The 72,089-nt window shown below is 33.5% G+C and overlaps 1 long non-coding RNA gene across 1 annotated transcript; it reads left to right on the forward strand.

Moving 5' to 3' along the window:
- The first annotated feature begins 44,738 nt into the window (after nt 1-44,738).
- On the forward strand, nt 44,739-48,324 carry LOC112749433 (uncharacterized). Its single transcript, XR_003175098.3, has 5 exons — nt 44,739-45,466; nt 46,487-46,572; nt 46,659-46,787; nt 47,105-47,168; nt 48,061-48,324. It is a non-coding gene; the product is annotated as an uncharacterized lncRNA (long non-coding RNA).
- Nucleotides 48,325-72,089: the final 23,765 nt, after the last annotated feature.

Raw genomic sequence — 72,089 nt, forward strand, 5'->3', positions numbered from 1 at the left:
TCAAAACATTAATTGTTTATGTTATTTTCGAAAATTATGATATAAAAATAAGAAAAAGATTTTTGAAAAATATTTTTGGAATTTTCGAAAATAACTAAGAATTTTGAAAAAGATTTGATTTTTGAAAAAGATTTTGAAAAAGATAAGATTTTCAAATTGAAAATTTGATTTGACTCATGAGAAACAACTTGATTTTAAAAATTTTTGAAAAAGTCAATCCAAATTTTCGAATTTGATGAGAGAAAAAGGGAAAGATATTTTTTTTTTATTTTTGAATTTTTATGATGCAAGAGAAAAACACCAAAAAGAAGCAATGCATGAAATTTTTAGATCAAAACATGTGATGCATGCAAGAATGCTATGAGTGTCAAGATGAACACCAAGAACACTATGAATGTCATGATGAACATCAAGAACATATTTTTGAAAAATTTTTAATGCAAAGAAAACATGCAAGACACCAAACTTAGAATTCTTTAATGCTTAGACACTAAGAATTCAAGAATGCATATGATAAACATGAAAAGACACAAAACAAAAAATCATCAAGATCAAACAAGAAGACTTACCAAGAACAACTTGAAGATCATGATGAACACTATGAATGCATGGAAATTTTCGAAAAAATGCAAGATGCATATGCAAGTGACACCAAACTTATGATATGACTCAAGACTCAAACAAGAAACACAAAATATTTTTGATTTTTATAATTTTCTAAATTTTTTTGTATTTTTTTTTTCGAAAATTAATTTGAAAAAGGAAAATAAGGGTTCCAAAATTTTTAATATGAATTCCAGGAATCTTGCCATGTTAGTCTAAAGCTTCAGTCCAGGAATTAGACATGGCTCACTAGCCAGCCAAGCTTTCAATGAAAGCTCCGGTCCAAAACACTAGACATGGCCAATGGTCAGCCAAGCTTCAGCAAACATATGAATGTAATTCATTCAATTTTAATCCAAAACCTCAGTCCAAAAGAATTTAGACATGGCTTTACAGCCAGCCAGGCTTTAGCATGCTTCATGAAACACTAGAATTCATTCTTAAAAATTTTGAATAAAATTTTTGAAAATATTTTTTTATATTATTTTCGAAAACAGATGAGAATACTTTAGAAATATATTTTTTTTTTGAAAAATTTTTGAAAAGAAAACAAAAAGAAAATTACCTAATCTGAGCAACAAGATGAACCGTCAGTTGTCCATACTCGAACAATCCCCGGCAACGGCGCCAAAAACTTGGTGCTGTTGCCGGATCAAAAGGGAATCTGGCACTGATGTTACCGGACCAAAAGCTTGCCGAAAACTCAAACAATCCCCGGCAACGGCGCCAAAAACTTGGTGCATGAAATTGTGATTACACATTCATAATTTGTCACAACCTCGATACAACTAACCAGCAAGTGCACTGGGTCGTCCAAGTAATACCTTACGTGAGTAAGGGTCGAATCCCACGGAGATTGTTGGTATGAAGCAAGCTATGGTCACCTTGTAGATCTCAGTTAGGTAGATATAAATGGATAATGGTGTTTTCGAATATTATATAATAAGATAGGGATAGAGATACTTATGTAAATCATTGGTAGGAATTTCAGATAAGCGAATGGAGATGCTTTTCGTTCCTCTGAACCTCTGCTTTCCTGCTATCTTCATCCAATCAGTCTTACTCCTTTCCATGGCTGGCTTTATGTGATACATCACCACTGTCAATGGCTACTTTCGGTCATCTCACGGGAAAATGATCCAATGCCCTGTCACGGCACGGCTAATCGTCTGGAGGCATCACCCTTGTCAATGGCTTCATCTTATCCTCTCAGTGAATAATATGCTCACGCACCCTGTCACGGCACGGCTATTCATCTGTCGGTTCTCAATCATGCTGGAATAGGATTTACTATCCTTTTGCGTCTGTCACTAACGCCCTGCAATCGCGAGTTAGGAGCTCGTCACAATCATTCAATCATTGAATCCTACTCGGAATACCACAGACAAGGTTTAGACCTTCCGGATTCTCTTGAATGCCGCCATCATTCTAGCTTACGCCACGAAGATTCTGGTTAGGAGATCTAAGAGATACTCATTCTAGCTTAATTCATGTAGAACGGAAGTGTTTGTCAGGCACGCGTTCATAAGGGAGAAGGATGATGAGCGTCACACATAATCATCACCTTCATCACATTCTTGGGTACGAATGGATATCTTAGAAGAGAAATAAGAAGAATTGAATAGAAAACAGTAGTACTTTGCATTAATCTTTGAGGAACAGCAGAGCTTCACACCTTAATCTATAGAGTGTAGAAACTCTACCGTGAAAATACATAAGTGAAAGTCCAGGCATGGCCGAGATGGCCAGCCCCTCTGATCTAAGAACCAGACGTCCAAAGATGATCCTAAGATCCTAAGATGATCAAAAGATACCTAATACAATAGTAAAAGGTCCTATTTATAATAAACTAGTCACTAGGGTTTGCATGAGTAAGTAATTGATGCATAAATCCACTTCCGAGGCCCACTTGGTGTGTGTTTGGGCTGAGTTTAAGTGTAGCACGTGCAGAGGTCATTTGTGGAGTTGAAAGCCAGTTTCTGTGCCAGTTTGGGCGTTCAACTTTGGTTTTGGATCCTTTTCTGGCGCTGGACGCCAGATTTGGGCAGAAGGCTGGCGTTGAACGCCAGTTTACGTCGTCAATTCTTAGCCAAAGTATGGACTATTATATATTGCTGGAAAGCCCTGGATGTCTACTTTCCAACGCAATTGGAAGCGCGCCATTTCGAGTTCTGTAGCTCCAGAAAATCCACTTTGAGTGCAGGGAGGTCAGAATCCAACAGCATCAGCAGTCCTTTTTCAACCTCTGAATCTGATTTTTGCTCAATTCCTTCAATTTCAGCCAGAAAATACCTGAAATCACAGAAAAACACACAAACTCATAGTAAAGTCCAGAAATGTGAATTTATCATAAAAACTAATGAAAACATCCCTAAAAGTAACTAGATCCTACTAAAAACATACTAAAAACACTGTCAAAAAGCGTATAAATTATCCGCTCATCAGGAACCAAGAGGGTACCAGCAAAAAAAACAGCCAAATGACTTTGGGTGAATCCAAAACCTCTACATGGATGATGCTTATGCTAGGTATTAGGATATTTCTTCTACTAAGTATTAGAATGTTTCTTTTTCATACTAAATGGATGTTCTTTTATATATTTTATAAATTTTTTTATATACTAAGAATCGGGATTGTTGGAAGTTCCGTGATCCCCTCCCCTATTTTTCCAATGTATTATTCAAAATTTTAATTTGGGGTGAGAAGCAATTAATATCAAATATTATAAATTAAAAATAAATAAAATTAATTAAATATAATTATAAATTAAGTTGTTTATTTTTTGGCTGATCACCTCTTGGTTCCATGTACTTTTCCATTATATAATTAGCATTTTTGAAAGTGATTATACATTCGCTGTCCAACAAAAAAAAAGGACCTCATTTAATGAGTTTAGCATCATACAAAACGTAAAATTTATAAAATTAATTATAGAAAAGCATTGAATGCAAAAATAAAGTGTTTTTCATTAGAAATAATTACATATTAAACAATTTAAAGAAAAGGGTAAAGTATACTTTTTTATTCTTAAAGTTTGACAAAAATTTTAAAAATATCTCTAAGTTTTATTTTGTTTCAATTTTGTCCCAAAAGTTTTTGATTTGCATCAAATATATCCTCGATGGCTAAATTTTCAAAAAAATTTAAGACCAATCTAACAATAATGTATGAAAATTATGCTTGATTTGCTTGTATTGAGGGTTGTTCTTATGAAATTGTTGTTGAATTAGTCTTAAATTTTTTGAAAAATTAGCCGTTACGGATATATTTGATGCAAATCGAAAACTTTTAGGACAAAATTGAAACAAAATAAAACTTAGGGGTATTTTTAAAACTTTTATCAAACTTTAAGGACAAAAAATATATTTTACCCTAAAAAAATTAATGCGCATACAAAAATCAGTCTATAAATTAATTATTATATTTGTGTATAAATATATATAGTTTAATTTATTTTTAATGTATATTTTATATTGGTGACCAATTTTTTATGTATACATAACATGATTATAATTTTAAATATCATTTGATATAATTAACTTTATTTGACCATTTAATATGATTAAATTTTGCTTTTTTCCTTGTAAATGGAAAGTATTTTTATGGTTGATAGATATATAATTATTCGTATTTTTTTATCGATTTAAATTTTTAAAAAAAATAATTTTATGATAAATTATTAATATTTTTATAACCTAAAAATTTAAATTTTGATTCTTATTATTTGCAAAAAAAATTTTGGTCAAGTAGTTCCATAATCGTAATTAACCTAATAAATCTTTGCTTAAGTCTTGTTAAGAGGATAATTAGTCAATTTTTGTTAACAATTAATATATTTTATGAGAGACAGAAAAAACTTTGTTTCTCTCTCCACCATTAATAATTATATTAATTTAGTACTATTCTGATCTTATCAAAAAAGAAAAAGAAAAATTTTAGAAGGATTAAATATTCATTTTGAAATTTCGGTCCATATGAAATTGTATTTTTAGTTTTGATCTAGTAAAATTTAAAAGATACATATTTTAATTTTTACTTTTAGTTTGTTCCATTACTTACTAATGTGATAAGTTAAATGCTAATAATGTGTAACGTGTAACACTTAATTGAATAAACTAATAACAAATATTAAAATAAATATTTTTAAAATTTACTGGATACCAAAACTTAAGAGAGAAAAATTTATAACAACTAAAATTTAAAAAAATTGTGTCAGAATATATCACTAGACACTAGTTAGTTTTAGGAGTTTGGATTGAATTTTCAAAAGGAGTATTTATTTTTCCCCTCTTATTTAAGAGGACTTTTTTTTATTAGAAAACATAATTTTGTATTTGAATAGAAAATATAAGAAAGATTGTATTTAATACATATTAATTAATTAATATATTTTTTATTTTTATTTTTTAAAAGAGTAAGATATTTCTCACATAAAATAAAAGAGATTTTTTTTTCACTACAAGATTAATATTTATTTATTTGAGAAAATATTTTGGTAAAAATTTCTAAAAACTTTCACAATATATTTTATTTATATTTATGGCAATTTAAAAAATCTCCACTAATAATTAATTAAAATTAAATTTTGGAACAAAACCTAATTTTCTCAATTTTTCAAAATGTGAGTCTGAGTTAGCTATGAGAGAACCCTAAGTTTTTTATCGCCATTTTTGTCGTCATTCTCGCTGTCATTTTCGCCGCCGGCACCATCACTATTGCCGTGTTCGTTGTGGTAGAGAGCTTCTGGATCCACTACAACAGAAGCGGAAGTTAGCGGCAACAAATTTGGGGCAATTTGAAAAAATGCCGCTATCTAGTGATTTTGAGGGCAGTTGCTGCAACAGTTTAATTCTCCAGCCACCATATTGTTCGATTTATGGCAGATTTGGAACAAATTGCCGAAATTATTATCTATTCTAATATATTAGATAAAGAGAAAAAAAAACACAATCTTCGTTTTCATTTTCTTTGTTACATCTAGCGAAAATCTCCATTATTCTTCTTCTCCATCTTAGTCGAGAGATACCTAGGCTCCTTTTTTCTCCTTTTCTCGAATGGCGTCATCACGGCCTCCTCTGTCGAAATCGGCTGACCTGGACCTCAAAATCGTCTCAGCCAAGCACCTAAAAAATGTGAACTGGAAGAATGGCGTTCTCAAATCCTACGTCGTGTTCTGGGTCGGCCCCGATCGCCGATTGGCCAGTAAATCCAACGATTCCGACTCCACAAAACCCGTTTGGAGAAAAAAGTGTAAGAGCAGATGTGGAGGTATGGGATCAATTTTTACTCTTATTTCTGTAAAATACAACAATCTATAAGTATTTGATTTTATTGACACATGCAAATATTATGCTTCTTAGGTTGCTGATGGAGAAGGGTTACCTTTGGTTGTTAAGAAGTTGGCACTTGTGATCTCTACCCACAAGTGAGTGAATATTCTTCTTCCTCACATGATATTCCATTTTATAGCTCCGTTTCCTCTTATTTTGAAAGGTTTCTGCTCTTTCCCAATTTCCATCACACAACCCTTTCTTTGTGGGATTTTGAAAATGAATGATTGGCATGTTTATCCTGATTTATTGTACAGTATTTTTCACATGTTTTCTGAAGCCTACCGGCAGTTTTGTTGTGCTTCTATGCAGAAAGCTTGAATTTATTATGTAATGTGAGAAATTGAAATTGAGTTATTGAACAACTTAGTTTATAAGGATATAATTGTATAACATAAATGATTTCATTTGCTTTTATGATTGGGCAAATTGCAGGTTAATTTATCGGATCGATGTTAATGTGAAAGTGAGTAAGTGGTGTTCATTTCATATCAAACTGAAAAAAATAGAAATTTCAGATCATTTAAAATGCATTAACTTGACTTTTTATTATCTATCAACTTATTGTCAGCATGATGGGATATACATGTCATATACTTAATTTGATTTATACATGTTTTGCATTGATACGTAACTGTAATCAAATGCAACTATCTAGAGTATGGTTGATTATATTCTGATATACACTGACAAACCAGGAAAATAGCATCAGCAATCACTAAGATGCTGAAAAAAAGCTCAACTCCGATTCTGGAAACACATACACAAGCCTCCAAATCTCTATATGATTCTCTGATCGGAGCAAGAAGCATTGAAATTCTTCAAGAGAAAAAGTTACATTAAGAATGATGGGAACGATGGCGACGGTGATGTACCATTATTGGACGATAAAGCAAAGCGAATGAGGGAAATATGGTTTTATATGCACCATTATTAGAACTTATATGATCCTGTAGTGTTTTATAGGCATGCTTTGTTCGAGCAGGATGAAAAGTAATATTTTAGGGATGGAGGGAAATAAGGAGTATCTTCTTGAAAAAGTAAGTGTAACATTAAATTAATATTATTGATCATTAGCAAAAACAAAAAGAAGAATAGGAGGCTTGAGAGTTTATTAGAAATTAAGTAATCACATCTTTCTTTCTTTTTTCCTTAAAAAATCCAGATCATGTCTGTACAGTCTAGGAGTGACAGTGTTAACACTTCTTTATTTGAGAAGAGGGAGCACATTGAGAAATTGCATCGCACTTGTAATCTTCTTCGAAAAGTTCAGGTATTAAATAATGTTTATCAAGTTTATATATTATTGTAAGCATGATGATTTTATCTCTCGTGTAACTTATACTTTTCATGATTTCTATTTTGGTTTAGAGTTATATCATTTTGTTCCTCCCTTGTGGAATATAAAGGGGTGTTCCTTTTTATGGTTGTATTAATATGTTGTTTCTTGTTGAATTGTGGCTCTTGTCTTGTCTTTTTAAATAAATAATGGATAAATAATGTCAGAGACTCTTGGAGGCATCCAAAATGTCTGATAGAATGATATCTAAAGTGGAGAATGATAATATTCAAAAGCAGGTTGATGTGAACTCCATGTCAAAGAAAATTAAAATACTGAGGATCTAGCTGCTTAAGATATCAAAGACTCCTGAAATTAACAGGGAGAACATGTGTGAAGATATTATTAAAAATCAGGAGCTTATGAACCATACACATGGCAAACTTGAGGAGACACACTAATTCTTCACAACTTGCAATGGAAGTGAGAAAATGGTGCTTGAGAATTAAGTTCTTGTCACATTCCTTAGGCAACTGAAATCAAAGGCAAAAAATCTTGGAACAGAAAGAGATACCCTTAAGGAGTTGAGGACCCAGTCTAAGGAGTTCTTGGTGTAAACCCCGGTTAAATTAGTAGATAATTAGTCAATAAATTAATTTTTAATAAGGAGGATAAGAAATGTGAATATTATATTAAATTAGGATAGAGCTCATCGAAATGAGAATTTTGACACTAATTTCGAAGAAATCGGTCCAAGATTGGACCGAACGGGCCGAACCGGATTCGAACCGGGCCCGTGGGCCCAAACCAGCCCAAAAGGACATTAAATGAAACCCAAACATTTCCTCTTTCTCTCCATATACACGTTCCAGCGAGCAAAGGGAATGGGAGAACGAGAAAACGTTCCAACCCTTTACGGTGAATTCAAATTACCGTAACTTTCTGATCCGAGCTCCAATCGTCGCACCGTTTGCGGCCACGCGTTCACCGCGTCGAGCTCTACGTTTCTACCGGAACAATTTTACTGGTAACTTGTTTGATCACTTCCAGCTCTCTTTTCCCCCAATTTTCAAGTTTTTAATGGGAATGTTGAATTTCTTTGATTTCTGATGTTTTATGATCCAATTAGCTTGAGGAAAACGTTCACTCTTGCTTATGTGAAGCTTGGGTAAGGTGTAGATACGATAATTCTATTTTATTTTTATTGAATTTGAGCTTTGAGTATTAAATTGGATATATATGTGTTATGAATGTGTATTAGGTTGTGAATAAATAATTGGAGTTTGAAATTGTAAATACTGGAACTTGGAGGAAGCGGATTAGTTGAGTTTTGAGGGGCTGCCTTGGTTTTGAATAAATAGCTTTGGTCGTTACGTGGAAATCGGCCAAGGTATGGTTTAGGTTTCTTGCATTTAATATATAATGTTCTGTGAAAACTTAGGCTAGACGACCATAGGATAAGTTGGAATGCAGGTGTATGTTTAATATTTAGTAATTTGTCGATGAATATATTTGGTTGAAGTTTATTGGATAATTAGTTATTAATTTTGGATGGTGAATGTTGTTATGTTAATTTGGAGAGAATTATGGTTGAATGTTACTGTTGATGAACATGGTTGGTTTAGTGCTTGTTGATTAACTAATGATTTGGTGAATTATTGATTTGAGGTATTTTGTGTTAAAAGCCTAGGATTTGTGAACTATGATTCTTAGTTGAATTTTGGTTGTTGGATTTGAATATTGTATGAGTTTAATTGTTGATCTGAGGTAGATTTATTGTGGTGATTGTTATGATGATGAGGAAGGGTATGTTGAATTGAAAAGAATGCAGGTTTGGACCCGAAAAGGGTGGCAAAGTCCGAGTTTTAGAGGAGATGCTGTCGAAATTTTATAAAAATTAGAGATTTTGTTTATATGATTATCTAAAAAGATTTAGATTCAAAGGGTATATGGTTTGATTTAGAGTTATTAAGAAAATGAGCATATTTTAAGTTTGATTCATTTAGAAAAGAATGAATTATGTTTTGAATTAGAACTATTGATGGACGGAATGGAAGGTGTGATAATGAAGGATAAGGATTGAATATGATTGACGTATAATGATGAATGAGATGCGATTGAGAATGATGTGGATGTTGATGAATTATAATTGAATTATTTATATGGCTTATGAATTTGAATAATCTGAGATATGAGATTCCCTGGATTAAGTTTCGTGGCTTGCCACCACGTGTACCAGGTTGAAAACTCGATACTCGTTGACCCTACGACGTAAGTGTGACCGGGCACTATATAAATTCTCGGGAATGTTACCCCCATTGAGCAATATTGATTATTTGAGAAAAATCTATGCATAGACTCTTGGGGATGTACGTCGGGGGACAGTCTAAGGACAATTCAGACTTGTCGAGTTGGCTGGATAACCGACAGATGAGCCTCATCAGCCATAGGACAGGCATGCATCATATGCATATTACTTGAATTACTTGCTTGTTTATTAACTGGGTGTGTCTAAATGTACTTGCCATGTTAAATGTATATTTGTTATCTGCAATACTTGTAACCTTCTTGTGTTTGCCTTTGTCTGTTTAGTTGTCTGTGAAAATGCATGATGGAGTTGGAGGTATGGAGGAATGTCAGTATGGGATTTAGATTTAAGGTTAAGTTAAGTTAGGTTTAAATATCCTTAGTAAACCACCTTTTATGGCTTCTGTTTAATACTTTAAGCTTTATAATCTGAGTGTCGACGTTCTAGGATTGCCTTTGACATTCCCAGGACCTTATATATTATGTGTGTGGCACCTCTACCATACTGAGAACCTCCGGTTCTCATTCCATACTATGTTGTTATTTTTCAGATGCAGGTCGAGAGGCATCTCGTTAGGCGTCTGGACTCTTGAAGCAGAGTGGTTACAGGGTTATTTTGTTATGCTATGATGTATATATATGTACTTAGTTTTCTCTCCGCATAACTTGTTCTTTTGATCCTCCTAGAGGTTTATGGAGAGGCAAGATTGTGTATATGTACTTTTGGATTTTGGATATGTATGTATATATGTGTAAATATTCTCCGGCCAATCTTGACTTCGCAGGCTGAGTTAGGAGCTTGTTATTTTGTATCTTTGGCACTCTATTCCTACTTCTGTTATCATATGTTCTATAGTTATGGTTTCCTTAGCACGCAAGTTAACTCGTTCCTTGAGTGTTGTGCTTTTATTTCGCGATTTTTGTTTCCTCTATTCTTCAAGGCTCCTAGCATATTATAATTCTTCTGCTATTATATGTACTCATTTTATTTTAAAGGTCGTAATACCACACCACCTCTATTTTAGGACTTAAGCGTAAAGCTTAGTGTGGTAGGGTGTTACACTTGGCATAGCAAACGGATGTAAAAAATTTACTATGTTAAGCATTGAACTACAACTAGTTAAATATATCAATGATCAACTAAATTCTCAGGTTAGAATTGGAAAGCAATTGTTGTCTCAGAAGGAAAAAGAAATTATGAAAGCAACAGAGATGTTTAGTATAGCAAACCAATTGAGTCTCTATACCATAATTTAGATATCATTAAATCTCCTTGTATCCTAATAGCTGGTTATTTGATCATTTTTGATAAGCTTGGCACCAGTTAATATTAAAATATTTGATCAATATATTGTTTAAATGATCATTTCCAGGTTCAGAATTTGGTCTCTAGGAGCTACTTGTCGCATCGCCATCTCTGCCCGCGTCGTTGTCGTCGGTTCAGGCCTGCTGCTGGCCTGTCTTCTCTTCACCGGTGCGCACCCATTCCTATGGTGCAAGGTAAATATTCATGTGCTTACTTTTGTATTTATCCATGTCTGACGTATATAAAAGTTCTTTATTAGCAATAAGGAGCATATAGTAGTATATACATATATATATATATAAGTAAATCTCTTCACATTTGTTTGTTATATTCATGTAATTTAAACTTGAGATCTTGTTAGAAATTAAATGCAAACAAGAATAATGTTGCTATTTATATATATATTTGCCATGTATAATAGGAACCATATGGATCAGGTCCTACGTAAAGTGCATAATTTTCAAGATAGTTAAAATTGTGAACCTACTATAGTTAAAATTATGTTTCATATGTCAACTTAACATAGTTAAAATTGTGAATCTACTACTGAAAACAAATGAGTATCCCTTCACTTCTAAATGAATCCACCAAAAACAACTAACTATATGAAAAGATATATGAATATATATATATATATATATATATATATATATATATATATAACAACTAACTAATATATATTGACTTCTTTTTTTATTCAATTAGCTTATGAATGTGCAACTTTAATACTCCTATATATTGTGTTCTGGTCTCATGCTACTATATAGAACTTTTTTTTCCTTCCCATTCTATGATATATGTGTGCATCCTAGCTATAAGTTATGAGCTATGGTTGATAGTTTTTGCATAATTTTGATACTTTTCACTTGCAATGCTGTTAGGCAAATATATTATGATTATTGAGATTAAGATAGCAAATTTTTAGTTTGTGAAGTAAATTCTAATTTTTAGTTTTTGAATCTTTGGATTACATTTAAAATTCAGATATTGTAAGGGATTACAATGTGTTAGGTTATATTCTCTATATGACTGTTTTGTCTTTTTCAATGGCAGGGTGAGGAATTGCCACCAGACATCGCTACAGGGATAAATTCTGTGGAAAGACCGAGTGAAAAATAGAATCCTAAAATTAGAATTATTTTGGTTTGAAGCAAATATTTTTTTGAATTTGACTATTCAGTTCTTAGCAAGAGATTTACTATGTTGATATTTTTATAAATATATTATTTTGTTTTTCAGTTAATTTTGTTGTTTTTGCCACAAGTTTAGATTCAATAGATGAAAAATATTAAGATTTATAGTATTAAAAAATACAAAAAGGGGGAAAATATATCTTTAAAATTAAACAAAAAAATCAGTGTTTTTTAAAAGAAAAATCCTTTTTTTTAATTTGTATTGAAATTAGCGGCGGTTTTATAACCGTCGCAAACAGTACTAAATTAACAAACGGTAATAACATTGCGGCGGTTCGTAACTGCCGGTAAAAAAATGGACTAAATCTTAATACTTGTATATTGCGGTGGTTTAAAACCGTCGCTAAATTAGTTGCTGCAAATACCGATTCAGCGGCGGTTATACCAGCAGTTGCTGGAAACCGCCGCAAAATCACTTCCCCGCGCCAATAACTAGGGCGGTCCAGCAAACTGCCAAAATTTGATTTTGCGGCGGTTTTTGGGGAAAAAACCGCCGCAAAGCAGCGCCTCTATTGTAGTGATCAAGCCACCTCTTATATCAACGCATTTTCAAATCTGTTCTTCTATACTGTTGTTGCTGCCACAATGGAGTTTTTGCCGCTATTGTTGCTACCGCCGTTTCCGTCACCACTGCCATTGTTGTTGCTGCCGTCATTTCTGCCGCCGTTGCCATGGTAGAACGCTTCTGGATTGAGCCACCTCCTCTGTCAACGCGTTTTCAGATCTATTCGCTCCCAAGCTTCTTCTTCGAAACAAGTTTCTCTCCCTCCATATTTCTCTTTCGAGCTGTTGCTGCTATTTCTTTTTTGCTATTAATTTGTTGATATCTCTTCCCTATTAATAAATGTCATTTTATTTTGAAGAATTTCATTTGTCTCTTTACGTTTCTCTGCATCTTTGTTATTTTGGATTTGATCATTTGCTATGATCATGATTCTCTATCTCTCTTTCTAATTGTGAATTATAATTACTTGATTAATTAATTGTTCTCTTATCCTATTAATTGACATTTTAATATGTTCTTAAAGATACAAATTAGTTTCCCATTTTTCAGAGTATACTGGTCCTTGCAAGTTGCAATATATACTATACTGGTTTATACTATATTGCTACTCTTTGATTTCAATTCTTAATATATTAATTTCTATTTTTTTATTTACAATATATAACATATAGAACACTACTTATATAATCAGAGCATACTCTTCTTATATATGCTCTGATTTGTTGTGTGTTTTTTCGTTTGTTCTATGCAGTACTAATTTTGGATTATTACTTCAAAAACATTATATTCAAACAGGCTGTGGTTCTGTGTCTGTCATGGTATACGGTGATCATGACAAACCAGCCTTGATCACTTATCCGGATTTAGCGCTAAATTATCCAATTCTCTTGTTTCAAAGTCTAATTAGTGTAGAAAAAATAGCATGCATGTTTCATTCTTAAAGACAGGAAAATAATCTTACAATAATTAAAAGAAAATAAATTTACCCCCCCTCTTTTCTCTCTCTCTTTATTTCCAAGGTTTCAAATTTATTCCATTATTAATTAGAGAGAGATAGCAAAGTTCCATTCCATCAGCTTTAATTCATGAGCATTGTTCATTCATTTTAGTACTCGGATTTAAGTTTCTTGAATGGAACTACCACAGCCCTTTATGATTATCATTAGTCATTACTAGTATTTCCAGCAACATTGCCCTGATTAGGCAATAATAACTCATCAATTAAGAAATCATCATCAATTCCAACAGTGAGGTCACCAAAATTGTCAAGATCACCAAAATCCACTGAATCATCGAAATCTCCAAACCCAAATAATTCTTCATTATTAGCTTTAGCCGGTGGAACCACCAACACGTTCTCATCACCAGCAGGAAACAGAACCGACCTGCAACTCTTATCTTCAAAGAACAATCCTCCAAAAAAATCATCATCCGGTTCATCATTAGGAACAACATCTTCTAAATTCTTCTGTTGTTACTCTGCATTAAATAATAGTTCATCTTACACACTGTTGTCAACTTCACAAGAAATAATCAGTGGTTGCACCGCCACTGCTGATGGCGGCACCGGCGGTGGCTGCGACGAAATTGACACTTTAGAGCGACGGGTTCTTATTATGCTGTTTCTAATTAACAGCCTTCAACTTGTCGTCAACATAGGTGAGAAAACGGTCCAACTCATCATCGCTAAAATCAGTTACAGGCCTATGTTCTAGGGGGTGTGCATGGGTCGGGTGAAACCGGGTTTGATGTGATACAGACTGGACCTGAAATATATATCGGGCCTATTTATTAGACTCGAACCCGACCCTAAATCTGATGAAACCTATATACTTTCGGGCCACGATTATACCGGATAAAAATCGGGTGAAAACCAGACCGTTAACATTACATTACCTTGATACCTTCTTATAAGCTAGCATGTGAAAATATCCAAATTTTCAAGACTCCAACCATTATTTGACATGATAAAATTCACTTAGAAAAATATAATAAGAAGTAAGAACCAACTCTTCTCTAAAATTAAAGCATAACCATAATCAATACTAATATTGTCTAATAATACAAAATATTTAAATCAATACAAATAACACAATATTATGAATTAGTCTAAAGTCTTATGCATTTTAAATATAAAACATTAACTTATAGTCTTATAATAACTAATAACACAAAATATTAAGGTTTACAATACTTAAATTCTACATAAGAATAGCCATCATCCATCACTAATAACACAAAATATTAATTGTGTATGATGACCGGGTCGAGTTCGAGTGACCCGAGCCATAGCTCAGACCCGACCCGAAATAATGACAGGGTCTATTTTTGAGACTCTTACCCGACTCTAAACTCGGTAAAATCACACCAAATTAGCCCCTAAAGTGTTCAGGGCTGGACCGGATTTTCAGGTCGGGCCGGGCCATGCACCCCTACTATGTTCGTTATAGATTTAATGCATGAAGATGTCCATCTCTTTCTGATTGTTAAGTTTCTTGAGCTTCTCAAGTTGCTTCTCCATCCAAATCACCTTCTGTTGCCTGTACTCCTGATGAGTTGCCATTCTGCTCAACTGCTTCGGCTTTGGAATCTCCTCGAACTTCTTCACAATCACTTTAGCCTCCTCCACCGACGGCCACACCGTAGGACTCTTGTCCCCTGAACATGTTAGTTTATCTCACACATATAATCATTTATGTGTCAATAGTGTTATTTGTTGTAGGCATTTGGCCAGCAATAATTTACATTCATATTTATAAGATTTTTGCACATAAAAATAAATAATTTGTACTTATATTTATCAAAATTTATACATATAAATTAGTAAAATTTATTCGTTAAAGATAATTTAATATTTATATTAGTCAAATAATGACAAAAATATTAAAGGAAGTTCTATGGTATGGATTCAATATATTATCCACATATGTGGATTCTATGTGGAGGAGTTCACAATAAAATACGTTTGTGAGAGTTTAGTTGTGACAAGATACTCTTGCATCATGCATGCTGACAGCTACAAAAACGCTGCAGAAGTTGTCTCTTAATTTAACTATCATTAGGATGTAAATGAAAAAGTAATCTGTTTTTTTGTGTATAATTTTTTTTTTTAGATTCTTATAGTTGAGGTCTTTTTATTGGGTTGGGTTAAGAGGTTTGAGTGATAATGCATTTTTTTTTGTTTTTCATATATATTAAGATATATTTGCCTAAAAAACCTATACCCAATTCAGATTGTCCATAAGAAATGTTTTTAAAGAACAAAAAAGAAGTTTAAAAAGATTTTAATCTGTGACAAAAAAAAAGAAATTAATGTTGATAGAAGAAAAAAAGGTAAAAAAGGTCTCTCACACATATGGATAATATATTGAATCCACACCATAGAACTTTTTAAATATTAAAGATCGCTGACCCTTAAAAATTTCTTTCTTTCTTATGGGCTTAACTTTTTGAAGAATAGGGTTGAAATGATTTGTTACGATCTAAATCTAGGTTCAAATTGAAATTGAAATTGTACCTACCAAAGATGGCAATACAAGCCTGAATGTCACAAAGGATGGCAATCTGCTCCAACTTTTTCAACAACCCGGCACATCTCTTCTTAAATGTAGCTTTCCTTGAACTCATATCATTTATCAGTTGTAGTTTTATCTTCCTCTTTATTTTCGGAATTTCATCATCATTGTTGTTGTTGGCTTGGATCGCTGCTGTAGCGACCCTCAATTTTAAAAATATAAATATAAATAAGTTATAATTTATTTTATAAAATTAGAATTTTTTATTTTTAGAAAATTATTTTTATTATTAGTAATTGAACTAATTTTATAATAATTTGAATTTAATCAAATCTATATTATTATTATTATTATTATTATTATTATTATTATTATTATTATAAACATTGGATATAATTTTTATGAGTATTATATGTATTATAAGTTTATATGATTTTACTCCCTAGTATTATAAATTTACTGTTGTTATTATAATTACTACATTACTATTATTATTACTATTATACGTTTATTATTATTATTATTACTACTACATAATTATTATTACTATCACTAGTATTATTATTACTATTATTAATCGTAAAGCATGAAAGTAAAAGGCAATTTATATTTTGCATTAAGTTACGTATATATTATTATTATCATTATATATTAGATTGTGTATATATATATATATATCATAAGGCTTATAATAATAAAGAAAACCAAGGCGGTGGCTTATAGGCTTCCTTAAGCCATACGCACACACATATATATATATTGTGTGAATATCGTAAGAGAACGATAAAAAGGAAAAAAAAAAAAGGAAGAGCGTAGCCGAGAGAGAATAAAAAAAAAAAACCTAAACTCTACCAAACTTCTAGTTTCGATTTCTTGCAATCCGTAACTCCAATCAAAAATCTAACCCGATAAAAGTATTTGTATCGTCTTCCTCTACACGTTGGCACCATTTTTTATCGGTGAAAATTGACGGTGACGTAACTTCTCTACTCTTTGAGTTTGGCCAACGAAAGATTTAGGAGGCACAGACAATTCTGGACGTTTTCTTCTTCGATAGCTCGGTCAGAAAGCTTCTCCAGAGCTTTGAATATTTTGATTCCGTACGAAGGTATGGTTTTGGTTTCTTGTAGTTAATGTTTAATGTCACGTGAAAACTTAGGCTAGAAGACCTTAAGATAGGAATGAAATGAATGAATAAATGATGGATTGTGTATATGGTATAAAATGTGAGGTTTAGCTATTGTCAATAATTTGCTGTTGAAGTTGGTCAGTTTTGGAAAAAGATTTAATATTGGTATTTGTTTGATTTTGAAATAATTTGTTACTGAAAACGATTTGAAGGACTGAGAGGTGTTTGATTTGATAGTTGGGACCCTTGAAGGGTGGCAGAAATTCGAGTTTTAAAGGAGATACTGCCAAAGTTTCTATAAGAATTAGAGTTTTGATTTGAGGTGTTATTCTAAAAAGGAAAGAGATTATCATGTAGCTTGTGTATTTGAGACTATTTGTTGACCCTCTGTCGCAAGATGTGACCGGGCACTCTAACTCCCCGGATTCCCCATGGGCATGCATATAGATATGAACATGGAATATTATTGAGCTTGGAGTTTAACTCCATGGAATACTATATTATTGAGCTTGGAGTGTGACTCCATGGAATATTATATTTGAGCTTGGAGTTTAACTCCATGGAATACTATTTTGCTTGGGGATGCGCGCACAGAGGGACTGTCCAATGGTTAACTACCAGGACGTGTCGGGTTGGCTGTATAACCGACAGATGAGACTCATCAGCCATAGGACATGCATACATCATATGCATTTGTTTGCTTTGTTTGAGTGTGCATTGTCTTAGCTTGCTTAACTGTTAAATTCTACTTATCTGCTACTTGTTCTACTTGTTGTAAATGCTTCTCTATTTGTGTTTTTCTTGTCTGTAATGTTGGTCTATGCAACTAAGAGGCCCCTTGTCTGGCGGAGGAATGACGAGGATTGTTCCACCAGAGATTCGGAGAACTGGAGGAGTCAGAAAGTGAAGTATTAAGTTAAAGTCAGATTCAGAACTAGAATACCTCAGATAACTTACCTAACTGTTGGTTTAGTTTATTTTTCCTTAAGAATGATTCTGAGTGTCGGAATTTTAGGAATGCCTCTGGCTCTCCCGAGACCTTTTACATTAACTATGCAGGCACCTTTACCATACTGAGAACCTCCGGTTCTCATCCCATACTATGTTGTTGTTTTTCAGATGCAGGTCAAGAGACACCTCGTTGAGCGTCTGGGTATTCTCCTTACAAGCGAAGAACTACCTTTTTGACTGTCATATTTTGATTTTGGGCTATGTATACATGTTTATAGAATCTCCACATGTACATTTTGTGTTTTGTCCCTCCTAGAGGTCGACTTGGAGATACAGGGGTTTACTTCGTGGTTTGACTTTTATTTTGGGTTGTATATATATAATCATATACTTTGGCCGGCCTTAGCTTCGCAGGTCAAGTCTGGAGCTTGCTATCTAAGTTTTGGAACTCTGATATGTATATATGTTTTCAGCTTCCTTTTGATTTTTCCTGTCCGTTTTACATATATCCATGCGAGTGTGACACGATTTCCTGTTTATCGGTTTTGATTAGCTTATCCTTCAAGGCTCCTAGATATGACTTCATCCAACTATATCTATGTACATATCCTTTTCTTTTAGAAGTCATAATACCTTGCCACCTCTGCTTTACGACTTAAGCGTAAGGCCCTGTGTGGTAGGGTGTTACAGCTGCCATCTCATGCTGCCTTGCTAGCTCTGCAAATGACACCCTCCTTTCTCGGGAAGTAGAAAACAGGTTAAGATAGTTGTTATCCATCATGCAATGCTGAAAAACTAACACAAATGGTGTGTGTATGTATTTATGTTTTTCATAGTGGTGTTCTCCCCACATTGATCTATTTATAGAGGTAATAAATTCTAATTTTCTCTTTCTTTCTTATTGGCATTAACAGCATAGTTGACACAGCATTCTCTCGGATAATATTCTAAAATCTGAAAAATAAATATTTTGTTCAAGAAATTCTAAGAGTCATATTTAAATTTAAAATATGTTATACATATTTTGTGGGTTGGTACATTTTTCTTTTTGACTTTTAGAAGATTTTTTAATATTAGAAAAAATTTTAATGCTAAAAAAATTGTTCTATATTTTCTTTTAGAATTTGGTTAATTTGCATTTAAAGTGTATAATAATATTTTTTTTTATGTTTTTAAAATGTGCTTTTAAAACTCATGATAGTAAATTTTTTTTTTTTATGATTATACAAGAGGAGTGATATATGTATTTTTTCTCTTCAAATTTAAAAGTGATTAGATGCTGCATAATTCAAATATTTAAAGTTATATGAAATTGGTTAAGGTACTAAATAGAAAGGCTAACTATACATTCAGAAATTAACTGCCTTTGGATGAATGCAAATTGAACTTTTTCCAAAATCTTTTGTATCTTCTAGTTGTTAGTTGTTGGTTGACTTCTGATTATATAACTAGCATTTTTGGGAGTGATTATAAATTTGCTGTCCAACAAAACAAAAAGACCTCATTTAATGAGTCTAGCATCGTATAAAACGTGAAATTTATAAAATTAATTATCAAAAAGCATTGAATGCAAAAATAAAGTGTTTTTCATTAGAAATAATTATATATAAAATAATTTAAAAAAAATTAATGCGCATACAAAAAATCAGTCTATAAATTGATTTCTATATTTGTGTATAAATATATATATAGTTAATTTATTTTAATGTATATTTTATAGTGATGACTAATTTTTTATATATACATAACATGATTATAATTATAAATATAATTTGATATAATTAACTTTGTTTGACCATTTAATACGATTAAATTTTGCTTTTTTCCTTGTAAATAGAAAGTATTTTTACAGTTGATAGATATATAATTATTTGTATTTTTTTATTGATTTAAATTTTAAAAAAAGTAATTTTATGATAAATTAATATTTTTATAACAAAAAAAATTAAAATTTAATTCTTATTATTTGCAAAAAAAAATTTGGGCCAGTAGCTCCATAATCGTAGTTAACCCAATAAATCTTTAATTATAAGTCTTGTCAAGAGGATAATTAGTCAATTTTTGTTAACAATTAATATATTTTATGAGAGACAAAAAGAAGCTTTGTTTCTCTCTCAACCATTAATAATTATGTTAATTTAGTACTATTCTTAACAAAAAAGAAAGAAAAAAAATTTAAGAAGAATTAAATATTCATTTTGAAATTTTGGTCCCTATAAAATTGTATTTTTGGTTTTGATCTAGTAAAATTTAAACGATACATATTTTAATTTTTACTTTTAATTTGCTCCATTACTTACTAATGTGATAAGTTAAATGCTAATAATGTGTGACGTGTAACACTTAATTGAATAAACTAATAACAAAGATTAAAATAAATATTTTTAAAATTTACTGGATACCAAAACTTAAGGAAAAAAATTTATAACTAAAATTTTAAAAAATTGTGTCAGAATATATCACTAAACACTAATTAGTTTTAGAAGTTTGGATTAGATTTTCAAAAGGAGTATTTATTTTTCCCCTCTTATTTAAGAGGACTTTTTTTTATTAGAAAACATAATTTTGTATTTGAATAGAAAATAAATACAAGAAAGATTGTATTTAATAGATATTAATTAATTAATATATTTTTTATTTTTGCTTTTTAAAAGAGTAAGATATTTTTCACATAAAATAAAAGAGATTTTTTTCTTTTTTAATTTTTTTTATAAGATTTGTATTAAAAATACTTTTAAAACAATTAATTACGTGTATATAAAAAAACAATTACTAAATATTATGTACATATACATATATTATTATTTCAAACATTTTAAGTATATGTTTTACATGCTAATATATATTTTAAACAAATGATTAATTTGATAACTATTCTGATGGTTACGTAAAATTGGGTTGTTTTTTAATTTGAACGTAAGGTCCAAACTCTTTTTGAGGTATGTAAACCCCCGAATTTTTAGAAAATAAATAATGAATTATTTATAATTATATATATGATTTTCTTTTTAGAAAGATTATGAAACTTCATGTTTTAAATTAATTTGGTTTTATATAAATTTCAATTATAATTAGATACTTTTGATTTACTGAAATTAATGGTTCTTGCTAAATTAAAATTCAAAGTTTTAGTAATTGGAAATAAAAGAGAATTTTGTATATAATTTAAATTAAATAATTAAAAATTTTGATTAATATTATTTATTTATCTCTAAATTATAAATTAGAGTATTTAATTAAAAATAATTTATAATTTAAAAATAAAATAGTATTTTTAAAATTAATTATTATATTAATTAAATTTGGTTTTAAATTAAAACTCTACTCAAATCCTAAATTCTCAATTCTAAACCCTAATGCCTAATCCACTAATCCTAATCCTAATTTCTAAAACACCCACACATGTATACCCCTCCAACCACCTGTTCATTCTTCAATATGCCACAATTTACTCTTTCTCACCGCCACACCGCTTCTCTTTTCTTCTAAAATGCTACCATATAGCAATAGAAATAAAAAGCAAGAAAGAAAAGAGAGAGATCTGAGAGTGAAGCTGTGACAGGGAAGGGAGAAGAGGAGAGGGAGGAGCTGCGCCACCACTGCGGGCCTTGGGCTCGCCGTTCATGCCCGTCACATTGTCGCCCAGCTGCGTCCAACCCACTGCCAGTAGCCGCCATCGTCGCCAACAACAGAGGAGAGAGAAAGAGGCGAACGCGAGGAGAGAGAGAGAGAAGCCGTGCCAGCCCCTTGCTGCCGTGCCGCATCGTTGTCCAAGGGAGGAGGAAGGCCGCGCAGCTATTGCGAAGCCACCGTCTCCGTTAGTTGCTCAGCCTTGTCTCTGATTTTGGTTCCCCTTTTGTGTGCCGAAGTCGCTGCTGCCGTGATGGTGGCCGTGGGGTTGCATGTGCTTAAACAAAGCTGTTACTGCTGCTGCTCCATTCCTCTGTTCTTTTCAAGTTTTAGTAAGTTGTCCTTGTTCCCAAACCCTCATTATTACCATTCTGCTTCCATGGTTGATTGAGAATGTTGAGATGTTAATATGTTAGGGTTATGCCAATACCACTACAAATTTTTCGATGGCATTGCTATTAATGATTCGGTTTAAAGCTGTTGCTGCTGCTGCTGCTGCGAGTTAGAACGAAGTTGGAGTCACGCCTAACCTTGTGGGTTTCGACTAACTGAGGTAGGGGATTTGTTTTAAAAGTAAGGGTTTTAACTTATGAATGCTACTAAAATTAAAAGAGTAACTGCAAATGGTTTCTGGTTGCTTTGTGTGAATAATTGACGGAATTGAGTTGAATTATAACTGTAGTTGGTGATTGATTTGATGATTGTGCGTACTGAATGTTGTAAGGGATAGAATAAATGGTGTTACTTTTGTTGCTGAGCTTGCTGGTGTGAATTGATGAGTTATTATGTGTTTGAATGATGATGAGTGTATATGAAAAATTATGCTTGGCATAGTGTAGAAAAGAAAAGGTTTGATGATGCTTAAGTACTTGACATCGTGTGAATTATTGATTCTGGATTCTTGGGCTGTGTTGGTAATGAAGACAATTTTGAATAACTGGAAAGAGGTTAAACGTGTGATTTTGGAAGGGTTATAAGTTCAAATGTGGTTTTTGATAAGTAAGGTTGAAAATGCTTAAGGCAGAATTTCTGCATACATGACAGTAGAAAGAATCAATTTCTGGGAGCATCCCATGTCATATATTTGAATGAAACTATTTTTACATGAAACTTTAATGTGTTTTGAGCATCTCATAAAAAATTCAGAATTTATTAATAAGTGGTTTGGGAGAAATGAATTTTTGAAGATTGATGGTTTCTGCAGAAAATTCTGTTTCTTTACTGCAGAAGCACCAACTTCCAACTCCCTTAACTTTCAATTCTGGTAAGTATTTGAGCTGAAACCAATGGCATTTTCAATCTTCCTGTGTCCACAATCTTCATTTTAAATTTCATGTCGATACCCTACTTAACCAAGTAGATATGTTGAAAAGAGTATGGGTAGCTCACTGAATTTTGGAAATCGAATTCTAAAAGGCATGGCTGTGTTTCTCACTTCATAACTTTTTCATATGACATGGTATTAATCTGGAATTTGATTCAATGAAAAGCTAAAAGAGTCTTGTTTGAGGTCGTGAATTTTGAAAGGCAATGGGTGAAAATTGGATTTTTAAGGAATTTATCAAACTTACTACTTCCTGCTATTTTTCTGCATTTTCTTAGAAAACAATAACAGAATTTTAAGAGAGATGGTACAAATTTTAATTGTAACCAAATTACCTCAACACCAAGTTTTGCTTTTAAACCAGTAGTACTATAACAACTAGGAAGGGTTTAAAGTTAATTGGTGATGCGGAGGTATGTATAGTTAAGCGGTGATGCGGAGGCATGTTTAATAATATGGTGATGTGAAGGTATGAGTATGTAATTGGTGATGTGGAGGTATAATAAAATGAAAGAAAATGAAAAGTCATGAATGAAATAAATAAATGAGAATTGTATGTTAAACGGGCCCTGTGCCAAACTGCTAATGCGAAATTGCTCGCCTAACGGATAGCTTGAGATTGCTAATGCGGGAATGTTCGCCTAATTGATAGCACTGTTCCTTACTGTGATACACATTGAACTGTTATTATAATGAGGTCTAATTGACACGGGTAACCGTGATGCCAAGGTGTCTAATTGACACAATAAAGGGACCATATTCAAGGTTGACTCCGAGTAACGTCGGGTTGCGGGTAGACAACCGACGCATGAGCTCATGGCCTGCGCTAGGAACAGGCATGCATCATCTTGTTTGCGCATTTACATTTGATTGTGTTTGTTTTATTTTATTTATTTGTGTTTGTGCTGTTGTTTTGGTGATATGCTTACGTGCTTTATGGATATTTTACTTGTTTGTGTTGTGGTCTTAATAATGTATTTAGGAATGATGTTTATGGATAAGGAATTGTTAATGTGATTGGAATTTTGTTTAATTAACGTGAATTAAGGGAAGGAACTTGAAACTATTTTAAGTGAAATTGTTTTTATGATATGAATTAGCTATTTGTATTTACTCTGTTTAGTACGGCATTCCTATTCCCTACTGAGAACTAGTGGTTTGTTCTCACCCCAAAATCTTCCACCCTTTCAGTGACAGGCTCGGAGACTCAGTTTGAAGCCGCGGGCGATTAGGAGTTTTATTTAAGTTAAGTTTATGTGTCGAGTTATTTTCATAGAATTCCCTCGCCTTTGTTATTTAAGATTTTATTTTATACCGAGGGATAGGAATTGTATCTGAATTTCTTTTGAATTTTTTTGTATAATATTTATCATTATTACTAATTAAGTGATTACTATTACCTGTGTGTTCTTTGATGAATGATTTTGATTAATGAGAAACAATATTTTCCGGCATTTTCTTAAAAATCGAAACGCGGTATCAAACTAAAGGCTCAATATTAAATAGTAAATAAGGAAAACAGGTCAGTAATGCCTTGCTTTTGGTACGATCATGACGTGCTGAAAGTTAGGGTGTTACAAGGTAGCGTCTGATTTTTGTAAGTATCGAGGTGGGGAGTGACACCTGCAAGGAACTCCGATGCCTAATTTAGCAAAGATTTTAGACAAGTTTTTTTTTTTGCAGAATTTCTAACCACAATTTACCGACAAGTGCATCGGGTCGTACCAAGTAATAAACTCAGGTGAGTGAGTGTTGATCCCACGAGAATTAATGGACTAAGCAAGAAATGATTGATTACTTGTTCTAGTTAGACAAGTTGAAACAAGAGTTGTAAATATCAAAAAGCATGAAAGACAGTAAATTAAGGAAAGCAAACAGTGAATGGTTGAGAAAATAGAATGAGAATGGAGTTAAGGTTTTAGAGATATTTAAATATCCGAATTAATATTTAATGTCAACTACCTTGATCATGCAATGATTTAGTTTACGGCAAATCCCAAGTGATTGAATTCCTATTCTTAGGCAATGCAATCTCCTCTAATCCGACCAACCGTTAATTCCTTGATCACTCAATTGTACTAGAGGGTTAATTTTAAATTTTGATTTATAAACCATACAAACCCTAAGAATCCAAAAATGATGCAGTTATATGTCACGTACCACATTAAACCCAGATAATTAAGGAGTTGTGAGAAATTGGTTTCAAGCTGTAATTCTAATAATATAGTTTTTTCAAGATTCAACAGAATTCAAGTTAGATTAGAGTTATTTCTCAATAATTACTTATCCGTAGGATGAGGAACGAAACCAATTTTGAAACAATAATCAATGCATTAATGAAGAGTAGAAGAACAAATCATTATTAATCCATCAAAATAAACAAAGCTCCTAACCTTAACAATGGAGGTTTAGTTGCTCATGGTGTAGAGAAAATCCTAGCAGAGAAAAGTGTAAAATTGCGGAATCAAAATTAGGAGAAGAGAGATCCCTGCATGGGCAGTTCTCAATCCTATTTATAGTCCTAATTAAAATTGATTTAAAACTTAAATAAAAACCTAACAAATCTTTTCAAATAGTTATTTGATTTGAAATCAAATCATTAAGCCTTCTGTTGATTCCTTGCAAACGTATGGTTCCCCTTGTGATCCGCGCTATCGGTGCTAAACGTCGGTGACTGGGAATTCAGCGCCAGCCATCCAATGAGCCTTGCACGCAAAATAAGGGCCTCGGCGCTAAACGCCAGTGAGTGGTGTAACACCCCGTTACCTTAAACCTTACCTCTAGTCATAAAGCGAAGGATAACAAAGCGTCACAATAGTTCTTAAAACTCATACAGTAATAAATATAGAAGAAAATAGTAATACTAGAAGCCCGATGAAGGAATAAAAGCTTAAAGTCGCATAAAGCGGGATTACGAAACGCGAAGCGTTCACACACGTTAACTAACTCATATCATCTATTAGCTGTAGTTTCACCCTCCTCTTCAATTTCGGGATTTCATCATCATTGTTGTTGTTGGCTTGGATCGCTGCCATCTCATGCTGCCTTGTTAGCTCTGCAAATGACACCCTTCTTTCTCGGAGAATGCAAAACAGGTTAGGATGTTTGTTATCCATCATGTAATGCTGCAAAAACTAACACAAATGGTGTGTATGTATGTATGTATGTGTGTATGTATGATGTTTTTCATGGTGGTGTTCTCCCCATACTGATCTATTTATAGAAGTAAGAAATTCTCATTTTCTCTTTCTTTTTTATTGGTATTAACAACATCATTGATATAGTATTCTTTCTGATAATATTCTAGAATCTGAAAAATAAATTTTGTTCAGAAAATTCTGGGAGTCACATTCAAATTTGAGATACGTTATACGTATTTTGTAGGTTGGTACATTCTCTTCGATGCATTCCCTGCCTAGTTGCATTTCTCTCTTTTATGTGACCAATCTTATCATTCTTTTTTTCTTTCTGGAACTGTGGTATGTGTTACCAACTAAGATTGGAAATTTTTTTGTCTTAATCAAAATGAATTAGAAAGTATTATTAAAGCGGGCTAAAAAAATTTAGCTTTTACCAAAAAACAAAGTGGCACGTGGACTGACCCTAGGCTCTTTGGCTTTACAGTACTTTTGGCCCTATGAACTTTTTAAATAGTTAGCCCTGCGGGTTATAGGGCCATTTTTTATCTTGGCTCTATAAGGCAGGTCAAAGCCCTATAGGGCCAGCCTAATTGACAGTGATACATACAGTCAAGTCCATCAGTTTCCATCTCTGTTCTACAAAGTACAGTGAGGTAGAGCTATCACTTCAAGCCATCGTATAGGAAGGTATGGATGACAAAACAAAAGGCAATTGCGCAAATATAGGGTGATTGGGAGGAGTCGTACAACAGCGTGCCACGGATGCTCTAAGCATTGTAGAGTTGTTGTCCAGGCATGTTATGTGACTTGAGTACTATGCCATACTATGATGGACACTTGATGGTTCCAGACTGCAGTTAGTTTGACAAGGTTTTCTGGTCGTACCCTCCATGCATTGAAGCGTTCAAGCATTGCAAGCCCTTTGTCTCAGTAGATGGCATGCACTTGTACGACAAGTATGGAGGGGCATTGCTAATTGTAGTTGTCCAAGATGGTAACAGCAATATCCTACCTGTGGCTTTTGTCATTGTTGAGTCTGAGAGTATGGAGTCATGATCGTTCTTTCTATCTAATCTGAGGTGCCATGTCATATTGCATGAAGGGCTTCTCATTATATCTGATAGATCCCAAGCAATCAAGGCTGCGCTTAGAGCAGATGATAGCCTATGGAAGTCTCCTAGTGCGTTTCATGCATATTGTGTCAGACTGTCAGGCACATGACTGCGAACTTCATGTCCCGGTTCAAGTCAGCTGAGGGCAAGCGATATCTCATTAATGCTGCCTACAGTCCTAGCAGTGTTGGCTATGAATGGTACATGGATGCTCTGAGGACCTTATTGCGTGAGATGGCTGATTGGATCGGGAGATTTAAGTAGGAAATATGGCTGCAACATTGTGATGGTGGACGTCGGTTTGGTCACATGACAATGAACCTTTCCAAGTGCATCAACGCAGTGCTGAAGGGAACAAGGTATCTACCCATTTCAGCTATAGTGAGATGTACCTACGAGAGTCAAGAGGTTGCAGCAGTTGTTCGTCCGTAAGAGTAGGGAAGCGCATGCTTAGATGGACGCAGGTAACCGGTTTTCACAGTGGCTGCTGGCTGCGGTTAAGAAGAATAGCCAAGGAATCCAAAAGATGCGTGTTACACATTGCGACAGGAGGACTTCGGTATTTGTGGTTGAAGAGTTGGAGCCGTTTGAGGGGTGGAATGAGGGTTCATTCTGTGTCTGATTAAGGGAAGGGACATGTTGGCAACTTGGCATTAACAACATCGTTGACACAACATTCTCTCTGATAATATTCCAGAATCTGAAAAATAAATGTTTTGTTCAGGAAATTCTGGGAGTCACATTCAAATTTGAGATACGTTATATGTATTTTATGGGTTGATACATTTTTCTTTTTGACTATTAAAGCATGTTAGAAGATGTTTTAATATCAGAGAGAGAATTTTAATGCTAAAGAACAAAATTGTCCTATATTTTTTTTTAGAATTTAGTTAATTTGTATTTAAAGTGTATAATAATATATTTTTAAAAAATATAAAAATTTTATATTTTAATCATTTTTATTTTTTTGTTTTTAAAATATGCCTTTAAAACTCATGATAGTAAGATTTTTTTTTATGATTATACATACAAGAGGAGTGGTATATGTATTTTTTTCTCTTGAAATTTAAAAGTGATTAGATGATGCATAATTCAAATATTTAAATTTATATAAAATTGGTTAAGGTAATAAATAGAAAGGCTAACTATACATTCAGAAGTTAACTAACAACTCAGAATTGCCTTTAGGTGAATGCAAATTGAACTTTTCCCAAAATCTTTGGCTATCTTGTATTCATTCGTGTAGTTGTTAGTTGTTGGTTGACTTCTAATCATATAATTAATATTTTCGGGAGTGATTATACACTTACTGTCAAACAAAAAAAAAAGCATCATGTAATGAGTTTAGCATAGTATAAAACGTAAAATTTATAAAATTAATTATAGAAAAGCATTGAATGCAAAACTAACGTGTTTTTCATTAGAAATAATTACATATTAAACAATTTAAAAAAAACTAACGCACATACAAAAAATCAGCCTATAAATTAATTACTATATTTATGTATAAATATATATAGTTTAATTTATTTTTAATATATATTTTATATATAACAATAACTAATTTTTTATGTATACATAACATGATTGTAATTTTAAATATAATTTGATATAATTAATTTTGTTTGATCATTTAATATGATTAAATTGTACTTTTTCCCTTGTAAATTGAAAGTATTTTTGTGGTTGATAGATATATAATCATTCGTATTTTTTTTTTATCGATTTAAACTTTTAAAAAAAAAGTAATTTTATGATAAATTATTAATATTTTTATAACCTAAAAATTAAAAATTTCATTCTTATTATTTGCATAACTTGAATAACTAAGGTTAACATTTAGAGCTCTAAATATATATTTATAGAAAATAAATATTATTATGTACTCTAATATATTATGTATCATTTTAAAAGAGGTTAATATTTTAATTAAAACACAAAACACGTGAAAATAAATATTCGTACACTAAATACTTTTGATACATGATAAAAATATAGTTATTATTAATTAATAAATATTTAAAGTATTTTTAATTAACCAAACAAAAGAATTTTGTATAATTCTTAAAAAAATACTAATGTCAAAATAGTATTTATTATAAAAGATATACACATAGTCAGAATAACAAAATTAATCACTTAATATATTTTTTTAGGTATCCATTACTAATAAATTCATAAATATATCTTATTTTTTATTGTAATATGTCATTCACCACCAAATAAAATTAAATTGAGATATGATTGATGTAAAGACTAAACTCCTCAGTTTCTCGTTTTATAAATTTATTGCTCACTCCATCATATAGTCTTTTCCATTTGTATGATTGATGCTAGGATTTAGTCGAGAGCGATAAACAATGATTTTTTCTATCTTCTTATATGTGGAATTGAATGAGTTTGTTTGATCTAAAATCTTTTAAATTTTTGGGATACATTAATTTTAGTAAAACTTACAAATATTAAGATAATAAAAAGTTGGTTTCTAATTCAGTTGACTTAATATAAATGAATTAAATCTAATACTTAAATGGATTAGCTTTTGCCCAACGTGCATCTCTCGTTGATTACTTGTCACTAGCTCATATCTAGTGATTACTAAAACTACTATTTACTTTTAGTTTTCTGAAATCAATAATTATGTTGCTTTTTTTTTCCTTCTGGATTTTTATACCATTGATAGCACCTTTCTTCAAAAAGAATTTGTTCATATTTTGCTAGTCCATCAAATTATTCTTGATAAGAATCATTTAAGGACATCATTTGATAGGCAATACAAATCAAATAAAAACTTATTACTCGTATGCATGACAAAACTTAAGATTTCAGCAACTCTTAATTTCAACTAATAATAAAAACTTAAGCTAAAGATAAAATTCTTAACAGAAAGCAAATACAAATACTCATATCTAAGTACACATTTTCCCACATATCTTAATACAAATATATGCTATCAAATTATTTTCATATTTTTTTTATAAGTTCAACTTACCAACGGCAAAAAAGATAGTGAACAAGATAAGTTTCACAAAGTACATCTAATAGCAAATTGATACAGAAAGATAACATAAACTAAAAAAAAAAAAAAAACTAAAAGACGATTACATCAGTATTTCTAAACAAACTATATACAATAACCATCTGACCTCTACATTAAGATCCTGCACAGCCTCAAAACAGTTCAAAAATAAAAATCAAAACCATAAATGTGATACGTAAATTCTAAAATCCACTGGTGTGAAGATGAAATACTTAACTCTTTAGGGTTTTCTATCCGACGGTGATCACGGCAAATAGTAGGTGGTTGTGCCAGTAGAGGAGCTCCCTCCTCTCCCGCGTTCTCTGCTTCGCGTCTCCCTTTCTACTTTTCTTCTTCCAGTTTTTTCCTCTCCCTTCATTCCAATGAATTTCTTCTTCGGTGGTGTATCTAGTAGCTGCAATATTCTCTGCGATGGCTTCTATTTTTTCCTCCGTCGGAGAGTATTGAAGATGGAGATCTTATAAGGAAAATTCAAGAGCTTTTTCTTTTGATTCAAGATCTTACCAACAAAATCAATGGTGCTGCTCTACTGAGTTAGAGAGAGTGTGAATGAATGGTTTGAATTCAAAAAATTAAGTTTAAAATTTTTTCTTTTATTTATAAATGCCTGGCAACTCCAAAATTTGAAAATATTTTAAGAATGGAAGCCTTTTTTTCCAAAATTGGTACGACGAAGTGTTGGAAAGAGAATCGAAATTATGCTGAGTTAGAGAGAGTGTGAATGAATGGTTTGAATTCAAAAAATTAAGTTTAAAATTTTTTCTTTTATTTATAAATGTCTGGCAACTCCAAAATTTGAAAATATTTTAAGAATGGGCGACTTTTTTTCCAAAATTGGTACGACGAAGTGTTGGAAAGAGAATCGAAATGATGCTGCATTTGTGAGATGTTTACATATTGGGTTATTATACATAGGTTAATATCATTTTTACAATCTACATTGTCTTTTTTTGGAGCCACTTGTCAATTGTTGGATTCATCTATTGCTCTCCTATTATATATAGAGAGATTCTTAATTTATTAAAATATATATTGTTGAGTTAAATAAACAATAATAATATTTTTGGTGATAACAAATATGATTTTTATTTTGGTTGATAACCCAAGTATAATTTTGATGTGTTACTTAGTATTTCAAGTCTAAATTATTAGTGTGTAGCCCAAAAATAATAAATCCAATAATCTGAATCTCAGCCCATTGGACCAAACTTTGAGTCCAACCCATTGTTTTCATGATGTAGTGATTCGGGTAAAGTTCAGAAAGAAGAAAAGAGCTCACTTTTTTAACAAACATCAAAGAAAAAAAGGTTGCTTTACCTTTTATTAGGCACAAAATCAGAAGAAAGAAAAGCTAATTTTGAAAGTCAATATCTAATCAAAATACAATTAGAAGTTAAAGGTAATTTATTTTTATTTACATGCAAGTCAGTTATTTGTTGTTTTCTCCTTCCCTCTACACAACCATTTCGAGTAAATTGAAGAAAGTGGTGATCATTTTTTTCTGCTATGATTCAATGGTCAAAATTATTTTTTGGAGTCAAAGCACAAGATTAAGGGCTTGAATTTGATAAATCTATTGAAGAATCCAAGATCCATTAAGCTGTCGTTGCTGATCCCTCATTGCAATTGCTTATTTTCTAATTTTAAATCCCTGATTTTTGGGGTTGATGGAAGAAAAAGGAGGGAAGATCTCAGCTGGTTCAAGATTCAAGAAGTTAACTTGTAAAGCAAACTTTATCCGAGGAAATAGAGCAAATACAAAAAGAAAATTAATCTTCATTTCTACCTAAGGAGAGAGAACTCAAAAAGAGAAAAGAATGAAACCTCACAAATAGAGTTTGAAATTTTGGAAGTATTACACCTACACAAAAGGAAGCACTCTGCAAGATGAAGAACAACATTTGAGAGTTCAGAAGTTAGGTTCAGCATATAGAGTTTGAGTTGTGAATCATCATCTCCTTCATGGTTTATGTTTGAGTATTCTGTTTGCAAGTTATGTCTTTCTTTGTTTCTATTCAGTGGTAAAAGGCATAAAAGAAATGCATTAAGAAAAAGCCATTGAGAGAAAAAGCATAAAGAGAAACTTGGAGAGAAACACCAAGATTTGTTTTAATCTCTTTTGATTGTATTTTTGTCTTGTGTTTGATGTCTGAGTTGAATCTCTTGCTAAGTTGGATAAACACTTAGTGTGGTGAAAGTTTAGGAAGTTGTCTAGTCAAATCAAGTTTAGGTAGAAGTTTGATTTGTCTCAGATAAAATTAGGTTGAATCCTAGAGAATTGGTGTATGTAATATTTGATATTATAGTGAAAATTTTATCACTGTTGTGGTAGAGACTGAATGTAAGTTGTATTGCACGAAGCAATTGAACTAGAATATATGGTTATGTCATCTTCTTCTTCCCTTCACTGATTCTGTTTTTTACGATTTATGAGACACTATAAAATTGTCTCCTGTATAATCTATTTCGCAAACAGGCCAAAAGCTAAGTTATATTTTCTGGTTTGAAAAAAAATAATTAAATTTAAAAGAAAATTATAGATTCACTCCCTCTTTTTTAGCTCAACAAAAACTTTCATATATGTATCTAATTTAAATCAAATTTGATCAAGTAATAAGCTGGTTGAATTTGATGAGGTTTTTACAAGTTAATATTAAACTTGAGTTTATTGTGAGTGAGTATTATTATTTAACAACAAATGCCCTCCTTAAATTTGAAAGGTAATTCATTCGGTATAAAATTGCATGCAAAACATACAAATAGCCAAATACGTGCATGAAGACATATATGCAAACAAAGAATCTCAATCTAAATATTTATAAAGGTGAATACTTATGAAGAATTGTTTTTATGTAAAATTATTAATTAAAAATTATTAGATAATTTAACTAAATTATTATAAAAATTATATAGGTTGACAAGTCAAGATTGATCATATTACAAAAAAGATAATCAAAATTTGTAGCTAGAATTGATCACAATTATGCCATCATACATTGGCATGCTTATTAAGTAGTAAAATAATTTGTCAATTTGTTGTGCTAACTAGAACTTTGTAAAGATATTAATTAGAATTGTTAGAAATTATGATTTAGTGATTAATAAGTTAATTAACATATTTAAGTATATAAATAGGCATCATATATAATAATATTATTCAAATGAAGTTTATAAGTTAATATGGGTTTATAGTGAAAGTCGTCTTCATTTCTTGAAGAGAGTTAATAGAAAATAGAAATATGTATTATTTGTGTAGTGTTATATATTTCTGTTCCTAGTGTATCGTTATATTATTATTGAGAAAAAGTTACATTGTATTTATATAACTGAGCGATCTTGAATCAATTAATTGTAGATATTATATTTTTGGGTTAAGTATGGTTTTGGTCCCTAAAGTTTAGCGTCAGAATCGAAACCATCCCTCATCTAATTTTCGATTTAAAATCGTCCTTAATGTTTTTTTCGTATTAAAATCGTCCTTTTTAATAATTTTTTTTATATTATTCCTAAACTACCCCCTATTTTAATAAAAAAGTTATAAAATTTAAAAAAATAAAAAAAACGTGTTGTGGGGGGGGGGGGAGGGGAAACGCGTCGGGGAAGGAGGGGGAGGAAAAGGGTAAGGGGGAGGGGAGGGGAGGGAAAGGGGAAAGGGAAAGCCAACCCCTTACCGCCGCGCACAGCGCCTCACCGCCACGCCCAGCGCTCACCGCCGCGCCCAGCGCTCACCGCCAGCTGCGCCCAGCCCTCACCGCCTCACCGCCCAGCCCTCATCTCTTCGCCCAACCCTCACCGTCGCGCCAGCCACCCACGCCAGAGGAGAGAGATCGGACAGAGAGAGACGCGAAGAGGGAGAAGGACTCGCGTTGCTGCTTCTTGCTGCCTAGCCGCTGAGGGAAGCCAGCGCCACCGTCGCCGCTGCTCCTCGCTGCCTCACCGCCTCGCCACTGCTCCTCGCCGCCTCGCCGCTTCAGCTTCTTGCGGTTATGGGTTCTGATGAAGAGTTTGCCGGTGGTCCTGCTTGGCCTTCTGCATCTGCTTCTTTGTACTTTGAATTTTTGATTTGGCTTTGTGCTTCTATGTTAAATTTGTTGATTTGGCTGTGTTGATTTGTTGCTTTCTGTTTCTGCTTGTGTTAAATTTGTGCTTGAATTTGTTGATTTTCTGTTTCTTCTTCTCTGTGCGGAGGTGGAGGTGGGGGTGGGGGTGGAAGGAAGGGAAGACGGGGAGGGGGAGGGGACGCAGGGTGGGGGGAAGAGGAGACAGGGAGGGGGAGGGGACGCGGGGTGGGGGTGGGGTGGGAGGAAGGGGAGAAGGGGAGGCGGGGAGGGGGAGGGGAGGGGGAAAGGAAAATGGGGGAGGGGGACGGCGGCTGATAAACCACTAATTTATGGTTTATCTTGTGTTTAATTGAGTGGTTTTATCAAGTCTTTGCCCACTTATTCATACTAATTGCATGGTTTTACATTTTCCTTCCTAATCTTGTTTTATAATTGGAAACTTGCTTCCCAAAGCCTTTATATTACCAAAAATTAATTCTCCTTTACCATTCAATACCTTGATATGTGTGTTAAGTGATTTCAGGCTTTACAGGGCAGAAATGGCTTAGAGGATGGAAAGGAAGTATGCAAAAGTGGAAGAAATACAAGAAGTTGAAGAAATTGCTAAGCTGTCCAGCTTGACCCTCTCGCACTAAATCGATCATAACTTGAGCTACAGAGATCCAAATGATGCGGTTCTAGTTGCGTTGGAAAGCTAACGTTCGGGACTTCGAAATGATATATAATATGCCATAGTTGACCTAACGATAAGTGATGCGAATGCGTGCTCCACGCGGACGCGTTGCAGTGACGAAAAATCAGCGTGGCAGATTTCGCAATCAGCAATTTCTGGGCTGTTTCTGACCCAGTTTTGGGCCCAGAATATACAGATTAGAGGCTATAAAGTGGGGGAATCTATTCATTTACAAAACGGCTCATAATACATAATTTTTAGGTTTTAGATGTAGTTTTTAGAGAGAGATGTTCTCTCCTCTCTCTTAGGATTTAGGATTTAGGATTTAGATTTTTAGAATTAGGATTCCTCTCAGTTTATGGTTATTTCTCAATTCCAGGTTCAATGTTCCTTTAAATTATTTTCTACTTTTATTTATTCTATTACTTTAATTTTTATTTATCTTTTCAATTTGGCTTATGAACTCCATGTTAGATTTGAATTTATGTTTAAATGCAATTTGAGGTATTTTAGATTTAAGAGTTCTTTCTTTTATTTATGTTACTGATGCTTCCCATCTGAAGGCATTTTTATTCGAGTATATTTATTTTCTCCTTTTGGCTTTGGTTAAGTAATTGGTAACGCTTGAGTTATCAAACTCAGTAGTTGATTGAGATTTGGGAATTGCTGATTGATTTGGATCGCTCTAAAGCTAGTCTTTCCACAGGAGTTGACTAGGACTTGAGGATCAAGTTAATTAGTCCACTTGAATCACCTTTATTTAGTAAGGGTTAACTAAGTGGGAGCAATCACAATTCTCATCACACCTGATAAGGATAACTAGGATAGGATTTTCAGTTCTCATACCTTGCCAAGAGATTTTCTAATTATTAATTTATTTTTCTTGTCATTTAAATTACTTGTTCCTTATTTTAAAAAAAAACCCAAAAACATATCTTTGTACATAACCAATAATAAATCACATCTCCCTGCAATTCATTGAGAAGACGACCCGAGGTTTAAATACTTCGATTATAACTTTTATTGGGTTTTGTTACTTGTGACAACCAAACTTTTGTACGAAAGGATTTTTGTTGGTTTAGAAACTATACTTACAACGCGATTTTATTTTTGTGAATTTCTTTACCGGCAGAAATCAGTTTGTCAGCGGCAGCGTTGGTGGTGGTGTTGGTGTTGGTGGTGCTATTGGTGGAGGTTGTGGCGGTGGTGTTGGTGTTGGTGGTGGTGGTAGTGGAGCATGTAATTGTGTTGGTAGTGGTGAGGGTATTTTTGTCCAAAAAATAAAAAGGACGATTTTAATACGAAAAAAAAACGTTAAGGTTGATTCTAAATCGAAAATTAGACGAGGGACGATTTTGATTCTGGCTGAAAATCTTTGACTTAACCCTATATTTTTAGTTAAGTTAAAAAATATTTGCATATATACCACAAATTAATAATTTGTGAATAAAATACACATTAAAATATAAAAAAAATATATTAAAAATATGTGAAATAATACATATAAAATTTATCAATTAATTTGATAGCTGATTTGAGTACATACTTATTTCTTTATATAATGATAAAAATATTTTTGAACATTCATTTTACGTTCCACGATAAATTTAAGTATTGGCCCTTTTTTTTTTAATTTTCAGACTCTTATTTTTATGATTGTATTAGAATAGATTAATTGTTTATAAACATCCTACACACTAGTAGAAAAATTATTTTCAGTGGTCATTTATTTTATTTTTAGCGGCAATAAAAATAACCATTAATATATACGGACAATTCACTATAACATTTTGGGTTTATGGTCATGGTTTTTTAGGGTGACAAAAAAAAGCTTTGGTCACGGTTTTTTTTTTGAAAAGGATGACCATAGAGTATCTATAGTTACGGTTTTTTTAAAAAAAGGTGGCCTAAAAGAGTCTATGGTCATGGTTTTGAGGGGAGACCTAAAGGGGTCTATGATCACGGTTTTTTACATTGACAAAAAAGCGTCTATGGTCACGGTTTTTCAAAAAAGAATGAGCTAAAAGGGTCTATGGTAACGGTTTTGGGGGGTGACCTAAAGGGGTCTATGGTCCCGGTTTTAGGGATGACCTAAAAGGGTCTATGGTCACGGTTTTGGGGGTAACCTTAAAGGGTCTATGGTCACGGTTTTTTACAGTGACAAAAAAGGGGCTTTGGTCACGGTTTTTTCAAAAAATGGTGACCTAAAAGGGTCTATGGTCACGGTTTTGGGGGTGACCTAAAAGGGTCTATGGTCACAATTTTGGGATGGCCTAAAAGGGTTTATGGTCACAGTTTTTTACATTGACAAAAAAGGGTCTATGGACACGGTTTTTCGGAAGGGTGACCTAAAAGGGTTTATGGTCACGGTTTTGGGGTGACCTAAAGGGTTCTATAGTCACGGTTTAGGGGGTGGCCTAGAGGAGTCTATGGTCACGGTTTTTTACAGTGACAAAAAAAAGTCTATATATGGTCACGGTTTTTCAAAAAGGTAATCTAAATGGGTCTATGGTCACGATTTTGGGGGGTGACCTAAAGGGGTCTATGGTCACAATTTTGGGGATGGCCTAAAAGGGTATATGGTCACAGTTTTTTACAATGACAAAAAAGGGTCTATGGTCCCGATTTTTTAAAAAATGGTGACCTAAAAAGGTCTATGATCTCGGTTTTAGGGGTGACCTAAAGGGTCTATGGTCACAATTTTGGAGATGGCCTAAAATGGTCTATGGTCATAGTTTTTTACAGTGACAAAAAAGGGGTCTATGGTCACGGTTTGTCGGAAGGGTGACCTAAAAGGGTCTATGGTCACGGTTTTGGGATGACCTAAAGGGATCTATAGTCACGATTTTAGGGGGTAACCTAGAGGAGTCTATGGTCACGGTTTTTTACAGTGACCAAAAAAGAGTCTATATATGGTTACGGTTTTTCAGAAGGGTGACCTAAATGGGTCTATGGTCACGGTTTTGGGAGGTGACCTAAAGGGGTTTATAGTCATGGTTTTGGGGGTGACCTAAAGGGGTCTATGGTCACAGTTTTAATCATTTGAGTTTTAATTAATTAAGATTTTTATGTATTTTTTTAAATTTTAAATATTTTATCTTTTTAAAATTTAAAAATTTTAATAATTAAAAACTAATAATAATTTTATATAATTTACTTTAAATATTAAAATTTTAAATCTAATTTTATAAATAAAAAATTAAGTTAAATACTATTAATTATAAATTAAAAAATGATTTAGCACTTAATAATATAAAAAATGATTTAATAACTTAATAACTGATGAAAAACTAACCCATCATCAATGACCACTTATAATGCCAAATTCGTTTTAATTATATTTTAAGTTTTAGCCATGGTACAGTATAAGATAATTAGAACAATATAAAATTAATTTTGGACACTAAAAATTTAACCATTAAATCGATTATTAAGTTGAGTAAATACCCATAGTAGTCCCTGAGATTCACGCAATTACTCATAGTAATCCTTAAGATCCCGATTTCCCTATTATAGTCATCCAGATAGAGCTCCGAGCACTCAAACTAGTCCCTGGCCATATTTCAGGTGATGACTCATCACCGGAGCGCTGACTTGGCCTAGGATTGCCACGCTGGACTGCTGCCAACGGCTAGCTGAGCTGGCTAAGTTCCAATTTTTACCCAGATTGGTCCCTCGTAGTATAATTAACCCTAAATCCCCAAATTCTCATACACCTCCCCTCTTCGTCTTGTTCACCTCTTCTTCTTCCTCTTCCATACACTTGTTCCTGTTCATGCACTCTCATCCAGGGCTGCTACTGATGTCGATGATTGGTGGAGGTAGCACTGGAGGTGGAAGCTCTATTCGTTCCCCATCTAGCTGGAATCGGAGTAGAACGCAAACGAAGAGCAGAAGATCGGCGCCGCCAGAATGGTGCGGCTGTGGCTGTAGGCCAGTTCTCAGATGGTCTGGCACAGATTCGAATCCGAACAAACCGTTCTATGGCTGCCCCAATTATAATGTAGGTTAGAGTAATCACTTGTGTTGCTGTTATTCTCCTCCCCTGATTGTTCTTGTGTTGTTATGCCTCCCCTGACTGTTCTTGTGCTGTTCCTCTCTAAACTTTGATCCTTTATTGGTTGCAGACAAGTGGGAAGAGATGGTGCGGGCTTTTTGTGTGGACAGATTCTGTGAATGAGGAACAGGTTGAAAAGTCAGAATCGTGTGGTGATGAAGTGAAGATCAACGTTGATTGGAGGCTTCGAAGGTTGGAGGAGGATGTCCAGATGCAAAAAGTGATGACCCGGTTGTTAGTGTTAGGTGTGTGTGTATTGACAGTGTTGTTGGTGATCCTATATTGTAAATGATGAATGAATTGGTGGTTTTGGGTTCCTTGTTATCAACATTTGTAAAAATCTGCTTCTTGATGGAATGAAAAGTGTTATTAACTATGAAATTGTTGTTAATTTAAATTCCATTGTGTATGAAAAAAATAAAGAAACTGCTTCTTGAATGGTAAAGCACATAGCATAGCATATTAACATAAATTCCATTGTCTATCAAGAAACAACAAAAGTTGACTGTAAAAGGCAGCCTAGAAACCATGTTGCTGCTATCAGTAGTTTCATCAAAAGCAAGGCCAAGGCATACCAAAAAGGCCTTTGCATCAAAGTTCACCATCTAGTCATTATACGATGGAAAATACTAATAACAAAACACAAAACAGAAACTCCTAAGTACATATATCTAGTATTCAATTCTTCTTTCTTGGGGGTCTAAATCCTGGCGTTGGGATGAACTGCAGCAAGTTGGCAAACTTTGAAGATGTTACTGAAGATGCACCCTGCAAGGGATTCACTGTTGGTGCGGTTGGCTGATTAGAGGATCGTCTTCGTGGTGACAGCTTGGAAGGTCTTTTCGGTGCAGGATCCTATAGGAGAAATAAGTGGCATTAACTACTATTTATGCATGGAAATAACAACATACTCAAATGTAAAATTTTAGTTACCTTTTCAGAATCCTCTTGCTCAGAAGCAGAAGGCTGAGTTAATTCGATCTCTTGGGGATTGCTTCCCAAATCTGCTTGGCCAGACACGTCTTGGGGCTGATGAACCGGCTTCTCAGGCATAGTATGAACTTCATCATTTTTCTTCTTCTCAGCTGCCTCGGCAGAAGCGGCAGCAGCTGCTGCTGCAGCAGCAGCAGTAGCAGCATCAGCATCTTTTTTCTTTTTGCAGCCTCTCTTTGTATGCCCCTTATCACCACAGTAACTGCATTTAAAGGCACCCAGCTGTCTCTTTAGGTGTACACCATCTGCAGTGTTGCCTGAGAGTTTTGGGTCAACTTTAGGCTTCTTAGTTCCAGAAGCACTCTTCTCGTCCGCATCCATCCTCCGCTTCATCTTTAGTTTTCCAGGTTTTGTCTTGATTTTAGGGGCATGTGGCCTGTTACAGTCCTCTGCTTTTTCCCACAGTGGTTGACCCGGAATTGGATTAATGTGGTGGTTATAAGTTTCCTTGTATGAGTCCATGGTCAGCCATCTGTGACAGAAGTCTTCTGGCTGTTTGTTCACACGAGACAGGGCAGCACAAGCGTGCACACACGGGATACCTGCAGGTGCCAAACAGTGAGAGGAACCATGATAATAGTTATGGCTGAAGAAAGTAAAATGCATAAACACAATTAACTTACCCGTTAGCATCCAAAATTGGCATGTGCACAGTCTCTTTCCTATGTCCACAACATGGTTGGTTGGATGTCCGTGCACCTCAAATTTTTCGTATCCGTTATCCCCAGTCCAAATAGGCTTCCAATGCTTGGATTCTTTCCTCACCTTCTCCAGCCTGCTCTTTATAACAGGTATGAGCTTCCCAGTGTGATTCTGCAGCTTCACCTTGTTTTTCGCTATGGTTCGCATAACAAACATCCTTACCTCCTCCAGCAATGTTATGATGGGTTTGGCTCGTGCATCCTTGATCTTAGCATTGAACACTTCGCAGGCGTTGTTACAGATGCTATCCAATTTCGGCTTATGGCTGAATAAGCTTCTGGTCCAAGCATCCATAGGCCACTTCTCTAAGTATGCCCAGACATCTTCATTTAACCTTTTGATCTTCTCCATTCCATCCCTGAATTCTTGGTATGTTGTTGCCCTTGCACATTCCCACAGAAGTCCCCTTAGCTGTAAGTCCTTCCAGTTCTTGTTGAAATTTTTCCATAAATGCCAGACGCAAAAACGGTGATGCACGTCAGGCATCACTGCTTTCACTGCTGATATCAGTCCCTGCCAGATTCAGTAAATGTTAGACACATAATCGTCCCTGACATTATAATTGTTACACATAATAGTCCCTAACATTTGATTAACATCTCCATAATAGTCCCTACAATTGAGGGTCGTGACCCATAAAGGTCCCTAACGTTTAATAGAACATCTCAATTAATGACAAAACCAGTAATTACAAGTTCTCTATAAGATGCACTACAAGCATAATGAAAGTACAATTCTTCAAGCAAGCATAACAGCACACCTAATAAGTAACCATGAAGATACAATCATCTCACAGTCTATGCAGATAAGCAAAACAGCAAAATTCTTAACAAAATAAATAACCATCATACTTGAATGGAAGCTACAATTCTTCAAGTAAGCATAACAGCAGAAATCTGAATTCCCTTATAACTAACCACCAAAATCCAATAATCCAATGATCAAAGGTCTTACACTAAAAGCTAACCAGCCAAATCTAATGAAAGCACAATCATTCACAGTAAGCATAACGAAACAATTCTTAATATAAGATCACATAAAAAATCAAATAAAGACATTCAAATTAAGTCACACCTTTTGCATATCCGATATGAAGCACCAGTCATGCTCTTTATAATGACCCAAGTCCTGATGAAGTAGCTCGAGAAACCATCTCCATGTCTCTGTATTCTCCACTCTGACAATAGCCCAGACTATGACATAGATATGATGATTAGCATCTAACCCCACGGCTGACAAAATCTGTCCACCAAACCGGGTCTTTAGGAAAGCACCATCCAAACCTATCAAAGGACGGCAACCAGCCTTGAATCCGTTTTTGCAGCCACTTAAGCATATATACATTCTATCAAAGGTAACTTCACCATCTGGTTGGGGGTGGTGCATATTTGTACAGTGGAACCGGGATTAGTCTTCAACAGCGTCATACCATAATCCCTAACCATCCTATATTGTTCTTTCTCATCCCCATACACTACACTTCTTGCATCCATTAATGCCCTGGATATTGAGTTTTTATTCAGAGTCAAGTCAAACCGTGTCTTGAAGTAAGTTGTAGCCTCGCAGTGTCTAAAATTTGGATACTTTCTCACCTTCTTCACAAGCTTGCTGCATACCCAATTCCTGTTAGCAGCCCTATTCTTGTCCTCTCTTGGGCAACTGTGGTCATCATTGAATGTCTTAATTTGCCAACATGTGTCTTCATGGTCTCTTGATGCATAAGCCACCCATGGGCACTCTTTCACCTTACACACTGCCCTGCACCTAATGTTATCATTTTTCACTATCTTTATGCTCCTTCCCTCTTGGATTGTATATTCTCTCACAGCTTCTCTAAATTTCCATTTAGTTCCGAACTTCATGCCTACCTCAAGGTGCAGCTCTCCAAACCTTGCACCCTCTCTAAACAGCGGACTTGCCTCTTCAGATTCATTTCCTTCCTCCAGCTCATCTTCTGAGCTTGGAGGCATCTTCATCTCCTCCGAGTGCCAAGAATTGGTGCCATCTGAGTCAACACCTGGGTCTAGGCCATCCTCTACCCCTTCATGAACACAACCCACAAACCCAAGGTCAACCTCAGCGTCGCTCACCTCCTCCACCAAACCATCGTCTTCATGTAATATCTTCTCCTTCCCTTTACCTAGTGGACTAATATTTCTCTTACCCACCGTAGCATGTATCATGTTTCTCCTAATCCTACTCCTAGTTTTAGGATCATTCCCTGTAGCCTCAGAATCAGAGGAACTACCCTCATCCGGACCTGGCTTGAACATGCTATCTTCTTCACTATCAGAGGAATCAGAAGATACATCAAAGGGAACTTCATTGTTAAACACTTTGCTAGTAAATCCTCTAGCAGCAGACCGTGTGCAGGGTCTCCTGAAAATACTTGGTCTCTTGGACAGTTTCTGCTTCTTGCTCCTATCTGATTTGGTGTTCTGACTGGATTTCGTGGGCTGGCTGATTTTGGTGGGCTTGGTGACTTCTGGGGAGTTGTTCTTCTTCACAGGTTTGGTTGTCTTGGAAGGATTGGCAGTTTTGGAGTGTGATGGTTGTGATTGCCGTGGAGATGTTCTGTTTTTTTTAGGACTGGATTTGCAAGAAGTGTTGGGTACAACCTTAGGGATAGGAGGAGCAACTATGATTGCATGAGTCTCTGTAACTGGGGGACTCACATCAGTATCTGTACTTGCATTACATCCCTCTTCACCATGATCATTCAAGTACACAACTGTGTTATCTCCCTCTAACACCTCCGGCACTGACACTGTATGCTCGAAATATATATCAATCAATCCCTCATTTGTCCTAGCACAATTCACCATCTCTCTTATCTCTTTGTCACTGTTTACATTTCTCAACCCCTTCTCCAAACATTTTCCAGGAACATGCCACCAGCACTGTTTAATGTCATTGTACCCAAGCTCCCTATGGTAGTTCCGTATGTAGAACACATTCAGAGTATCAGTGTCTCGATCACCTAAACAGGCCTTATTGTCCGGAGAATATATCATAATTCCTTCTGCATTTTTTTTGAAGTCACCCCATGATGAAACATGATGTCCAACTTCTCCTTCATCTGCAAGAAATTTAAAATTTTTACAATACATAGGGAGAATTTGAAAGCCTACTCATGCATTAAAAAGGAAAAATAATCACCACAAGAAAACCTTTTTTTCCAAACCTCCATACTAATCCCTGTTTCTTCCCTGTTTCATTCGGGTATTACAGCAACCCCACAAACCCCAACCAACATTCAAACCCTATACACTACAATGACACCAAAACTCCAGAACCTCAACAACACTGACCAATGCTATCATCAAACAACACTGTATTCAAAATGCAAACTTAAAAAAAAAGGTTACCTTGAGTCCGATCACAACGTCAGAACCTCGTTTTTGTGGTGAACGAAGGGAAGGGAAGAGCAACAACAACTTCTGATCAGATGACTTCTTCTCTCAAATTTTTGTTAACCCAGCACATACAACCCTACGGCTACGCCATTGTTGGGGAGATGAAGAAGAACTCAGAGGGTGGAAGAAGAAGAGACGAAGTGTTTGTGTTGGTGGAGAAAACTGTTTTTCATATTAAGTAACAACTATACGGCGTCGTTTTTGGCTTTCAAGGGCGCCAAACCCAAAACGACGTCGTTTTAGACATGTCCCACGTGGCAATCCTAGGCCACGTCAGCATTCTGGTGATGAGTCATCACCTAAAATATGGCCAGGGACTAGTTTGAGTGCTCGGAACTCTATCTGGAGGACTACAATAGGGAATTTGAAATCTTAGGGATTATTATGAGTAATTGCATGAATCTCAGAGACTATTATGGATATTTACTCTTATTAAGTTTTGTGCTTTAATTAGAAAAAAAAAAAAAAAAACGTGAAAACCCTAAAAGGCTAAAACTAAAGAACGAAACTAAGGAAACCAACACTAACCACAAACACACTCACCCAGCACCACTATCCTCTCCTTTCCGAAACTACAGAGCATGAACTAAACCTATCCCCCAGCCACCCAGCACGGTAGCCCGCCACCCGCAGCCACCGCACTATTTGCCGCCACTGCAGCCACGCAGCCCCCGCATCCGACCTCACAACTACTGCAGCTCCCTGCAACCCCCCCACACCCGCGCAGACCCACAACGGCGCAGCCACCGCAGCCCCTACACCCACGCAAAATCCTCTCTCCCTCCCAAAATCCACATTCCCTCGTAACTTGGAAAAAAAAAGATAACCTTAGCTAGCCAAGCCCTCTTTCTTCTTCTGGGTGCAAAACCCTCGTCGTCTTGCTCCAACCCTTGTGTGTTGTTGCCGCCAGTGCTCGCCTGCGTCGTTTCGTTCTTCTTCTTCTTCTACCTCTTTTCGTTTCGTTCTTCGGCGCCGTGTCGTTCTTCTTCTTCCTTCGTGTGAGTTTCGCCTCAACCGTCACTGTCACTATCGTCGTTGCCACCTCATCTTCTCAAACGCAGAACCAGAACCAGTTGCCAGTTACGCCGAACCGGTTGCACGAAGTTGCCGCTCCTTCACCGGTCGGCAATTCGTCGTCGCTCCGCCACTTCTCTGTCGCCTCTTTGCTGTGCTTTGTTTCCATCATTGCCGCCGTTCCTGGTAAGTGTTTTTTTCTTTTTTTTGTGTGATTTTGAACTCTGAAAAACAAAGTTCATGTGAAATGTGTTGCTTTTTTCTGATTATATGGTTAGACATAGACTTCTGAGTTTTTGGTTTGAAATATGCTTGGAATTTTTGCTGCATAACTGATGATTTAATAATGGAGTGTTGTAGTTGTTGCGTTGCATGATTAGTGTTAAAGGAAAACAAAAAAAGAAAAATAACAGGCAATGAAAAATAGGAATACATAGGAAGGCAACAAATTAGTTACAAATACAAAATCACATTTATACAAGACTTAATTAGCTGGTAATATATAGAATCTAGTAACATAATATAACAAAACAAATAATAGATATCAAACTCCAACCATACTCATTGTCGTCAAATGAAAACATGCCTCCTATAATATGTATACAAGTGGAACAGTTTTTGTTCATTAAATTGAAATCAGATCGAAGTTCTTGACTCTAAAATGTTTTCAACTAAGTTATAAAAATGAAATGAATTGGGGGTTTATTTTAATTTTTTGGGGGTTCTGAAAAGATAATTTGCTCTTTGCTTGATTCAGTTATATGATATCCTTGATTCAGTTATATCTCCTTTAATCAACAATTTGTTATAGTGCTAGAAGCTATGCTTCCTTAGATCTTTCTGTCTCTAAATTATTCTCTAACAATCTTGCTTTATCTGATTACTAGTATCTGACCTGCGCAGATATGCAAGGTATTGAAATAAAAAGTGATAGCAGTTTGGATTATAAAGATATGAGAAAGAGAGAGCTTTTTACGTTCTCTGATTATGCTTTGTAGATTTCTTTATACTTTTTCTTTTCTATTTTTCCGTTATTCCCTATGTTTATCTGAGATTTTTGTGTCATGAAAACTGATTTGAGATATTTTGTTTTGTGTGATATTTAATTTGTTCATATCTCATGAAAGAGTCAAGTTTTATCAAACACTATATTCTATAATCTCATTGTTCATGTTGTCATATATAACTTTTTTTTCCCTTTGTTAGGTCTCAGAGATAAGAAGTGTGTGCCATGCAATCTGAAGGAACTGCGACCGATGACCGAGGATGCAGCACACACTTTGATGCCACAGGTTTATTTGTAATCATCATAATTGTCATCATCATAATAAAACTTTTTCAACTTAAAGTGTTTTGGAAATTGACATTTTCTGGTTAGGTTTTTGAGTGGAATTTGGTAAAAGAAGATGGCATATTTCAACTGAAGAGGACATGGAAAGTAAATTAAAGACTTTCACCAAAGGCTTGGAATTCTTCAAGATAGAAGCTGACCTTGCTGAAAGTGAAGGTATCATTCTCTGTTATCTTTTTCTAACCTTTTTCCTTTAATTAATCAATCATCATATTTCCTTTCAAAAAAAAAATGAAAAATTTGTAATATTCTTGGGATTATTACATTGTTTGTTTTTCTATTTTGGGCGATTCAAGGCAATTATTTTGTGCCCTAATGTTTCTTTGTATTGGACGAACCGTGCTCTCTGCCATCTTAAGCGCCAGTAAATATAATATGATAACATATCTTCCTAATTTTTTAATTTTATTTTATTTTATTGACTTCTGTTTGGGTATTTTTGTGTTATTATTATCGGCTTTATTTGTTTGTAGTAATTGGGAGAGAGTGGAAGAAGATTTTCGGAGAGCAATTCAGCTTGACAATCATTCGGTTAAGGTATTTGTAATCTCCTTGTGAATAGATTTAAGTTTGGTTTAGTGTTCTTCTAAATTTAGTGTTTTTTAAGTTTGGTTTGTTTGGTCTTAGATCTCAGTAATGGCAATAGATTCGGGGAATCTAGTTGTTAGTTCCTTGGAAAGCAATCATTAGCTGCCATTTTAAGAATCAAATTGCATTTCTATACTGTCGTATTGCATTTTAACAATTATTATTTGTGAGTTAACTTTCTACATTTCATTATAGCTAGCTAAGCTATTGGTTTTGTTTGGCTGTTTGCCTGTTTTGAGTGTTTAGATGCATTGTTTTAAGTTCAATTTCATTATGGCTTTGGTCTTTCTTTTGGGTTTGTAGTTTTTATGTTCAATGTCTTATGTTTGGTGTGTTATGACATGAGGTTATATTCGTTGGGAGTTGGGTCTGCACCTTAGAAATTGCATGGCATGGTTGAATAGGCTTACGTTAGGGAATATAATCACCAAATTTTATATAGTTGTTGAGGTTTAGATCAATTTAAACTTGTATATTGATAGTTAGTTTTTTTAATTTAAAGTTTTATTCGAGACAAGTGTATCCACTCAAGTATATTGATATGTTAGTATATTACTTTAATCACAGTTAATTTTTTGTTTCTTTGCAAGGATACCATGCCTTCTTCTTTTTCATTTTTTGGTTCTCTTTTCTTCTCTTCTAATAAGTTATTTTTTCCTATCAAATAAAAGAAAAAAAAATTATTTGGTTAGTTTGGAATAATTTATTTGTTGATTTTTTGGTTGTATGTTCGATTTAGTTTGAATTCTTTGTTTAGTTTTTCTGTTGTTGGATTCTCTGGCTTTGGAGCTGAATTTTCTGACTGTATATTCAATTGTTCAAAATTTTTTTTGGGTTTCAGGTGAAAAACATTACAAGATAAGCGAACAAATTAGAGAAGAATTTTTTTTTGGTTTTCAAAGGACGAGAAGAATATGTACTATATTATTAGAAAATATTTTTTGGTTTTTATAGTATAATATTTTGATATTTTTTGTAATTTTTTTAAGAGCTTTTACCTAGTATTACATGTAATAGATAAATGATATCATATTTTGATTTGTGTTGTTTGGATTAAAAACATATTTAGTTTATAATGGAAATTTTATTATTTAGATTTATTAAATTTTTTTTAGACTTATTTTGTGATTATCATAATTTAGGATCTGATTATGCTTTAAAAAAATAAATCTCAGAAAATAGAATAAATTATGGTCACGATTTTAAAATAGGGTGACCATAGATAATGTTATGGTCACAGTTTTAAGGAGGGGTGACCATAGAGGCTATGGTCACGACGAAAAACCATGACCAGCTATAGATAAGACTATGGTCACGGTTTTAAGAAGGGGTGACCATAGAAGCTATGACCACCGTGAACCATAGATAAGGCTATGGTCACGGTTTTAAGGTGGGGTGACTATAGAGACTATGGTCATAGTGAAAACCGTGACCATAGATAAGGCTATAATCACGGCTTTAAGGTGGGGTGACCATAGAGGCTATGGTCACAGTAAAAAAATGTGGTTTAAAGTGTCAGAATTTTAACACTACGACTGTGACTATAGATAAAAAAAACTGTGACCATAAGTCTATAGCCACGACAGAATAGACTACGGTAAAAAAACCGTAACTATAAGTCAAAAATCGTGACCATAAACTTATGATCACCCTTCTTACTAACTACCGTGATCATAGACTTTTTTTTTTTTTTTTTATAGTGATTAGACTATCGTCATATACCTTGTCATTAAAAAGTTTAGCGATAATTATATAATTAACAGTATAAACCTTTTAATAGTTGCAAAAAATAAATAATTATTATTATAACATATAGTAATAACAGTAAAATAATTATCATGAAATATAAATTAAATATATAAGTCAAACACATTAATTGATATTCATTCTTCCAAATGCACTATAAGCACAAATTGTAACTCGAATGCTTATAGTCGTATACCACGATATTTACAAGCCTTATCTGACACATTAATTGATATTCTCTTATTCACATGTCTATACATACATGATACATGTAATTTACATTATAATTAGTCTTCTAATCAATGTTGAGTAAGCAGACATAATGATGAGGTTGTTATGTGCAAGAACCGTTATATAAAATTGTCAAATTGATGAATGACTTTAGATTAGATCCAATTTGTCTCTCAAAATAAGGACACCTCGTCAGGATTGTCTTATTTATGAAAGAAAATACACTGCCTTCCAGTTCCACACTAAGAAATAAGAATACCCACTAAGTATTGATTTGATCCATCTTAATATTAATTTGTAAAAGATATGTAAAATTTTTTATCAACTTTTCAAAAAATGAACGAGTGTCATGTTAATTATCCAATTCTCTTGTTTCAAAGTCTAATGAGAGATCTCTTACTGTTGGATATAATCTCATACTATTAAAAATATTATTAATGGCCAATTAATGGTTATAAAACACAAAAATTGCTGGCTTCCTATCACTCCTCAAATCTAATTAGTGTAGAAGAAATAACATGCATGTTTCATTCTTAAGATAGGAAAATAATCTTACAATAATTAAAAGAAAATAAATTAACCCCCTCTTTCTCTCTCTCTTTATTTCCAAGTTCAAATTTATTCCATTATTAATTAGAGAGAGAGAAATAGCAAAGTTTCCATTCTAGCAGCTTTAATTCACGAGCATTGTTTATTCATTTCAGTACTCGGATTTAGGTTTCTTTAATGGAACTACCACAGCCCTTTATGATTATCATTACTAGTATTTCCGGCGGCATTGCCCTGATTAGGCAATAATAACTCATCAATTAAGAAATCATCATCGTCATCATCATCATCAGTTCCAACAGTGAGGTCACCAAAATTGTCAAGATCACCAAAATCCACTGAATCATCGAAATCTCCAAACCCAAATAATTCTTCATTAGCTTCAGCCGGTGGAACCACCAACACATGCTCATCACCAACAGGAAACAGAACCGACCCGTTACTCTCATCTTCAAAGAATAATCCTCCAAAAAAATCATCATCCGGTTCATCATTAGGAACAACATCTTCTAAATTCTTCTGTTGTTGCTCTGCATTAAATAACAGTTCATCTTGCACACTGCTATCAACTTCACCAAAAATAATCAGTGGCTGCACTGCCACTGCTGATGGCGGCGCCGGCGGTGGCTGCAACGAAATTGACACTTCAGAGCGGTGGGTTCTTATTATGTTGTTTCTAACCGCCTTCAACTTGTCGTCAACATAGGTGAGAAAACGGTCCAACTCATCATCGCTAAAATCAGTTACAGGCCTATGTTCGTTATAGATTTGATGCATGAAGATGGCCATCTCTTTCTGATCGTTAAGTTTCTTGAGCTTCTCAAGTTGCTTCTCCATCCAAATCACCTTCTGTTTCCTGTACTCCTGATGAGTTACCATTCTGCTCGACCGCTCTGGCTCCGGAATCTCCTCAAACCTCTCCATGATCTCTTTAGCCTCCTCCACTGATGGCCACACCGTAGGACTCTTGTCACCTGAACATGTTAGTTTATGTCAGACATATAATCATTCATGTGTCAATATTATTATTTGTTGTCGGCATTTAGTGAACAATAATTTATATTTATATTTATAAGAATTTTGCATATATAAAATAAATAATTTGTACCTATATTTATTAAAATTTGTACATATAAATTAGTAAACTTTATTCGTTAAAATTAATTTAATATTTATACTGGTTAAATAATGACAAAAATATTAAAAATCGCTGACCCTAAAAGATTTCTTTCTTTCTTATGGACTTAACTTTTTGAAGGATGAAGTTGATATAATTTGTTATAATTTAAATCTAAATTCAAATTGAAATTGAAATTGTACCTGGACCAAAGATGGCAATACAAGCCTGAATGTCACAAAGGATGGCGAGCTGCTCCAACTTCTTCAACAATCCGGCACGTCTCTTCCTGAATGTAGCTTTCCTTGAATTCATATCATCTATCAGTTGTAGTTTCACCCTCCTCTTCATTTTCGGGATATCATCATCATTGTTGTTGGCTGCCATCTCATACTGCCTTGCTAGCTCTGCAAATGACACCCTCCTTTCTTGGGGAGCGGAAAACAAGTTAAGACCGTTATTATCCATCAAGCAATGCTGCAAAAACTAACACAAATGGTGTGTGTGTGTGTATGTATGTATGTATGTTTTTTATGGTGGTGTTCTCCCCACACATCTATTTATAAAGGTATGAAATTCTCATTTTCTCTTTCTTTCTTATTGGCATTAACAACAGCGTTGACACAACATTCTCTCTATAATATTCTAGAATCTGAAAAATAAATACTTTATTCAGGAAATTGAGAGTCATATTTAAATTTAAGATACATTATCCATATTTTGTGGATTGATACATTTTTCTTTTTGACTTTTAGAAGATGTTTTAATATTAGAGAGAGAAAATTTTAATGCTAAAAAAGAAAACGATCCTATATTTTTTGTTAGGATTTGGTTAATTTATATTTAAAGTGTATAATAATATATTTTTTAATAATTTTTATTTTTTTTATGTTTTTAAAATGCACCTTTAAAACTCATGATAGTAAGATTTTTTTTATGATTATACAAGAGGAGTGGTATATGTATTTTTTCTCTTCAAATTTAAAAGTGATTAGATGCTGCATAATTCAAATATTTAAAATTATATGAAATTGGTTAAGATACTAAATAGAAAGACTAACTATTCATTCAGAAATTAACTGTCTTTGGGTGAATGCAAATCGAACTTTTTTCAAAAAAGGAAGTATAGGGAGTCAATGGAGTATTTATACAATGTGTATAATGGGAATATAGAAATGTTCGATTCAGTAGAATATCAGATGTTTATTATTCCTGATATCTGGATGGTTATTCTGGATAATATGGGTGTATTGTGTTTGAAAAATTAGTAATATTTTATTCAAAATGTTCATTTTTTAACTCATATTGAGCCAAATAAATAGCCCATTAATTATACATATTGTAAAAATACTCTATTGACTCCTTAACGAGACTCTTTCCAAAATCTTTTGTAGTGTAGTTGTTAATTGTTGGTTGACTTCTAATTGTATAATTGGCATTTTCGGAAGTGATTATACATTCGCTGTCCAACAAAAAAAAAAGACCTCATTTAATGAGTTTAGCATCATACAAAACGTAAAATTTATAAAATTAATTATAGAAAAGCATTGAATGCAAAAATAAAGTGTTTTTCATTAGAAATAATTACATATTAAACAATTTAAAAAGAATTAATGCGCATACAAAAATTAGTCTATAAATTAATTATTATATTTGTGTATAAATATATATAGTTTAATTTATTTTTAATGTATATTTTATATTGGTGACCAATTTTTTATGTATATATAACATGATTATAATTTTAAGGTTTAATTATTCTGTTGGTCCCTATAGTTTTACAAAATTTTTAATTTGGTTCCTATACTTTTTTTTTTAATTGAGTCCCTACACCAAATTTTTTTTTTCAATTAGATCCCTCTTAGTAGTAATTGGCTTCATTATATAGAGACCTAACTAAAAAAAAAATTGGTGCAGAGACTCAAATAAAAGAAAAAAAAAGTGTAAGGACTCAATTAAAAAAAAAAATTGGTACAGGGACCCAATTAAAAGAAAAAAAAGGATAGAGACCTAATTAAAAATTTCGCGAAACTATAGAGACCAACAGAGTAATTAAACCTAATTTTAAATATCATTTGATATAATTAACTTTATTTGACCATTTAATATGATTAAATTTTGCTTTTTTCCTTGTAAATGGAAAGTATTTTTATGGTTGATAGATATATAATTATTTGTATTTTTTTATCGATTTAAATTTAAAAAAAAAGTAATTTTATGATAAATTATTAATATTTTTATAACCTAAAAATTTAAAATTTGATTCTTATTATTTGCAAAAAAAAATTTGGTCAAATAGTTCTATAATCGTAATTAACCTAATAAATCTTTAATTGTAAGTATTGTTAAGAAGATAATTAGTCAATTTTTGTTAACAATTAATATATTTTATGAGAGACAGAAAAAACTTTGTTTCTCTCTCCACCATTAATAATTATATTAATTTAGTACTATTCTTATCAAAAAAGAAAAAGAAAAAATTTCAGAAGGATTAAATATTCATTTTGAAATTTCGGTCTATATGAAATTGTATTTTTAGTTTTGATCTAGTAAAATTTAAAAGATACATATTTTAATTTTTACTTTTAGTTTGTTCCATTACTTACTAATGTGATAAGTTAAATGCTAATAATGTGTAAGGTGTAACACTTAATTGAATAAACTAATAACAAAGATTAAAATAAATATTTTTAAAATTTACTGGATACCAAAACTTAAGAGAAAAATTTATAACAACTAAAATTTAAAAAAATTGTGTCTGAATATATCACTAGACACTAGTTAGTTTTAGGAGTTTGGATTGAATTTTCAAAAGGAGTATTTATTTTTCCCCTCTTATTTAAGAGGACTTTTTTTTATTAGAAAACATAATTTTGTATTTGAATAGAAAATATAAGAAAGATTGTATTTAATACATATTAATTAATTAATATATTTTTTATTTTTGCTTTTTAAAAGAGTAAGATATTTCTCACATAAAATAAAAGAGATTTTTTCACTACAAATTAATATTTATTTATTTGAGAAAATATTTTGATAAAAATTTCTAAAAACTTCCACAATATATTTTATTTATGGAAATTTAAAAAACCTCCACTAATAATTAATTAAAATTAAATTTTGGAACAAAACCTAATTTTCTCAATTTTTCAAAATGTGAGACTGAGTTTGCTATGATAGAACCCTAAGTTTTCTACCATAATTTTTGCTATCATTTTCGCTGCCATTTTCGTCACCGACACCGTCACTATTGCCGTGTCTGTTGTGGTAGAGAGCTTCTGGATCCACTACAACAGAAGCGGAAATTAGCGGCAATAAATTTGGGGCAATTTGAAAAAATGCCGCTATCTAGTGATTTTGAGAGAAATTGCTGTAGCGATTTAATTCTCCAGCCACCATATCGTTCGATTTATGGCAGATTTGGAACAAATTGCCGAAATTATTATCTATTCTAATATATTAGATAAAAAGAAAAAACCCAATCTTCGTTTTCATTTTCTTTGTTACATCTAGCGAAAATCTCCATTATTCTTCTTCTCCATCTTAGTCGAGAGATACCTAGGCTCCTTTTTTTCCCTTTTCTTGAATGGCGTCATCACGGCATCCTCTGTCGAAATCGGCTGACCTGGACCTCAAAATGGTCTCAGCCAAGCACCTAAAAAATGTGAACTGGAAGAACGACATTCTCAAACCCTACGTCGTGTTCTAGGTCGGCCCCGATCGCCGATTGGCCACTAAATCCTACGATTCCATATGCACAAAACCCGTCTGGAGCAAAAAGTGTAAGAACAGATGTGGAGGTATGGGATCAATTTTCACTCTTATTTCTGTAAAATGCAACAATCTATAAGTATTTGATTTTATTGACACATGCAAATATTATGCTTCTTAGGTTGCTGATGGAGAAGGGTTACCTTTGGTTGTTAAGAAGTTGGGCACTTGTGATCTCTACCCACAAGTGAGTGAATATTCTTCTTCCTCGCGTGATGTTCCATTTTATTGCTCTGTTTCCTCTTATTTTGAAGGGTTTCTGCTCTTTCCCAATTCCAATCATACAACCCTTTCTTTGTGGGATTTTGAAAATGAATGATTAGCATGTTTATCCTGATTTATTATGCAGTATTTTTCACATATTTTCTGAAGCCTACTGGCAGTTTTGTTGTGCTTCTATGCAGAAATCTTGAATTTATTATGTAATGTTAGAAATTGAAATTGATTTATTGAACAACTTAGTCTATAAGGATATAATTGTATAACATAAATGATTTCATTTGCTTTTATGATTGGGCAGATTGCAGGTTAATTTATCGGATCGATGTTAATATGAAAGTGAGTAAGTGGTGTTCATTTCATATCAAACTGAAAAAAATAGAAATTTCAGATCATTTAAAATGCATTAACTTGACTTTTTATTATCTATCAACTTATTGTCAGCGTTATGGGATATACATGTCATATACTTAATTTGATTTATACATGTTTTGCATTGATAAGTAACTGTAATCAAATGCAACTATCTAGAGTATGGTTGATTATATTCTGATATACACTGACAAACCAGGAAAATAGCATCAGCAATCACTAAGATGCTGAAAAAAAAGCTCAACTCTGATTCTGGAAACACATACACAAGCCTCCAAATCTCTATATGATTCCCTGATCGGAGAAAGAAGCATTGAAATTCTTCAAGAGAAAAAGTTAAATTAAGAATGATGGGAGCGATGGCGACGGTGATGTACCATTATTGGACAATAAAGCAGAGCGAACGAGGGAAATATGGTTTTATATGCACGATTATTAGAACTTATATGATCCTGTAGTGTTTTATATGCATACTTTGTTCGAGCAGGATGAAAAGTAATATTTTAGGGACGGAGGGAAATATGGAGTATCTTCTTGAAAAAGTAAGTGTAACATTAAATTAATATTATTGATCATTAGCAAAAACAAAAAGAAGAATAGGAGGCTTGAGAGTTTATTAGCAGTTAAGTAATCACATCTTTCTTTCTTTTTTCCTTAAAAAATCCAGATCATGTCTGTACAGTCTAGGAGTGACAGTATTAACACTTCTTTATTTGAGAAGAGGGAGCACATTGAGAAATTGCATCGCACTTGTAATCTTCTTCGAAAAGTTCAGGTATTAAATAATGTTTATCAAGTTTATATATATTATTGTAAGCATGATGATTTTATCTCTTGTGTAACTTATACTTTTCATGATTTTCTGTTTTGGTTTAGAGTTATATCATTTTCTTCCTCCCTTGTGGAATATAAAGGGATGTTCTTTTTTATGGTTGTATTAATATGTTGTTTCTTGTTGAAGTGTGGCTCTTGTCTTGTCTTTTTAAATAAATAATGGATAAATAATGTCAGAGACTCTTGGAGGCATCCAAAATGTCTGATAGAATGATATCTAAAGTGGAGAATGATAATGTTCAAAAGCAGGTTGATGTGAACTCCATGTCAAAGAAAGTTAAAATACTGAGGATCTAGCTGCTTAAGATATCGAAGACTCCTGAAATTAACAGGGAGAACATGTGTGAAGATATTATTGAAAATCAGGAGCTTATGAACCATACACATGGCAAACTTGAGGAGACACACTAATTCTTCACAGCTTGCAATGGAAGTGAGAAAATGGTGCTTGAGAATTCAGTTCTTGTCACATTCCTTAGGCAACTGAAATCAAAGGCAGAAAATCTTGTGACAGAAAGAGATACCCTTGAGGAGTTGAGGACCCAGTCTAAGGAGTTCTTGGCACAGCAAACGGATGTCAAAAATTTACTATGTTAAGCATTGAACTACAATTTAGATATCATTAAATCATTGAACTACAATTATGAAAGCAGCAGAGATGTTTAGTATAGCAAACCAATTGAGTTTCTATACCATAATTTAGATATCATTAAATCTCCTTGTATCCTAATAGCTGGTTATTTGATCATTTTTGATAAGCTTGGCACCAGTTAATATTAAAATATTTGATCAACATATTGTTTAAATGATCATTTCCAGGTTCAGAATTCGGTCTCTAAGAGCTACTTGTCGCATCGTCGTCTCTGCCCGCGTCGTTGTCGTCGGTTCAGGCCTGCTGCTAGCCTGTTTTCTCTTCATTGGTGCGCACCCATTCCTATGGTGCAAGGTAAATATTCATGTGCTTACTTTTGTATTTATCCATGTCTGACGTATATAAAAGTTCTTTATTAGCAATAAGGAGCATATAGTAGTCTATACATATGTATAAGTAAATCTCTTCACATTTGTTTATTATATTCATGTAATTTAAACATGAGATCTTGTTAGAAATTAAATGCAAACAAGAATAATGTTGCTATTTATATATATATTTGCCATGTATAATAGGAACCATATGGATCAGGTCCTACTTAAAGTGCATAATTTTCAAGATAGTTAAAATTGTGAACCTACTATAGTTAAAATTATGTTTCATATGTCAGCTTAACATAATTAAAATTGTGAGCCTACTACTGGAAACAAATGAGTATCCTTTCACTTCTAAATGAATCCACCAAAAACAACTAACTATATGAAAAGATATATGAAAAATATATATATAACAACTAACTAATATATATTGACTTCCTTTTTTATTCAATTAGCTTATGAATGTGCAACTTTAATACTCCTATATATTGTGTTCTGGTCTCATGCTAATATATAGAACTTTTTTTTCCTTCCCATTCTATGATATATGTGTGCATCCTAGCTATGAGTTATGAGCTATGGTTGATAGTTTTTGCAGAATTTTAATACTTTTCACTTGCAATGCTGTTAGGCAAATATATTATGATTATTGAGATTAAGATAGCAAATTTTTAGTTTGTGAAGTAAATTCTAATTTTTAGTTTTTGAATCTTTGGATTAAATTTGAAATTCAAATATTGTAAGGGATTACAATGTGTCAGATTATATTCTTTGTATGACTGTTTTGTCTTTTTCAATGGCAGGGTGAGGAATTGCCACCAAACATCGCTGCAGGGATAAATTATGTGGAAAGACCGAGTGAAAAATAGAATCCTAAAATTAGAATTATTTTGGTTTGAAGCAAATATTTTTTTGAATTTTACTATTCAATTCTTAGCAAGAGATTTACTATGTTGATATTTTTATAAATATATTATTTTATTTTTCAGTTAATTTTGTTGTTTTTGCCACAAATTTAGATTCAATAGATGAAAAATATTAAGATTTATAGTATTAAAAAATACAAAAAGAGAAAAATATATATCTTTAAAAATAAAAAAAATCAGCGTATTTTAAAAGGAAAATCCTTTTTTTAATTTGTATTGAAATTAGCGGCGGTTTTATAACCGCCGCAAATAGTACTAAATTAACAAACAGTAATAACATTGCGGCGGTTCGTAACTGTCGGTAAAAAAATGGACTAAATCTTAATATTTGTATATTGCGGCGGTTAAAAACCGTCACTAAATTAGTTGCTGGAAACCGCCGCAAAATTACTTTCCCGCGCCAATAACCAGGGCGGTCCACCAAACTGCCAAAATTTGATTTTGCGGCGGTTTTAAGGAGAAAAAACCGCCGCAAAGCAGCGCCTTTGTTGTAGTGATTGAGCCACCTCTTATATCAACGCATTTTTAAATCTGTTCTTCTATACTATTGTTGCTGCCACAGTGGAGTTTTTGCCGCTGTTGTTGCTACCGCCGTTTCCGTCACCACTGCCATTGTTGTTGCTGCCGTCGTTTCTGCCACCGTTGCCATGGTAGAACGCTTCTGGATTGAGCCACCTCCTCTGTCAACGCGTCTTCAGATCTGTTCGCTCCCAAGCTTCTTCTTCGACACAACTTTCTCTCCCTCCATATTTCTCTTTCGAGCTGCTGCTGGTACTTCTTTTCTGTTATTAATTTTTTGATATCTCTTCCCTATTAATAAATATCATTTTATTTTGAAGAATTTTATTTGTCTCTTTACGTTTCTCTGCATCTTTGTTATTTTGGATTTGATTATTTGCTATGATCATGATTCTCTATCTCTCTTTCTAATTGTGAATTATAATTACTTGATTAATTAATTGTTCTCTTATCCTATTAATTGACATTTTAATTTGTTCCTAAAGATACAAATTAGTTTCCCATTTTTCAGAGTATATTGGTCCTTGCAAGTTGCAATATATACTATACTGGTTTATACTATACTGCTATTCTTTGATTTCAATTCTTAATATATTAATTTCTATTTTTTTATTTACAATACATAACATATAGAACACTACTTATATAATCAGAGCATACTCTTCTTATATATGCTCTGATTTGTTGTGTGTTTTTTCGTTTGTTCTATGCAGTACTAATTTTGGATTATTACTTCAGAAACAGTATATTCGAACAGGCTGTGATTCTGTGTTTGTCATGGTATACGGTGATCATGACAAACCAGCCCTTATCACTTATCTGGATTTAGCGCTAAATTATCCAATTCTCTTGTTTCAAAGTCTAATTGGTGTAGAAGAAATAACATGCATGTTTCATTCTTAAAGACAGATCTTACAATAATTAAAAGAAAATAAATTTTACCTCTCCCCCCTCCCCTTTTCTCTCTCTCTCTCTCTCTCTTTATTTCCAAGGTTTCAAATTTATTCCATTATTAATTAGAGAGAAATAGCAAAGTTCCATTCCAGCAGCTTTAATTCATGAGCATTGTTCATTCATTTCAGTACTCGGATTTAAGTTTCTTGAATGGAACTACCACAGCCCTTTATGATTATCATTAGTCATTACTAGTATTTCCGGCGGCATTGCCCTGATTAGGCAATAATAACTCATCAATTAAGAAATTATCACCAGTTCCAATAGTGAGGTCACCAAAATTGTCAAGATCACCAAAATCCACTGAATCATCAAAATCTCCAAACCCAAATAATTCTTCATTATTAGCTTTAGCCGGTGGAACCACCAACACGTTCTCATCACCAGCAGGAAACAGAACCGACCTACAACTCTCATCTTCAAAGAACAATCCTCCAAAAAAATTATCATCCGGTTCATCATTAGGAACAACATCTTCTAAATTCTTCTGTTGTTACTCTGTATTAAATAACAGTTCATCTTGCACACTGTTGTCAACTTCACAAGAAATAATCAGTGGCTGCACTGCCACTGCTGATGGCGGCGCCGGCAGTGGTTGTGACGAAATTGACATTTTAAAGCGGCAGGTTCTTATTATGCTGTTTCAAATTAACAACCTTCAACTTGTCGTCAACATAGGTGAGAAAACGGTCCAACTCATCATCGCTAAAATCAGTTACAAGCCTATGTTCTAGGGGGTGTGCATGGGTCGGGTGAAACCAGGTTTGATGTGATACAGACTGGACCCGAAATATATATCGGGCCTATTTATTAGACCCGAACCCGACCCTAAATCCGATAAAACCTATATACTTTTGGGCCACGATTATACCGGATAAAAACCGGGTGAAAATCGGACCGTTAACATTACATTACCTTGATACCTTCTTATAAGCTAGCATGTGAAAATATCCAAATTTTCAAGACTCCAACCATTATTTGACATGATAAAATTTACTTAGAAAAATATAACAAGAACCAACTCTTCTCTAAAATTAAAGCATAACCATAATCAATACTAATATTGTCTAATAATACTAAATATTTAAATCAATACAAATAACACAATATTATGCATTAGTCTAAAGTCTTATGCATTTTAAACATTAAACATTAACTTATAGTCTTATAATAACTAATAACACAAAATATTAAGGTTTACAATACTTAAATTCTACATAAGAATAGCCATCATCCATCACTAATAACACAAAATATTAATTGTGTATGATGACCGGGTCACCGGGCCGAGTTCGAGTGACCCGAGCCATAGCTCATACCCGACCCGAAATAATGATAGGGTCTATTTTTGAGACACTTATCCGACTCTAAACTTGGTAAAATCACACCAAATTAGCCCCTAAAGTGTTCAGAACTGGACCAGATTTTCAGGTCGGGCCGGGCCATGCACCCCTACTATGTTCGTTATAGATTTAATGCATGAAGATGGCCATGTCTTTTTGATCGTTAAGTTTCTTGAGCTTCTCAAGTTGCTTCTCCATCCAAATCATCTTCTGTTGCATGTACTATTGATGAGTTGCCATTCTGCTTAACCGCTCCGGCTCTGGAGTCTCCTCGAACTTCTCCACAATCACTTTAGCCTCCTCCACCGACGGCCACACCGTAGGACTCTTGTCCCCTGAACATGTTAGTTTATCTCACACATATAATCATTTATGTGTCAATATTGTTATTTGTTGTAGGCATTTGGCCAAAAATAATTTACATTCATATTTATAAGTTTTTTGCACATAAAAAATAAATAATTTGTACTTATATTTATCAAAATTTATACATATAAATTAGTAAAATTTATTCGTTAAAGATAATTTAATATTTATATTAGTTAAATAATGACAAAAATATTAAAGGAAATTCTATGGTATGGATTCAATATATTATCCACATATGTGGATTCTATGTGAAAGAGTTCACAATAAAATACGTGTGTGAGAGTTTAGTTGTGACAAGATACCCTTGCATCATGCATGCTGACAGCTACAGAAACGCTGCAGAAGTTGTCTCTTAATTTAACTATCATTAGGGTGTAAATGAAAAAGTAATCCGTTTTTTTGTGTATAATTTTTTTTTAGATTTTTATAGCTGAGGTCTTTTTATTGGGTTAGGTTAAGAGGTTTGAGTGATAATGCATTTTTTTTTTGTTTTTCATATATATTAAGATATATTTGCCTAAAACACCTATACCCAATTCAGATTGTCCATAAGAAACTTTTTTAAAGAACAAAAAAAAGTTTAAAAAGATTTTAATCTGTGACAAAAAAATAGAAATTAATGTTGATAAAAAAAAGGGTGAAAAAGGTCTCTCACACATGGATAATATATTGAATCCACACCATAGAACTTTTCAAATATTAAAGATTGCTGACCCTCAAAATTTTCTTTCTTTCTTATGGACTTAACTTTTTGAAGAATGGGGTTGAAATGATTTGTTACAATCTAAATCTAGGTTCAAATTGAAATTGAAATTGTACCTACCAAAGATGGCAATACAAGCCTGAATGTCACAAAGGATGGCAATCTGCTCCAATTTTTTCAACAACCCGGCACATCTCTTCTTAAATGTAGCTTTCATTGAACTCATATCATCTATCAGTTGTAGTTTTATCCTCCTCTTTATTTTTGGAATTTTATCATCATTGTTGTTGTTGGCTTGGATCACTGCCATCTCATGCTGCCTTGCTAGTTCTGCAATGACACCCTCCTTTCTCGGGGAGTGAAAAACAGGTTAAAATAGTTGTTAACCATCATGCAATGCTGCAAAAACTAACACAAATAGTGTGTGTATGTATTTATGTTTTTTATAGTGGTGTTCTCCCCACATTGATCTATTTATTGAGGTAATAAATTCTAATTTTTCTTTCTTTCTTATTGGCATTAACAACATAGTTGACACAGCATTTTCTCGGATAATATTCTAAAATCTGAAAAATAAATATTTTGTTCAAGAAATTCTAGGAGTCATATTTAAATTTAAAATACGTTATACATATTTTATGGGTTGGTACATTTTTCTTTTTGACTTTTAGAAGATGTTTTAATATTAGAGAAAATTTTAATGCTAAAAAAAATTGTTCTATATTTTCTTTTAGAATTTGGTTAATTTGCATTTAAAGTGTATAATAATATATTTTTTTATGTTTTTAAAATGTGCCTTTAAAATTCATGATAGTAGGATTTTTTTTATGATTATACAAGAGGAGTGATATATGTATTTTTTCTCTTCAAATTTAAAAGTGATTAGATGCTACATAATTCAAATATTTAAAGTTATATGAAATTGGTTAAGGTACTAAATAAAAAGGCTAACTATACATTCAGAAATTAACTGCCTTTGGATGAATGCAAATTGAACTTTTTCCAAAATCTTTTGTATCTTTTAGTTGTTAGTTGTCGGTTGACTTCTGATTATAATCATTATATAACTAGCATTTTTGGGAGTGATTATATATTCGCTGTCCAACAAAACAAAAAGACCTCATTTAATGAGTCTAGCATCGTATAAAACGTGAAATTTATAAAATTAATTATAGAAAAGCATTGAATGCAAAAATAAAGTGTTTTTCATTAGAAATAATTACATATAAAACAATTTAATAAAAATTAATGCACATACAAAAAATTAGTCTATAAATTAATTACTATATTTGTGTATAAATATATGTATAGTTTAATTCATTTTAATGTATATTTTATACTGATGACTAATTTTTTATGTATACATAACGTAATTATAATTGTAAATATAATTTGATATAATTAACTTTGTTTGACTATTTAATACGATTAAATTTTGCTTTTTTCCTTGTAAATAGAAAGTATTTTTACAGTTGATAGATATATAATCATTTGTATTTTTTTATTGATTTAAATTTAAAAAAAATAATTTTATGATAAATTAATATTTTTATAACAAAAAAATTTAAAATTTAATTCTTATTATTTGCAAAAATAAATTTGGGCCAGTAGTTCCATAATCGTAGTTAACCCAATAAATCTTTAATTATAAGTTTTGTCAAGAGGATAATTAGTCAATTTTTGTTAACAATTAATATATTTTATGAGAGACAAAAAGAAGCTTTGTTTCTCTCTCAACCATTAATAATTATGTTAATTTAGTACTATTCTTAACAAAAAGAAAGAGAAAAAAATGAAGAAGAATTGAATATTCATTTTGAAATTTCGGTCCCTATAAAATTGTATTTTTGGTTTTGATCTAGTAAAATTTAAACGATACATATTTTAATTCTTACTTTTAATTTGCTCCATTACTTACTAATGTGATAAGTTAAAATGCTAATAATGTGTGACGTGTAACACTTAATTGAATAAACTAATAACAAAGATTAAAATAACAATTTTTAAAATTTACTGGATACCAAAACTTAAGGAAAAAAATTTATAACAACTAAAATTAAAAAAAATTGTGTCAGAATATATCACTAAACACTAATTAGTTTTAGGAGTTTGGATTAGATTTTCAAAAGGAGTATTTATTTTTCCCCTCTTATTTAAGAGGACTTTTTTTATTAGAAAGCATAATTTTGTATTTGAATAGAAAATAAATACAAGATTGTATTTAATAGATATTAATTAATTAATATATTTTTTATTTTTGCTTTTTAAAAGAGTAAGATATTTCTCACATAAAATAAAAGAGATTTTTTTTCTTTTTTAATTTTTTTATAAGATTTGTATTCAAAATACTTTTAAAATAATTAATTACGTGTATATAAAAAAACAGTTACTAAATATTATGTACATATACATATATTATTATTTCAAACATTTTAAGTATATGTTTTACATGCTAATATATATTTTAAACAAATGATTAATTTGATAACTATTATGATGGTTACGTAAAATTGGGTTGTTTTTTAACTTGAACGTAAGGTCCAGACTCTTTTTGAGGCAGCGTCTGACTTTTGTAAGTATCGAGGTGGGAGTGACATCTGCAAGGAACTCTGATGCCTAAGTTAGCAAAGATTTTAGACAATTTTTTTTTGCAAAATTTCTAACCACAATTTACCGACAAGTGCATCAGGTCGTACCAAGTAATAAACTCAGATGAGTGAGTGTCGATCCCACGAGAATTAATGGACAAAGCAAGAAATGATTGATTAATTGTTCTAGTTAGACAAGTTGAATAAGAGTTGTGAATATCAAAAAGCATGAAAGACAGTAAATTAAGGAAAGCAAACAGTGAATGGTTGAGAAAATAGAATGAGAATGGAGTTAAGGTTTTAAAGATATTTAAATATCCGAATTAATATTTAATGTCAACTACCTTGATCATGCAATGATTTAGTTTACGGCAAATCCCAAGTGATTGAATTCCTATTCTTAGGCAATGCAATCTCCTCTAATCCAACCAATCGTTAATTCCTTGATTACTCAATTGTACTTGAGGGTTAATTTTAAATTTTGATTTATAAGCCACACAAACCCTAAGAACCCAAAAATGATGCAGTTATATGTCACGTACCACATTAAACCCAGATAATTAAGGAGTTGTGAGAAACTGGTTTCAAGCTATAATTCTAATGATATAGTTTTTTCAAGATTCAACATAATTCAAGTTAGATTGGAGTTATTTCTCAATAATTATTGATCCATAGGATGAGGAACGAAACCAATTTTAAAACAATAATCAATGCATTAAGCAAGAGTAGAAGAACAAATCATTATTAATCCATCAAAGTAAACAAAGCTCCTAATCTTAACAATGGAGGTTTAGTTGCTCATGGTGTAGAGAAAACCCTAGCAGAGAAAAGTGTAAAATTGCGGAATCAAAATTAGGAGAAGAGAGATCCCTGCATGGGCAGTTCTCAATCCTATTTATAGTCCTAATTAAAATTGATTTAAAACTTAAATAAAAACCTAACAAATCTTTTCAAATAGTTATTTGATTTGAAATCAAATCATTAAACCTTCTGTTGATTCCTTGCAAACGTATGGTTCCCTTTGTGATCCGTGCTATCGACGCTAAACGCCAGTGACTGGGAATTCAGTGCCAGCCATCCAATGAGCCTTGCACGCAAAATAAGGGCCTTGGCGCTAAACGCCAGTGAGTGGTGTAACACCCTGTTACCTTAAACCTTACCTCTAGCCGTAAAGCGAAGGATAACAAAGCGTCACGATAGTTCTTAAAACTTATACAAAAATAAATATAGAGGAAAATAGTAATACTAGAAGCCCGATGAAGAAATAAAAGCTCAAAGTCGCATAAAGCGGGATTACGAAAAGCGAAGCGTTCACACACGATAACTAACTCATACCATCTATCAGTTGTAGTTTCACCCTCTTCACTTTCGGGATTTCATCATCATTGTTGTTGTTGGCTTGGATTGCTGCCATCTCATGCTGCCTTGTTAGCTCTGCAAATGACACCCTTCTTTCTCGGGGAACGCAAAATAGGTTAGGATGTTTGTTATCCATCATGTAATGCTGCAAAAACTAACACAAATGGTGTGTATGTATGTATGTATGTATGTTTGTATGTTTTTCATGGTGGTGTTCTCCCCACACTGATGTATTTATAGAAGTAAGAAATTCTCATTTTCTCTTTCTTTCTTATTGGCATTAACAACATCATTGATACAGTATTCTTTCTGATAATATTCTAGAATCTGAAAAATAAATGTTTTGTTCAGGGAATTCTGGGAGTCACATTCAAATTTGAGATACGTTATACGTATTTTGTAGGTTGGTACATTCTCTTTGATGCATTCCCTGCCTAGTTGCATTTCTCTTTTTTATGTGACCAATCTTATAATTCTTTTTTTTTTTTTTTTTGGTTTCTTTCTGGAACTGTGGCATGTGTTACCAACTAAGATTGGAAATTTTTTTTGTTTTAATCAAAATGAATTAGAAAGTATTATTAAAGTGGGCTAAAAAATTTAGCTTTTACCAAAAAAAAAAGTGACATGTGGACTGACCCTAGGCCCTTTGGCTTTACAGAACTTTTGGCCCTACAAACTTTTTAAATAGTTAGCCCTGCGGGTTATAGGGCCATTTTTTATCTTGGCCCTATAAGGTAGGTCAAAGCCTTATAGGTCCAGCCTAATTGACAGTGATACATACAATCAAGTCCATCAGTTTCCATCTCTGTTCTACAAAGTACAGTGAGGTAGAGCTATCACTTCAAGCCGTCGTATAGGAAGGTATCGATGACAAAACAAAAGGTAATTGCGCAAATATAGGGTGATTGGGAGGAGTCGTACAACAGCGTGCCACGGATGCTCTAAGCATTGTAGAGTTGTTGTCCATGCATGTTATGTGACTTGATTACTGTGCCATACTATGATGGACACTTGATGGTTCCAGACTGCAGTCAGTTTGACAAGGTTTTATGGTTGTACCCTCCATGCATTGAAGCGTTCAAGCATTACAAGCTCTTTGTCTCAGTAGATGGCACGCACTTGTACGACAAGTATAGAAGGGCATTGCTAATTGCAGTTGTCCAAGATGGTAACAGCAATATCCTACCTGTGGCCTTTGCCATTGTTGAGTCTGAGAGTATGGAGTCATGATCGTTCTTTCTATCCAATCTGAGGTGCCATGTCACATTGCATGAAGGGCTTCTCATTATATCTGATAGATCCCAAGCAATCAAGGCTGCGCTTAGAGCGGATGATAGCCTATGGAAGTCTCCTAGGGCGTTCCATGCATATTGTGTCAGACTGTCAGGCACATGACTGCGAACTTCATGTCTCGGTTCAAGTCAGCTGAGGGCAAGCGATATCTCATTAATGCTGCCTACAGTCCTAGCAGTGCTGGCTATGAATGGTACATGGATGCTCTGAGGACCTTATCGCGTGAGATGGCTGACTGGGTCGAGAGATTTAAGTAGGAAATATGGCTGCAACATTGTGATGGTGGACGTCGGTTTGGTCACATGACAACGAACCTTTCCAAGTGTATCAATGCAGTGCTGAAGGGAACAAGGTATCTACCCATTTCAGCTATAGTGAGATGTACCTACGAGAGTCAAGAGGTTGCAGCAGTTGTTTGTCCGTAAGAGTAGGGAAATGCATGCTTAGATGGACGTAGGTAACCGGTTTTCACAGTGGCTGCTGATAAATCCCATTTTTAGGGTTTATCATATATAGAATCTAAGGGTTTTATCAATGATCTTCCACACTTATTCATATAAAACTGCGTGATTTTGTGTTGCTTTCTCCATTTTGCCTCATAGATGAAAATATGCTTCTTTTACATCAAAATTGATATATTGTAATTCTCCTCTATTACCATTAGATGCCTTGATCCGTTTGTTAAGTGATTTCAGAAGTTATAGGGCAAAAATGGCTAAGAGGAATGAAGGAAGCATGCATGAATGGAGGGAGCATGGAACAAATCAAAGATTTGGGTTTTGGACATGCACGCGCACGCGCACCTTGTGCGTACGCGTGAATGCGTGCATCCAAAGACAGCGCAATGGAGCCGAGCGAGGAGCCGGCGCGCTTATATGGCTGGGCCATATTCCCTATGACGCTTGCGCGCACCTTACGCCTGCGCGCATATCACAAAATACCCCAGGGACGCGTACGCGTACAGTGCGCGTACGCGTCAATGTGCGCACATGATTTTTTAAAAGGAACACGTGCCCAGCGATTTCAAGGAGTCCCAGGCCCTGTTTTGGAGCAGAATTTTGGAGGGAAAAGCTTAAGAAGACCAAGGATTAGGAGTGTTAGGACAATTAGTCATAATTCTAGATATTTTAGGGAGTTAGTTACATTTTGTTTTTAGAGAGAGAAACTCCAACTTCTCTCTAGAATTTCACTTCCTCCATTACAATTCTCCTTTGATTTCTTGGTGAGATCCATTGTTAATTCACTTTTGCTTTGGCACAAGTTGTAGATCTACTCTTCTTCTACTCTTAATTGATGCTCTTTTGATTCAATTTCTTAGATCTAGATTTGGTTGACTTTGTTACTTTGAATTTGGATTAATGAATTGAAGTTTCATTCAATTGTTTGATTGTTGATGATTGTTTGGATTAGATAGCTTTAATACAATTCTCTTCTCTCAATATACATCATGTTTTCTATGATTGCCTACCAATTGTTTGTGATAATGACAACCCTAGCTATGGAGTAGATTTCCCTTACTTGGCTTAGGGGTTGAGTTATTGGAGACACTTGAATAGTGGATATCAATTGTAGATTATGAATTGAGAAGTTGCTAATTGACTTGGAGTGCACTAAAGCTAGACTTCCTTAGGGTGAGGCTAGGACTTGTGACTCAAGTTAGTTACTCTCACTTGACTTTCCTCCATTGTTAGGGGGTTAACTAAGTGAAGCAATAATCAATCCTTATCATAATTGAAGGAAACTATAATGATGGAACTTCCAATGCTTACCCTTGGCCAAGGCTTTTATTTCAATTAATTGTTGTTTGCTTTTGTTAGCTTGAATTCTTGCACCAACTCTCAAAACCATAAAAGCTTTCCTAATCAATGATGAGCATTCTAAGGCAATTCCTAGGGAGGACGATCCGAGATTAATACTTTCGGTCATAGATTTTAGAATTGTTTGATGCAATATTTGCGTGTTGGTTAGACTATACTCACGATTGGATATATTGCTAGTTTCTAACCGGCATACGAATATTTCCGTTCATCAAAATGGCACCGTTGACAGGGAATTGCTTATGTGTGCCATTCTATTGGTTAATGTGAATATGTTAATATGTGAATATTTGCATTTTCTCTCTTGATTGATTGCTTGTTTGATTGTTACATAGGACTAGATTTTGCTTAGACACCAATTAATGTCATGAGCTTCTTTTTCCCTTCATTGTATGACGCATTCACTACCAAATCCGAGCTTAGCACCATTTGATTCGAAAATTGAAAGAACTTTGCTTCATACTAGGCAAGCTCGGAGGCGGTTAGCTTTTGAGGAAGGTGAAAAGGTTCTTACCAATTCACCAACCACATCATCGTCATCCAACGAAGGCACTAATTACTCTCCCATTGATACTACTAGTAGTTCTTCTTTTGATCTAGGTTTTGACAACATGGCCGCTTGGTGCACGAAATCGTGATCGTTCATTCCTTGGTAACGGCGCTAAAAACTTCATGCGCACATTCATAATTTTAGTTCTTTGTCACAACTTTGCACAACTAACCAGCAAGTGCACTGGGTCGTCCAAGTAATAAACCTTACGTGAGTAAGGGTCGATCCCACGGAGATTGTCGGCTTGAAGCAAGCTATGGTCACCTTGTAAATCTCAGTCAGGCGGATTTAAATGGTTATGGTGAATTGATAATTAAAATATAATTAAAATATAAAATAGGATAGAGATACTTATGTAATTCATTGGTGAGAATTTCAGATAAGCGTATGGAGATGCTTTTGTTCCTTCTGAACCTCTGCTTTCCTGCTGTCTTCATCCAATCATTCCTACTCCTTTCCATGGTAAGCTTTATGTAGGGCATCACCGTTGTCAATGGCTACTTCCCGTCCTCTCAGTGAAAATGGTCCAAAATGCGCTGTCACCGCACGGCTAATCATCTGTCGGTTCTCGATCATACTGGAATAGGATTCAGTAATCCTTTTGCGTCTGTCACTATGCCCAGCACTCGCGAGTTTGAAGCTCGTTACAGCCATCCCTTCCCAGATCCTACTCGGAATACCACAGACAAGGTTTAGACTTTCTGGATCTCAAGAATGGCCGCCAATAATTCTAGCCTATACCACGAAGACTCTGATCGTAAATCAGGAGGCTAAGAGATATGCATTCAAGCTTGTTTTCATGTAGAACGGAAGTGTTTGTCAGGCACGCGTTCATAGGTGAGAATGGTGATGAGCGTCACATAATCATCACATTCATCATGTTCTTGTGTGCGAATGAATATCTTAGATAAGAAATAGGCTTGAGTTGAATAGAAAAACAATAGTACTTTGCATTAATTCATGAGGAACAGCAGAGCTCCACACCTTAATCTATGGTGTGTAGAAACTCTACTGTTAAAAATACATAAGAACAAGGTCTAGGCATGGCCGAGAGGCCAGCCTCCAAAGCATGATCAAAGGATCAAAAGATAATCCAAATATGATCAAAAGATGTCCAAAGATGTCTAATATAATAGTAAAAGGTCCTATTTATATTAAACTAGTTACTAGGGTTTACAGAGATAAGTAAATGATGCAGAAATCCACTTCCGGGGCCCACTTGGTGTGTGCTTGGGTTGAGCATTGAGCTTTCATGTGTAGAGACTTCTTTTGGAGTTAAACACCAGGTTGTAACCTGTTTCTGGCGTTTAACTCTGCTTTGCAACCTGTTTCTGGCATTTAACTCCAGAATAGGGCAGGAAGCTGGCGTTGAATGCCAGTTTGCGTCGTCTAAACTCGGGAAAAGTATAGACTATTATATATTTCTGGAAAGCCCTGGATGTCTATGTTCCAACAAAATTGAGAGCGCGCCATTTGAACTCTTGTAGCTCCAGAAAATCCACTTTGAGTGCAGGGAGGTCAGAATCCAACAGCATCTGCAGTCCTTCTTCAGCCTCTGAATCAGATTTTTGCTCAAGTCCCTCAATTTCAGCCAGAAAGTACCTGAAATTACAGAAAAACACACAAACTCATAGTAAAGTTCAGAAATGTGATTTTTAATTAAAAACTAATAAAAATATACTAAAAACTAACTAAATCATACTAAAAACTATGTAAAAACAATGCCAAAAAGCGTATAAATTATCCGCTCATCACAACACCAAACTTAAATTGTTGCTTGTCCCCAAGCAACTGAAAATCAAATAGGATAAAAAGAAGAGAATATACTATAAATTCCAAAATATCAATGAAACTTAGCTCCAACTAGATGAGCGAGACTAGTAGCTTTTTGCCTCTTGAATAGTTTTGGCATCTCACTTTATCCATTGAAGTTCAGAATGATTGGCATCTATGGGAACTCAGAATTCAGATAGTGTTATTGATTCTCCTAGTTCAGTATGTTGATTCTTGAACACAGCTACTTTATGAGTCTTGGCCGTGGCCCTAAGCACTTTGTTTTCCAATATTACCATCGGATACATAAATGCCACAGACACGTAACTAGGTGAACCTTTTCAGATTGTGACTCAGCTTTGCTAAAGTCCCCAATTAGAGGTGTCCAGGGTTCTTAAGCACACTCTTTTTTTGCTTTGGACCTCGACTTTAACCGCTCAGTCTCAAGCTTTTGGCTTGACACCTTCACGCCACAAGCACATGGTTAGGGACAGCTTGGTTTAACCGCTTAGGCCAGGATTTTATTCCTTTAAGCCCTCCTATCCACTGATGCTCAAAGCCTTGGATCCTTTTTATTACCCTTGCCTTTTTGTTTAAAGGGTTACTGGCTTTTTGCTCTTGCCTTTTGGTTTTAAGAGCTTTTGACTTTTTCTGCTTACTTTTTCTTTTTCTTTCTTTTTTTCGCCATTTTTTTCTCTTTTTTTTGCAAGCCTTTGTATTCACTGCTTTTTCTTGCTTCAAGAATAATTTTTATGATTTTTCAGATTATTAAATAACATTTCTCCTTTTTCATCATTCTTCAAGAGCCAACAATTTTAACATTCATAAACAACAAATTCAAAAGACATATGCACTGTTCAAGCATTCA

This window comes from Arachis hypogaea, chromosome 15 (genome assembly GCF_003086295.3).
Source record: "Arachis hypogaea cultivar Tifrunner chromosome 15, arahy.Tifrunner.gnm2.J5K5, whole genome shotgun sequence".
NCBI lineage: Eukaryota > Viridiplantae > Streptophyta > Magnoliopsida > Fabales > Fabaceae > Arachis > Arachis hypogaea.